This window comes from Ictidomys tridecemlineatus, chromosome 8 (genome assembly GCF_052094955.1).
Source record: "Ictidomys tridecemlineatus isolate mIctTri1 chromosome 8, mIctTri1.hap1, whole genome shotgun sequence".
NCBI classification, from domain to species: domain Eukaryota; kingdom Metazoa; phylum Chordata; class Mammalia; order Rodentia; family Sciuridae; genus Ictidomys; species Ictidomys tridecemlineatus.
This window is the reverse complement of record NC_135484.1, coordinates 72,650,497-72,722,585: the sequence shown is the minus strand read 5'-3', so window position 1 is coordinate 72,722,585 and position 72,089 is coordinate 72,650,497. Positions and strand designations below refer to the sequence as shown.

General features: G+C 39.6%; 1 long non-coding RNA gene across 1 annotated transcript; it reads left to right on the top strand.

Moving 5' to 3' along the window:
• Window positions 1–40,589: 40,589 nt before the first annotated feature.
• Window positions 40,590–57,956, top strand: LOC144366139 (uncharacterized). The gene is made up of 2 exons (XR_013425012.1): window positions 40,590–40,831; window positions 56,790–57,956. It is a non-coding gene; the product is annotated as an uncharacterized LOC144366139 (long non-coding RNA).
• Window positions 57,957–72,089: the final 14,133 nt, after the last annotated feature.

Here is a 72,089-nt window from a genome sequence, read left to right as displayed (position 1 = left end):
TAATCCTCAGATCCCACCTCTAGAGATTCTGAATCAATAGGTTTGATGTGAGCCTTGGTGAGCTTACATTTTTTAATAATACTATAATAGCTCCAAACTGCACCGTCCAGAATCACAAATGTGAAATACTGATGTAGGGCCTCTTATTATACCATACTATAAGGTTCCTGAAGTAGGTATGGAGACTGGCCATTGTGAAGTATGTTAATATTGTAAACAAGAGAAAGGCTGTCTCTTTAAATCAGAAGTTCTAAATTATCTGTCTTAACTAGGTTCTCTAGAAACAGAGCTTCAGATGGGCATGTGGGGTGCAACTGATTTTTTTTGAAGTGATTTCAAGAGAAAGAGTAAGAGAAATGGGATAAGGCAAGGCAAAGAGCAAAATAGGCAGTGATCCCAGATGTCAGCCAGCTTTGGCCTGATACTGCTGGGAGCACTGGGAAATGGGTTGCACCACATGGCCGGTCTTATCTTGAAGAAAGGAGGCCACATTTTGTAGCCCATTTTAGAGTCAGTCGCTGGTTCTGAGCTTCCCAGGGATGGATGGGTGAGATATCCCCTGGATAAGGTGACTCTAATTCCATAAGGCGATTTCCTTGAGAGAAAGCCTTGGAACCTCCAGCAACCAACACTCAGGGCAGGTGAGGGACGAGTGCACCATCCAGGTGAGGGGAATGCAGGAGGGATACCATCAGCATCTAAAGACAGCAGAGTCCCACCCGAGGCTTCTCACTACACGGCTCCTGTTCTTGGTCACTCTGGCCACTCTTGCTGTAGTGCTTGACAAAATAAGTTGCTGCTCTTATGATGCTTTTTATAATTGTACGGGTAAATAAGGGCAATATCTATACTTGATGTTTTTAGGTATTTTCCTTCCTTTGTTTCAGGAGGACTTGTCATCCTGCAGCAAAGTATAGAAAATATGGCATTCTTCTTTGTCAATTCTGTTTCCTGTCTTCGATAAGAGGAACAATGATTTCAAATATTGAATTATGGATCCTCTTGCTGCAGTGAAATCTTAATGTGTTTTACTCAAAACTTCATTTGCAGATGATTCTGTTTCCTGCTTCTTGTAATGATATTGTTTGTGGGGGGAAGTTCCCTTGTTTAGGACTTTCAATGAGAAATACAATGTTCTGGAAACTATCAAGCTGGTTGTCATTGGTTACTTGGCTTTATTAAATAAAATGGACTCTTGTAAACTGTGTTCTGTGGGAACATTCATGTTCTTTGAACTGTGTTCTACAAAAAGCAAGTTCTATGTTCAGATAATTTTGGCATCAGTCTACTTATGATAGTCCCCTCTTGGAGATGCACAGAGCACTTTGGCCTATTAAAGTCTCTAAATATTCTTCAGGAAAGAAAACTGCTAATCTTTGGTGCACTGATTGTTTCCCAAACCTGTTTGCTCCTGGAAGAGCCTGTCATGGATACTTTCTACTTTTCATGATATGTTATATTACAGAGCTAATGTTCCATAGAACACGTTTTGGGGAATACTGAAATAAAACTTTATTCCTTATAATGTATCAGTAGCTTGGTAAGCAGCAAACAACTAGTTCCACTCTTTTACTGTACAGAACCAGCCCCACAATCTTATCTACAATGCAAGGTGAGAGACAGATTTGGAAATGGGGAAGTCTCTAGGGGATAAGGATGGGTTATTTGTTTTTTATGCTGAAGGCACCATAAAAAAGAAACATATTTAATGAGGCCTCACCGTGGATATATTAGCCTCCATAAAACATTTTATTCAGCCTAACCTACAATTACTTAATGGACAGCAAGCTTCACAAACTGCTAGTGCCAGCCTCAAACGTTTATTAAGCGTCTGTTCTTTTTGGAGTGACTCTGCCAAGTAGAGTCATGCAAGATTAAAAAGATAGAATATTAAAAATTCAGCCAAGACACACTAGGGCTGCCCTGGTGATAACAACTGCAGTGCAATGTTTCTGAATTCATATGGATTCCCGTGTTCTCAGGAAAATATATCCTGCCATTTCCCAACATTCTCTTATTAAAAAATTCTTTGGATTGTCATGAGTATGTGGCATTTCCTTTTTTTGCATAAGACAGAACCTCTGTGAGTTGTGTTCTTTTAAGGAATTTTGAATTGTAAAAGATAGTAGAGAATGAATATTTATTTAGAAGAAAAACAGTCTTTACATTTTTTTGTATAGCACTCTGCCCCTCCTCTCTCACTTCTGTACTTACAGAAATCCCTGAGAGAATGGCAGCATTATAAACACCTCAGAGTGGCCAAGGATATTTGGAGGGCTGGTTGGAACAGACTTATAGACCCTGGAAGCCTAATTGTTGTTCACTATGAACTTTATCCTTTTTTATTTTTTGCAGTACTAGGAATTCCCACATGTTAGGCAAGTGCTGTACCACTACCATAAGAAAATTCTAGAAGGAAATCACAATCATCATATCTTACTTCCTTTATGCTTATTTACTTTCTGCTGATTTATCATCCAGACCTAGTCACAGCTTCCTGATTCCTGAACCATTGCTTAGCAAAAGTCACTCTTGGATCATGGAAGGGTGGTAAGACTCTTGTGTGTATGTGTGTGCATGCACAATATGGACTTTATTGGGAAGCCAGAAGAACTGAGGACCTTGTATGCCTTGACAGGGAGGCAGAGATTCCGATAATGCAAATGCTAGAGAGGAAGCTGTTAAATGAATATTGGAAGCAGATGATGGGGGTCTGGAAAGTGACTATGTCAGAGGCAGTGGAGAGGACAGGCTGTCTTTGAAGGAGACCCCTGAGGTAAAGTTGATTGGTCTGGGTAGGAAAGTATTGGTCAAATTGGGTTCAGATGAAGGCCCCTTCATCTTGTACCACATAACATGGTTTCTTGCTCTTAACTCTCTTATCTGTTTCTCTGATGGTTTCTAGTTTAAATGGTCTCTAATGTTATTAGAGAAGAGAACAGGAGGAGAGAATTGGTTTGGTAATGTGGGGTGGAAGAGAGTCAGTTAAAAAGAAGTCAATTAAGCACATGACAAATTTGAATTGAAATATTTAGAAAGCAGTTTGAAATATCAGCCTGAATTTCAGAGAAAGAGAACTGAGATTGATATCTGCAACTAAGTAGTATAAAAAGACACTGGGAATGAACAAGAACATCCAGGCTTGAATGAATCAGCTCACACAAACACTCAGATGTGTTAGCTATCATAGGTTTTTACACTTGTAAGTCAATTTAAGTTTATACTGAACACCCTTCCTTTTAATCTGAGAGAAATGCAGTATCATTTATTTGACTTTACCCTCCTCTTATGCAGTGCCAAGGCATCAGGGTGCAGATTGGTGAACTGGTCCGTGGTCATCCATCCCTGTAGCTTACTTCCAAGGCTGCTGTTCTTTTCCTCTGCCATACCCATGCCATGTGATGCTGCCTGTGGCTTTGTCTGCCTAGCTTAAAGTTCCACCAGGCCTTACAGTTGGGTTTTGCTATTAACACTGTGAACCATAAGGTGGTGGTTACCCTGGGTCCTTGACCTGTCTCTCCTCCCTTTCCTTTTTCCTCTGGAAAAGATCAGAAAGGAAAGGAAGGACAAAGCCCATACTACATTGCTTCTCATATGTTTTCTACCATTTTCTCCTCCTAAACACCAAGTTCTCTTAAGGGCTTAAACATGTTTTCAGGGAGAAAAAAGAAAGGTGATATGGATTTGCTGGCTACATCTCTTTTTGGCCACGATGCATGCCTCCCTGCGGTTATAAAGTTTCAAGACTGGTACCAGCTTGAATTGGGGGAAAGAAAAACACAGAAGAAAAAAATACTAATATCTCAAAATACTTTCTAGTTACATTGTTAAAAGAAGAAGAGAAAATAACCAGGCCTGTGCACTACAGAGTAGGAGCCAAGAGAGAACAGAAAGATGGCATCCAGGGAAGAAGCCAGTAAGTTGTCAGAGGATACGTATTTTTTTTTTTTAAAGCACCACTCAGAGAATGCAAGGACACAGGGTAGGCCCCCAGCTGTGATGCAGCAAGATGGTGAGGTGATTGCACGTACAAGATGAGGGCAAGTAGGTTCTGAGCCCAGTGTCTGACATTGGCTCATGGCCCAGCCTGTGGTTAGGAGGAAGCATTGGGCAGATTGGATTCTGGTGGAGCCACCTGCACCTATGTTTTGCCATTTCAAGTGTCCCCCCCCCCCCCTTATTTGTTTCTCTGAGAGTCTCCTATCCTAAACTACAAATTCCTTGGGGGCAGAATAGTGCATTTTACATTCTTATGACCTCAAGCCCTAGCACAATGTCTGAGTGGATTTGTAGCTTAGACTTAATTGATGACTAAGAGCCAAGTTTTTTCAAGAGGATCAGCATTTTATCCTAAGAGTAGGGCTGAAATTATTCAAGATCTCTGAGGAATTCCCTTCTCATGCCTGGTATAGTGGGCTAGAGCAACAGGGTTGGGACCTCTGTCCTTAGATCGAGTTAATTTGGTTCCTCGGTCCCAATTCTAAATGTGGTTAGCAGCATGGGTTTGGACATCTGCTCTCCTCCCCATCATTTGCACTCTAATGCAGACATGGGGTCATAATATATTCTGGAAAGATTTTAACTCAAGGACACATTTTAGATATAAATCAATTCTTCACAGATCTATATATTATCAGCATACGGCACCGTGAGAAAAACTGGTGTATAAAGAGAAGAGGCATGAATACACAAGTCTTATTTTTAAATACTTCCAGTCTAGGAGAGGAGGCTAACAAGTTGAGAAATAGCTATAATCCATGGAAAAATAAAAGTGCAAGTGTTTAAAAAAATTAAGAAATGGAAGGGAGGCAGGATTTCTATTTAACTAAAAGATTATGCAAATTTTCCCATTTCTTAAACATTCCAATTAAAAATTGTTTTACTGAATCTTGCAAAGTAGAAAGACTTTTTATAGTATATTTACACTTGGCAAAAAAAAATCTTCAAAGCAAAAATAATACAATTTAGGGTGGGGTCTATGTTATTTTGATGATTTATTTCCCAACAACAAAGAAAGGTTTAGAGAGGGGAAAGAAGATTTTTGAAGAAGAGCTAGGATTCACTGTTTCCATTTATGGAGAAGAGTATGATTTTTGCCAAGGAATTACACACAGCAGACTGAATCCTTTTTTAGCCTCTAAACCAAAGTTGGAGAAATACATGGTTTGGCACCATCTCAGCTATGTTTGAAGTTGCTCAGGGACCCTTAGGTGAAAGGTGGGGTGTAAATCCAAATAAATATTCTTGTTTCATTATTCTTGCAGTGAGTTAGGTTGTCAGGAACACAGGCTGCTGGATGGAATCAGATTGGAAACAGGATGGGGAATGCACAGTCACCTGAAGATTGTATTTCACAGCTATAAACATCCAAAAGAACTTCTGGCAGAGAATTGTCAGCTGTAAATTTACACCCTGCACAGGCAGCCAAGCTTTGTTGGGGGAAAAAAGCAAACAAAAAAACCTCTTGAAAATGTTATTCTTAATGTTTGGTTTCTAAGGGAATCTTATGTATGTATTTTTAGTGAACATGGAGGTAGAGAAGAGGTTGAAAAGGAAGAGGGGCATATTGAAAACACTTTGAAAAACCTGTAGATTTTTCTTTGCTTTGTTTTCGCCTCCTAACATGATTATTTTCCAGCTTCTTTATAAAATGAGCCATTTAAGTGTAGTCATATTTATTGAGTGCTGTGTATTGGGCTAGGGTTGGTGCTTTGGTTACTGCCGAATAGATGTTTAATGCTTGGTCCTTGACATTTTGGAAAGTCTATGAAAAATAATAGGGGACTTTCCTTAGAGGTGCATTGATCATTAAATGTTGGAACATGTGGGCTAGAGGGGAGGGCAGGGCAGGTGCAACAATGAGGATTCTCAGAGGATCCCTGCTGTTTTAGAAACAGAAATGGTCCTTGGGAGAAAATCCCCTTTTGTCCTTTGAAACAACAGAACCACCAGAGGGAAGAAGAGGCTCAGAAGTTTTGCTCTGCCCCCCAGGAAGTTATGGGAGTTTCTCCTAGGTACCCAGGCATGAGCACACCTTGGTTTTGGCTGCTCCAGGTGAGGATATTCCCTGAGCCCCCAAATGGAGAGAAGCAAGCACCAAAGCTGAGAACTCATTTTATTGGGGTACTTGGCTCTTTTCAAGCTATGAAACTCAGGCCATGTTCCTGCAGCTGATGGCCTTGATGTTGCCCTCTGCTCAAAGTCCCTTTTTCAGACGTGGTGAAACTATCTCAGAAGGGGGTGGAAGTCACAAGTGGTGCCTCGGAGTTTCTGCAGGGTCTGGGCAGTTGCTTAGCATTCTGTTCTCTCTGTCCTCCAGATCCAGAGGGTCTTAAGGATTCCTTCAGCAGAGGCTGCCCTTGCAAGAGCACCCTGAGTTGGCCAGGTGAGCCTCTGTCTTAACTAGATACCTGAATTGGCACATGGGAGCCTCTTCAGGGAGTTCTGCTTCTCCAGATTCCTGCCCCTTAAATCCAATGATAACATATAAGCAAAAAGACCCAGAACTTGCCTGTCTCACCCCATTTCCTCACACAGGCTATTAGGTGACCATAAAATGCCCCATGGGGATTTGGGTGTCCCCAAGAGATGGCTCATGTGCTCATAAGTTTAGTCAGCAATCATATCATTCAGTTTATCCTTATAGACTCCTGCCCTGCTCTGGGCAGTCTCTGAAGGCTTGTCCACTTCTAATACTTCAGTCTCCCTCTGGGTACTGTCCTAATGTGGTGGAATCCTCAAGTTGCCCAGCCGACAATGGGAAACATCTCCCCACTTCTGGGCACATTCTGCTGGAGGGATTCTCAAACTCAAGAGTCCTGAGTGAATTAACTCTTGTGATTTTTGCTGGTCACCTCCACCTTTATAGCCCTCAGGCTGGAGTCCATAGAGAAGTTGGAGTGAGAACAGTTCTGGGAACAGCCTGTGTACTGCACATAATGAACTCTCTTTATTTTTGGAGGACTAAGGCTATTTGGCTCCCACTTGGTTAGGATGCCCTGACTAGATTCCTTACCCCTGAATATATTTAGGTCACTAGTTATTTCTGCTAAGAAACATGCAGTTCGGACCACCCCCCCTTTTTTTTTGAAAGGGAGAACCAAATTATTATTTGTGAAAATTATTTAAAAATTAATATTTCAATCAAAATATACCTTAAGGTTTAAAATAAAAAATTATATTAACCTATCCCATACCATTCAACCCTTAATCCTAGCTTTAGAGTAAACCACTTTCAAATCTAGCTCTTTCTTCCGGCATTTTAAAAGTCATATTTCTATGACTTGATTATAGTTCTGATTTGTTGGTTTGGGCATGATCTTTTAGTTTCTTGTTGCAGTAAATGAACATAAACTTGCATAAACATCTTCACTTCCTAGTCTCCAGGCCCCCCCAATAGTAATATCACAAATTTTGTCTACATCATTCATAAGTGCTTAAAGTATCACGATGGTGAAAATATCGTCTACTGCATAGTCAGACTCACACCAAGCCTCTTAGCTTACACAGTCCTTTTGGAGTGCCTATTTGTCTTGTTTTCATTTGTTTCTTTTCTGTGTATCCTCGTTTTCTTCCAAATGCTTCTATGTTCCTTTCATCCACATTCATTAAGATTTTCTATATCTTCCAACAAATCAATCCCACTTTTTCTCTTTTTCTCAAATGTTCCTCCTGGAGCTCTTGGTCTTTCTTCTCTAGTCTGTATGTATCTCTCTATTTTTGGACTCTACTTATAGCTGTTAGGGGATAGATCATCTGCCTTCTTCTGTGAAGGTGTTTTTCTAGGGACTTCCCTTCTTCATTTGCTAGAACGTGCCTTCGCAGTCCCCTGATAAGTGGTAGGAAGAAAGTATAACTTCTGAGATTTGAACATCTGAAAATGTCTTTATTTTGTGCTCAAACTTCATTGATGGTTTGGGAATAGACTTTCATTTTGAATCACGAAGTCATGGCTACAGTTTCTTCTACTTTACGAAATTGCTACTGAGAAGTCTTATGCCATTCTGCTTCATGATTCTTTGTGGTGACCTATTTTTTCTCTCTGGAGTTTAAATATTTCCCCTTTATACCTGATGTTTTAACATTTCACAACAGTGTGCTCTAGAGATGCAAAGGTGTGACACCTTTCCTCACCCTTCATAGGGGTCAGGGCCACCACTTCTGTAGCAAAAGACAGGATAACAAAAATGAAAGCATAGAAAATTTATTTAATCAAGTTTTTCCATATTTTTAAATTGATGTGCTATAATTATACATAATAGTGACTTCACTGTTACATTGTCATATATTTGCTCAGGTTTCATGTGACATAGGAGTCTTAAAATATGAAGACCAGGGCTGGGGAGGTGGTTCAAGTGGTAGCATCCTTGCCTGGCATGTGCTGGGCGCTGGGTTCGATCCTCAGCACCACATAAAACTAAAATAAAGATGTTGTGTCCACCAAAAACTAAAAAAATAAATATTAAAAAATTCTCTCTGTCTCTCTCTCTCTCTCTCTCTTTAAAAAAAAATGTGAAGACCCAAAGACCCAGGGAAAACTGTTTATTTTTATGCTTAGGTTTGATGAAGAATGGACAGTTGTGTAGAAATGTGATTGGACAAGTGAGTATGATGTAACAGCAACAGAGCAAGTAGGGAAAACCCAGCAGGGCCTGTCTGTTCAGATGCTTCTTGGCTTCTTTGTACAGCATTGCTCTCCCGTAGCATGTAGTAGGAGTCAATGAAATGAGGGATAAGGAGACAGTGACCTTTCTAGGTTTTATGCTTGCTTTGAGTGAGAGGAATTCTGGTTTCTATGAGTCACTTTGGGCAAGGAAGAAGGGTGGGAGTGAGATAGGAGGGCAGAGAAAGACCAGAGAGACCTTGCTCTGAGTCTCTCCAAAGTCCTTCAGTTCTAAGTGAGAGCAGGATCCAGAGATGTGCTACACAGTTAGGACGGGGACCTCAATTATAACACATCAATGTTTCGTATCCCGAGATGAGCCACTGCATGTATAAAGTATCTGATAAGCCAGATAGCATATGACAGCACATGATCAATATCCTGATTGGACAGTTTCTCACTCTGTAGCAACTTCCCCTGACATTATTAGCCAGTAGTTTTAATCCTTACCTCCAGCAGCTCCATATAAACTCCTAGACAGTAGCAACCTGTGGGCAACCCTCTCTTGGCACCCCTTCCTTGTGGGAGCTCTGCTTCCTTTCTGTTTCAGAAATAAATTCTGTTACTTTGCTCTCACCCTCCATTGTCTTTGGATCTGTGAAACACATAACCTACCCCTCGCTGCATCTCAGAATATTAGGTTGCCATACTTTGGGGTATCATGTTCTGAGTCCCAACAATGCCTTGATGTATGTCTTTTCTCATTTATTGAGATTGACTGTTTTAGTTCAGAGACATATTTTTTTTTTAGTTCTGGAGAGCTTTGTTGTGGGAAAATTAAATCTCTCATAATCTCCTCCCCAATATTTATTTTGTTCTCTCTAGAGCTTCTATTAAATACAAGGATCTTGGATTATCTTCTAACTTTTCTCACCCTTTGTTTTCCATTTCTCTATCTCTTCATCTATTTGTTCTCTATCCTCCCTCCATTTCTTCACTTTATTTACCAACTTTTTCATTTCATTTTCTCTCTGGAGTTTAAATATTTCTCCTTTATACCTGATGTTTTAACATTTCACAATGGGAGAATTTTGGGAGAGGGGGGAGGGAAGGAACAGTAGTATTTTATTTTTTCCCTCCACACTTTTATTGGTGCTTTATAGTTGTACACACTGATAGGATTTGTTATTACATATTAGTACATGCACAGAGTTCACAATATAACACAATATAACAACATAATTTGGCCAATGTCACTCCACAGGATGTTTTTCATTTCTAAGAATTTCTTTGTATTATTCTAATTCTCTACCATGCCTTCTCCCTAACAAACCCTTTAATTTTTTTTTCTGCAGCAGCAAAAATTGAAGGTTTTTTCTTATCTTTATGGAGATATTATTCATAGTTTCAGTGTGTATTGTTATTGTATTCTTTTTGCCTGTTTTTGTCCCTCTCATATTGAAGGCCTGCCTCCAATGTCAGGTCAGTCTAGACTGTCCATTCAGATTTAAAGCGAGACACTTAAAGGAGACTGAAGTCTCTGTGTGTGCTGGGGTGTGTATGGGGGAAGGTTGTGGGCTTGTAGGATTCCTGTGTAGGATGGCCAGATGGAAAGTCAGCCTTAACCCTGGAAATCTGAGTTTCCCCTTTTACCCTTCACCAATAACTGAGGCCACTTTTTGTTTTGATTGCTTTGTTTGGTGTTGTTTTGTTTTTGTTTTTAGCTATTTCGCTTCTTACAGAAGAATCCTTGCCTTCTCCGCCTGGGAAGTTAAGACTGTCTGGTATTATTTTTGGAACCAGAGTCAGGAAAAGAGACTAAGAAGTCCCACCGGTCACAATACAGATCGTCACTTAATCTTGTTATTTTTTACTTCATGTCTACTCTCCTCCACTGACACGTACTGTGATGGCCCCTGAGACTTGGGATCAATTTCCCCAGAAAAGAATCCTGTGGTCCCAGTGTGGAGCAGAGGTGTGGTGCAGGGGAAACTGCCTGTGGGTTTGTTGCCATGCCTTGTGGCCTTCCTGCCTTCTCTGCCCACTTGTGCTTTCATGTCATGGATTTACTGTGATTCTGTGTACCAACGGGCCTCATTTCTTTTTAGTAGATCACCTATACTTTCCTCCTTCGTATTATATCAGAACCATACTTCCATCCCTTTACCATTGTTGAAACATTTGTTGAAATCTCTGCTCTGCTATCTCTATATATCTCCATAGCTAGTCATTTGAAATCTTTTCAATCCCTTTACTGTCATTTCATGGGGTCTAGGACACAGTCCTATGGATATATTGCTCTGCCATGTTTAACCTGCTATACCATATTTTGAAGATTTATGTTTTCTTGAAGTTCAAAGTCCTGTTCATTTCCAAACTAGCTGTGTGACCGTGAGTAAGGTACACAAAACTCTCTTGGCTTCATTTTCTCCCTTGTAAAGGTAGTAATAAAAACCTGTTAACAGAAAAGCAAATGCCTATCTTGTCAATTTCATGTTATTCTATAGTCAAAATGAGACTGAGTATATGTAAATGCTCTCGGGGAAAAAAAGTAGACAGAAGACATCATGAGTCAAACTAATAAACGAAAAGAATCATTTTACAAGTGGAGAAGAGCACTTTATCTCTGATATCATGGTTGCCTCTATGTTGATGTGTCCAGCATAGGGATAAAGGTGTTTGGTAATAACCTTCTACTTCTTTTGATCCAAATTCCCTTTCTCTCATTTCTGCTCAGTATGACTTTTGGTTTCATCCCCAACTTCACCCTTGGATACCTTTAGGAAAGTATGGGCTGTCTCTAGTGTGTTTGGTCTCAGTTTGAGACCTCTCTTAAAATTTTTCTATTTAATTGCAAATTTATTTTCTCACATTGTAAATCCTCATCCTCCTGCATTGTCTGTTGGGCTATATTACTTGTATAAATCTGGAACAACAGTAGAAAAATAAAATGAAATGCTAAGCACAGTCATAATTTTGTAACACAAATTGCAGCTTGCTGGAATCTGTGCCATTATAAGGCTACACACACAATTGATTACTGTGAGGGTGAAATATGGCCCCTTCCCTCTCACTCTCTCTCTCTCTGCCATGATGTGCTGCCTCATCTTGGGCCCAGAGCCATGTAATGGGCCGTCTATGAGGAAGAGTTTTGTCAACCACAAAAAAGGAATTTCTGTCATTATTGTCCATCTCCCCAGGCCTTTTTGCTCATTTGTGAAGTGAGCTGTTGAGTTTTGATTTAACTATGGCAGCCTAAGTTCACCATAGCCTGTCCCTCCTACTAATTACAACTAAAACCTCAGGATAAAATTAAAAACAACCCCCCTGCCCCCAATCCTCCAACAAGCTACCTAGGGACACTGAAAAGCCTTATATGCCATTGAATTTGGCAACCGGCCACATGGGGTATCTGAGGGAGCCCAAATGCTCTACAGCTCTCCTGCCTTGATCTACATGTATTCAGTCCAGTGCCTAAAATCCTGACTTGGAGGTGAACCTCCAGATGAGAGCGACAAGTATAAGGAAAGAAAATTTAAATCTCCCCTGAATGTTAACACCCTTGAATGCCTTATTAATAAATATTTTATTATAAATTAGTTTAGCAGAGGGGACTTGAATCCTGTGAACAAGGCTAGTGCTATGGTTTGATGTGATGGGTTCCTCCAAAGTTCCTGTTAATGTGGGAATATTCAGAGGTAAAATGATTAGATTGGGAGAGCTGTAACCTGATCAGTTCATCCTAGTTTGAATGGACTGACTGGGTGGTAAATGTAGGCAGGTGGGGGCCTGGCTGGAGGAGGTGGGTCATTGGGGGTGTGCCCTGAAAGAGTTGCTCTTCCTGTGGCCCGTTCCCTCTCTCTCTGTCTCTCTCTCTCTCTCTCTCTCTCTCTCTCTCTGCTTTCTGACTGTGCCATGAGAGAAACAGCTTCCTCCTGTTTTCCCCCCATGATATGTGTGGCCTCACTTGGTCCCAGAGCAATGAAATCAGCCATCTATGAACTGAGACCCCTGAAACTCTGAGCCCCAAGTAAATTTTTCCTCCTCTGAGTTGCTCTTTTTTAAAATTTTAAGTTGTAGATGGATGCAATACCTTTATTTTGTTAATTTATTTGTATGTGGTGCTGAGGATTGAACCTAGTGCCTCGCACATGCTAGGCAAGTGCTGTACTACGGAGCTATACCCCAGCCTGTCTAAGTTGTTCTTGTCAGCTATTCTAACTGAGATCTCATAGTCATTATGTAATGTTGATATCAGAAGAGATTGGCCTAATGGTGTTTGATTATGACATGTCTGGCACAGTTAAGCCCTTCGCCCTTTATGTTTCCACGACAGCAACAAAAAGCTAACTAAAATACTCAGATATGGGATTCATTTTCTCTCTCTTGTTGAGTAAATACCAAGTACTATCCTTTTTATACTTCTGAGAAATACAGTAAGATTTTTAAGATATTAGAAGTAATAATCTTAAATTACAAAATGGTGATGTATTTCCATTAGAGTGGGTCATTTCCTGCTATAAATAAAAAAAAAAAAACTTTTTTTGTGGTTTTTAAAAATAAAAATACTCCTTTATACCCTTGATATTCTAGTGTAGGAACTAAGGGATTTTCTCCATGAAAAGAGAATTTAAAGAACTCTAGAGCTTTCATACTTTAGGTAATAATTAAAATATTCTTTATAATAGGACCTAGCAACATTCTTTTTTTGTCTTTGTAAGTCAAATGATTTTATGCCCTCTCACATTAAAATAACATCAGCAAGCTTTTCCAATCTTCTCTCATATGTCAGAAAATGTTGAGGTGGCTTTTTTTTGAATATAGTTTTGTTTCCCTATTCATGTTTTATAAAGCAAATGAGGGCAAGTCCAATATTAAAAATTCCAGGTATTTCACATCAACAAACTCAAAAGGAAAAACCATATGATCATATCAACTGACACAGAAAAAGCATTTAACAAAATTCAACACCCATTCATGATAAAAACAACAACAACAACAACAAACTTTCAGCAAATTAGGAATAGAGGGGAAATTCCTCATTTTGATAAAGCATCTTTTGGAAGCCTACCACAGGGGATGGTGTGCTTGGAAGGGCAGTGCAGTTCCACAGGGAATAGTGTATTGGCGTGTGGTGACGGTGGTAGGAAAAACACCAAAATTGTTAGGAGGGAGACACTGAAAATAAAAATCAGAACATTGAGACAGTGATTGTGAGTGAGTGGTAAAATTCACACCAGGTTCACAATTTTGCCTGGAGTCACCTGGATGCAGTGTGGTTGTGGTCTTGGTGTTGTCCTCTCATCTGCAGCCATGGCTGAGCTTCCATCATGTGGAAAGACCATTTAGTCTCCTACTCTATCCAAAGTGGCTTTTCAGGATTGATTTAACTTCAGAATTCTGCTGGTAGATATTGTCAGCAATTCTAAGCACTCACCTAAAGCTACTGGAGATCTCATATTCATTATGTAACACTGAAATCATAGAGATCAGCCTAATGGTGTTGGATTATGACCTGTCTGGCACAGTTAAGCCCTTCCCCCTTTACATTTCCACTACAGAGGGCTGTTGCATGGTTTCTCTGAATTTTGCCAGATATCTCTGTGGTCTACCCTTCCAAAATCTCATCCTCACTGTTTCAGAAGTATGTTTCCAACCTAGAAGCTCTTCTCATTTGGAACCACATCTTACATGAGAATAAAACTTCAAATCTCATTTCCCTTCTTTTGTGTGGCTCATATACTGGCTTCAATATACAACTCTGTGATGACTTACACCAAAGGAGGCTTTACATAAATCAATTAGAATATGTTTTATAGCATGGTAATCTCCTTTAATGTACCTTGCTTGTAGAATTTCTTTAAGGCACATATAGAGTGTTGACATTACTAGAATTTTAGGAGATCTGTCAAAACCATATGTAGAGCATAGTTTCTTGTTCTGGAAATTATTTATGCTGCAAGAATAAAGAATAAATGGTTTTTCTTCCCTCTTTCTAATCCAATAAAACAGTTTCAATTCTACATATTGGGAATTCTCAACAAGCCAAATTTCAGAGATTTGGTTTTATTTGTGCTCCTTAAGTCACTATAAGATTTTGTTCTCTGTATCTTTGAGAGTGAGAATCAGCTGTAATAAGTTAGAGCTGGGGTATGGCTTCTTGGATTCTCAAAATGGCAAGCAATTTTTTTTTCTTTTTCCTTATTTTGCTGTTATTTTTTTTTTTTTTTTTACTTATGGCAACCTTTAAAACTATATGTTAGTCTTATTTTAGTCTTCAAAAAGACAGGTACATAAACCAGAAACTCATTTTGCTATCAAATGGCCTATTTAACCAGAAGGGACATGGAAACTGCTGATTTAAATATGATACTCTCTCACAAACACACCAGATGTTTTATATACCAAATCATCCCTTGGTGCTGAAATCTAGATCTTACTGACATCCAAATATTGCTATTGCAAGTGTTGAAATACTCCCAAGTTTAACATGTGTAAAGAAACCAGACCTTTTCTCCAGATAAAACTATGCAATCTTGAACTATCCAAAGAGCTATGGTTTATTTCAGGGATGGCAAATGTGTGTGGTAAGGCATTAAAAAAATAACACCATATGACATAAGGTGTTTAGGTTATACTTAGCATGTTTGCTTTCAGAGGTTCAAACACCAGTAGTTCATGACAGGTGTGGGGTCTATGATTTAAAATAATTATATTTCAAGTCATTCATATCACTGCTTAAGGGATGACTTCATTCTTCCCAGTTACCATATGTCTTGACCATGCAAATGAGAAGGAAAAGAACATCTGGTCGACCATTGTTGTCTCGCCTGTCATGCAGGACATGTGGTATTCCAAGTGCCTCTCATCAGGTTCCATCAGGACAGCAGCATGGTGGATGGTTTCATATTTTACACAGCTGGTGCTTTAAGGACATAGCATCAATCTTAGCTCAGTGGCATCCTTACACCTTTGGGTTTTTATTGGGTCTTTGGTGATGAATTCCATTTTTGGATTATGCAAACATCTCTCCCAGAGCTTCAAGTGAGAATAGCATATTGTGTAACAGCATTTCTATAGCAATTGACAGTTTATGGTTAGAAATATGGTCTACAGAGATGGTTCTCTGAAAACCCTGAGCAAGGGTTTTTATATTTTACTGCTAATACTGAGTTCATTTTAGCCTTGGAAAAAATTCACTAAGCTCTTTCTGTCTTTATTTGATCCCTTGTAAAATGTGAAATGGTCATAAAATAATCATCCTGCCATTGTGTTCTTCATCCGATGAGGCTACAATAACCATGTAGGACATTATTTACTAAGCAAGTCACCCTCTTGTAAGGTATGTATTTTGGTGATAATTTATTTTAAAATGCAGGATTGGAGAATTGCCTCATAAAGCCGGTTACTTGTTCATTTACCCTGATAACTTCCATTTGGCGAACTTGACCAGAATTCTTAACAGCAAATCAGGGCATCATGAGAAGGTTACATTTTCTTGTGATCAGTGACCCATTCTTTGCTACTAAGTCCATTTGTGAAGCAGTGTTTGTTCAGGTGGAAGAGGCCTTGGTCACCAGGGCACAATCAGCATCCCTGGGCTTACTTATTTTTTACTATTCTGAAATGAGAACAATTTTATCCCTCAGTTTTTTTTCTAATTCTGTGTGTTTCTTAATGCCCAAGTGAAATCACTTTTCCATTGTGAGGAATAACTGAAGTGGGAGCTTTCATTTCAGATGCAGGTACAGAAAGAAGTGTGGATCCACATAAATATATGTAAACCAGGAATTCAATTTAAAGTGAGCAACAATCTGAACCTTTAGCGCATGTTAATGACTCATAAATACAGATGCAGTTTTGGTTATCTTTTTCCCATTAGTATTTACATAATGGAACAAAAAAGGGAGTTTTCTTTTTTCTCCCTACATAATCAATTCTTTAAGAAGCCTCGAGAGTGGACTGTATTTTCTTTAGCTTCTGAATGCCAACTGGCACACTGGGGACAGTTAAATAATAAATAATAACAAATACTGAGTTTATTGACTCTTGAGCCCTTGAATCAATCAATTAATCATGATATTATGGCAAGATCAAAGGGATAAAATTCTAAAACCGACTGCAAGATGCAAATGGATAAATCTCCCAGCAGGAATAATTGCAAACCATTTTGATCAAATAAAAAATGATCACTGCTTGTGCTCTTTAGGGCCCAATAACATAGGTTTATTTTAATGTTGTAAAGTACATCCTCCAGGATCTAATGATTTCTTAAATATCACTTGTTTGGATAAAGCACTGTAGTCCAATTACCCTAAAGACGAATGCCACAGATTTAGAGTGATGAATATTGTCTATGCTTTGAAGGATAATTTCCCTTTAGGAATGCCCCTTTATGACATACTATTTGGATTTACCTTATAATTGGGCCAGTTTCTCCCATTTGCACAGAAATTGACTTCCTTTTCCCAGGCCCTATTTGGTCGAGCACTAAAGTGAGAGATTTTGTGTGAACATTTTGATCAATCTACAAGAAACAGTCTCTTAGTTTCTCAAGAAACTAAGAAAAGGAGTGAGTCACCGGATGGAAAAAGAAACCCCAGGTCAGAGCTTGTAATATACAGTAATAACACTCAGCCATCATAGTGAGTACAAAGGTCTCCCCCACAGCCACAGAGTAATCACTGTGGAGGCTGATGCTGGCTGTTATGGATTTGTTTTCTGGGTTCACTTGCTTATCCCTTGAGAAGTGTACCAGATACGGTCAGCACCCAGGAAGGCTTCCCCAGGGCTTGGGGAACCAAGGTGCAGAAAACCCATATGAGTTTTGCCAGGGTATATGGTCTTTCTAATATGCTGCTTAGAACACAAGCAGCAACCACAAGGGTTTCTCTTGGATAATAGAGACACTGCCTTCACAAAATCTGTTGTCTCTATGATTGTGAAGCTGTCAGGCTGTAAGTCAGGACTTGTGGAAGTCTAATTTTCCAGGCCTCAACAAGTCAGTATTCAGAGTTGAGATCTGGAATTCATTTATTCAACCAATCCCCTCTACTGTAGATTTAAAATGTGATAGGATTTGATCATTTATAGAACCATCTCTTGGAGTTGAGTGGTAGTCTTACATTCATTATCTCCTTTAATCAATTGAGCCCCCTTGTAAAGGATGCATCATATTTTAAGATAAGGATAGTGCAGCTCAGAGAGATGGAGTGGTTTTCCTAAGATCCTTGAATTAGTGTTAGAACATGAACTTAAAAAAAGAGTCTTTCTGCCTCTTGGTCTGGTTTTCTTTTTCTTTTTTTTTCCTAAATCATAGCATATATGCCCTCCCTGGGTCTTGATTTACTCTTCTATAAATTGTGATTGAGAGACCACTTGGTCAAATTCCTTTCCCTCTCTGAACAGTCTATATTGTATGCATAACTAAAATTTGGACACAAATAATTAGATAGGACTTTCACTCAAACACCTTGGGATTTAGGTAAACCAGTTGGCCCAATGCTTTTCCAAGGGGTCCCTCAGTTCCACTGGCAAGGGTTCACAGTAAGGAGTGGTTAATTAACAGTGTTTGCTGGTAATCTCCTACCCCTTTTCTTCCTGAGTTCTCTTTCTTTTAAGTCTTTCACAAATAGAACCAAGATGCTGAGAGAATAACATCTCTTGGGGTGGACACCCTTTAACTCCTTGTTATGGATTGAAACATGTCCCCTCATGGCTTCATATTTTGAAGTTTTAACAACAAGAACTTTAGAAGGTGACCTTATTTGGAAAGAGGATTTTTACAATTATAAATGGCTAAGTTAGGATAAAGTCACACTGGAATAGTGTGAGCCTTTAATCCAATCTGGCCAGTGTCCTTATCAAAAGGGGAGTATTGGCGAGGATGTGGGGGAAAAGGCACACTTAAACATTGATGGTGGGACTGCATATTGGTACAGTCAATATGGAAAGCAGTATGGAGAATCCTTGGAAAACTGGGAATGGAACCACCATTTGACCCAGCTATCCCACTCCTCGGTTTATTCCCAAAGGACTTAAAAGCAGCATACTACAGGGACACAGCCACATCAATGTTTATAGTAGCACAATTCACAATAGCTAAACTGTGGAACCAATCTAGATGCTCTTCAGTAGATGAGTGGATAAAAATAAATGTGGTACATATACACAATGGAATATTATTCAGCATTAAAAGAGAATAAAATCATAGCATTTGCAGATAAATGGATAGAGCTGGAGAACATAATGCTAAGTGAAAATAGCCAATCCCCCCAAACCAAATGCCAAATGGTTTCTCTGATTGAAGGATGCTGATCCATAATATGCTGGTGGGGGGAATAGGAGGATTAAATGAACTCTAGATAGGGCAAAGGGGAAAAGGGGGAAAAGGGGAAGGGAGGGGGCATAGAGGAAGAAAAGAAGGTAGAATGTGATGGTCATCATTATCCTAAGTACATGTATGAAGACATGAAGGATGTGACTCTACTTTGTGTACAACCAGAGACATGACAAATTGGGCTCTATATGTGTAATATGAACTATAATGCATCCAGTTGTCATATGTAATAAATTAAAATTAAAAATATAAAAAAGGGGAGATTTGGACACATGCTTAATCCTGGAGAAAGCTATGTGAAGATTTAGGCAGAGATCCTGGTGAGGCAGAAGAAGGCAATGAGTGCCGAAGTTTGTCAGCAAACTACCAGAAGCTAGGAGAGAGGTGTGCAATAGATCATTCCCCAGAGCTTCAGAACAAACCCACCCTGCTAACATCTTGATTTTGAACTTCTAGCATCCAGCATTGTGAAACAATAAATTTCTGTTGGTTAAGCTACCCTGTTATGTACACAATAGAACTAGTTTGGAGAGAAGGGTACCCATTTTAGCTCAAGATACCTCTCCTTAATTCTCACCTGTAATAGAAGAATGCCCACTCGTATCTTTCTCCATGGGGCTATGAGTCTTCCTCAAGTCACCAAAGTTCCACTGGTTGCCCAAAACCTTATGCAAATGACCTGGACATTTGCCATTATTTCCTCTCATATGTTTTTTAAGGGCCTGTATATAATGTTCACTAGGGCCTTTCTGAAATATTTTTTGACCCTATCTGTACGTTTGACTATCTGAGTTTCTAATATGATTGTGTAATTCTCAGTATCCTTCCTATTATAGGAGAAAAACGAATGATATGCTTTGATTTATAAAGCCTGTTGGTATTTGAGATATTATAATCCTCCCTACTGAAAAACACCAATGGATGTCCTTCAATTTATCTTCCGAACTGAGTCCAGGGTTCCCTCTCTCCATGTCAGCTCATTCATTCATTTATTCACTGAACTTTAATAGAAGATAAACTACATGTTTTCAAAGAAAGAAGTAAACTGTTGGCCTGTCCTTGCATAGCTCAGTCTACAGGGAGAGACTCTCGTAGCCTGGTGAGAGTCAGATCTGGAAGGAATTGTTCTGTAACAAGTTCATGGGAGAGTAATATCTGCAGCAGAGCCAAGAGTAGCTACATGTCCTCAAGAGAAATGTTTTGGACGTATTACCAAAGATAAGGGATCGTTGGTGACAAGTGAAAGATTCTGTGCCTTGTTAGGGTTGAATTGTGCACTCTCAAATCTTCATATTTGAGAAAACCTGCCTCTATCTAGAGTGTATAAAATGAGGCATGTAAGGGTTTGGCAGGAGATGGGCTTGAAAGGGAGGTTGGGAATTAATAATGGATTTTTTTCTTTTTTTAATATCTATTTTTTAGTTGTAGGTAGACACAACTGCTCTGTGGATTATCTCTGTGGATACCTTTATTTTATTTTTTATGTGGTGCTGAGGATCAAACCCAGTGCTTCACATGCACTAAGCAAGCGCTCTACCACTGAGCCACAACCCCAGCCCCAATAATGAATTATTTTCTATACTTTAAGTGGAGCTTGTGCCACCAAATTTATTTACATTTTGGAGCAATGTCCCATATTTATTTTAAAAAATGATTCCTTCAGTGTCAGAGTAACACATGATTTAGGACAGTGACCCACGGCCAGATGCCAGTGGAGAGGCTATATTTCTTAACTTAAAAATGAGAACATAGTTCAGCAAGTGCTAGTGTAGTTATGGAAACAATAGGACAGAGTATTTAATTTTTTTCTTTTTATTTGTCCTTTCTATACCACACAAAATAAATTTTTAATGAATCATTTATAATATTAAATTTAATGGTGATTAACTTTCACTAGTTTCCTTTTGAAGAATTTCTATTCCTGATGACACAAGAAAAACATATTTCAAAAGGAAAAAAAAAAGTACAGATCAACACAATTAATGCAATACCATCAGATCCACAGTGCCTTCCCTTATAGGGGAAATAAGATCTAGGACTGTAGTTCTCAGGCATCATAAGGTACGGATCCCTGTTGAGATTGACGAAACATATAAAACTTCTTTCCAGAAAAATGGCCATGCACATAAAGTATTTGTTCAGGAAGAACTTTGTCAACCATCCACTGGCCCCAGTTTAGAATTTTTGATTCAACAGAGATACAATTAACTGCAAAATTGTATGATTGTAGTTATATACTCTATATTAATTTATCTATTGATCATTGTACCAATGAATTTAAACTATGAACTTAAAAACTTAGTGTTGCCATCTGTTCAAAAAAGAAGTAACAATCTGTATGTCTTATAGTACCTGGGTCACTCAATTGTGCACTCCATAAAATGTCCGTACTTTGTACAAATGCCCTTTCTTACATTGTGGGACACAAAAACAAACAGATACAACATCTGTGTACTTCCAAGGAAGTGTCAAATTAATGTCATATAAGGAAGTAGGACAGAGTATTTAAATTGGGGTCATTTGAAAACACTTGTGGAATGTGTACCAAGAGTCTATGGCAGGAAGAGAAAGTGAAAAGTGTACACCAGGACATTGTCAGTTGGAATGAAGAGAGAGAAAGGCATTTACTAATTAAAGAGATAGAATAGATAACATGTTTAATGTGGAAGTGAAGAAGAAACAGGAATCAAAGGTGGCTTCTAGATATTTTATTTGTACATAAAGATAATAGCAGGTGAAGATGATGTGAAGGGGAAAAAAAAAGTAATCAATTTCCTGAGAATGCTAAAGGGTTTGTTTTGACTGAGTGTGATGTATTCATAAAGGATATCTAGGGAGATAGAACTATGGGTAGTTGAAAATATTGGGCAGAAGCTCAGAAGGGATATTTAGAAATTATAACAATAACAACAAAATAATATCAATTTATTGAATTCTTATGCTGTGCCAGACATAGTCTCTTGTGTGCATTTTGTTTTTCATTTAGTTCTTTCAACAATCACGTGTAGTAAGAATTATCTTTATTTTATAGATGCAAAAACCAGCAGTCACATAACTGGTAGGTGAGTTGGGACCCTGGTTGGGTCTGTCTGCTTTGCAGCCTGTGTTTTTGAGCCCTCCCTTTTGCTACCACTGCCTGCAAGGTTGGGAAGCTTCACCTGGGGGAGGCCAGGCAGTGCCCCACGGAGGGCATCAGAATGTATCTTCTAAATAGTGGAATGAAGCTCTGGGTAACTTATAGGCTAGCTAGCAGGGAGAAAGGGGTTGATTGAAAGATGACGATAAATAATGGGCACCACAAATGTGGGCACAGGATACAACCTAAAGCATGGATCAATTGTTACTTCATGCTGTAGAAGACACAGCAGCCTTCTCCCTGTTGGAGGGACATGTTTACCTGGCCCTTGGTCCCCAGAGGCCCCACTGAAGATGGTTTCACCTAACTGAGGTGGGGATTCCTTTGGACATCAAGTGCCCTAAGGTTCTCATTATGATTCTCATGAGGTAGCATGTACTCGCTTGCCCCTTCTCATCGGCCAGCCGTCTAGAAGATCAGCTACAAGCCTGTCTGCCTCAGGGAAAATAATGGTTAATAACTCTACCACATTTTTCAGAGAATGGGGAAATGGAAAGTTGATTTTCCACTTTAGTTTTCCTGGAGTATAATATGAAGGCTCAAGCTGTAGACCTGTCTGACATCTCTTTCTGTATTCCCTAACCTACCATCTGCACCAGTAAAATTAACACACAACACCAGTCTCAGGGAGGGGGTGGGGGGAGAATGCTGCTTGTTATTGATACAGTGAGGGAGAAAAGGCTTTTGCCACTCCTTTAATATCTTACCAGTGATATGAAAGTGCAGCAAATTCACTCGGTGAGTTTTTGACTCTAAGTGTGATGCTGGTAATAAACAGGATGGCAAATTCTCCCATTGCTTGTTCAAAGGAAGAGTAGAAGTAGGCAGGTCAGACTTCAATGTTATCTGAACTGGATGATTAGATGTACATGGTAGCAATGGAACCAGAGTTTTGCCATGAAGCTCAAGCTCAATTCTCTGCTTTTGCTAGTGGGTGAGATTAGAGTTTTTCTGCTTCTGCTGTCAGGTGAGGTCTGCATGAGGTGCAGGTCTCTGCAGCCAAGAAGTGTTACAGCTCTCAGTGGTGGGCTATGCCTTTCAGTGTTGAAGCAGACCCCAGAAGCTCATCTTCAATTTCTTCTTCTTTTTGGGTTCTTCGTCTCCTGAATTAGAAGAATGAAATCCACAGAGCAGATGAGTGTAACCCTAAGATTTATTGAAGAATAGGAACAGAACTCTTGCAGTACAAGAGGGGACCTACTTCCCAGCCTTGCGTGGGCAATGAAAATGGAGTCCCCACCTCCAGTGGAATAGGCTGGCTAAGAAATAAAAATCTAGGAAAAATAGAATGATGAAATAAACACACAACAGAGAAAGTAGTTTCAAAGGGGAGGCAGGACAGGCAAGCTGACCAGAGGAGTGCAGCTTCTAACAAACAAAGAAGCCCTCCTTTGCTTTATTTATATCAGAAAACATCAAAGACTTTCATGGAAAGTTCTTCACCAAAATAGGATAAAGTAGGGGCAGGTGGGTGCTCGGTTCCTAACAGTTCCTCTTGTCTCCAGTGCTGCTGGGCAGGACCTTTCCAGCAGAGTGGAGGGGAAGGTCACGTGTATTGGGTGGTCTATTTCAGAGGGAAGTTCCCAGTGCCAGGCCTCTCCCTTCCCTGGCTGCATTGAGGAGAAAAGTCCTCAGGCATTTCACAGATGGCTTCTCACAGGGACCTATGCCAAGTTTTTCTCCATACGAGTGTGCTAGTCTAGGGGTACATAGAACTTGGTTCACTGCTATTGGTCCAAATTTATGCTAATTGGGGCTTGGAAATGTCCTAATGCTATTGGTCAATTTTTAAAAAATATTTATTTTTTTGGTTGTACTTGGATACAATACCTTTATTTTATTTATTTATTTTTATGTGGTGCTGAGGATCAAATCCAGAGCTTTGCAAGTGCCAGGCAAGTGCTTTACCGCTGAGCCACAACCCCAGCTCTATTGGTCAGTTTTTGAGTCCCAGTTTCCATTCATGTCTGCCCCACTTCCATTTTCTCACGCAGGTCAGGAAGTGAGAGATTGAGGTCATCCAATGGGGCTGCAGTGCTACATGCATCATGATTCTGCAGCGGGTATCCCCACTGTGTGCAAGTGTGCTGCCTTGGGTGGCCTCAGGCCTGGCTGCTACACCTCAGGCCAGCAGGGCTTCAGAACCATCAGGCAGGCTTCACGCATCCCAGCTCCCAAACCCACTCGGGCTGCTGCTCCGCTGCAGCTGCTTGGCAGGGACCAGTAGGCCTGTTGTGTGGCTTGGCCTGCCAGGGAGCCGTATTGGCAGCTCTCTTCAGACTCAATTTTCTGATGACTTTTCCTCTGACTCCTATTTTCCAGAAATGGACCCTGGAAGTCACTCTATCAGAAAAGAGGATTTTCCCTTTTCAAATTTATTTACTTTCAAGGCCCATTTATTAGAAGAGCACATGCATTTTCTTTTTGTTTTGTTTGCTTATAGAACCTAGAGGTCTCTTTGCTCAAATTGGGCCCCCCCTAGGCGCTTGTTAGAAATGTAGAATTTCAGGATCTACTTCAGACCTACTGAATCAGAATTTATATTTTAAAAAGATCTCAGGGCTTAGTATGCATATTAACATTTGACAAGCACAGGTTCAGAAGATCCCAGTTAAGTAATATGAGAAATTAGAACATTCTGGCAACCAGGAGCGACCAATACAAGTTCTTAAATTTTCAACACTAGATTGCTCTATCCATGAAACACATTAATATACTTTCTCCTCTCAGATAAGCACAACCAGAACTTTCTGGAACCCTCTCCACAAGCAAATAACTAGAAATTATGTTTGCACTTTTAGGATGTGAACTGGATCCAGATTTGTGGTTTCCCACTCAAATATTTGTGTCAAAAATTCTACTGAGGCAACTAGGTGTTTCTTAAAAACCCAGGGCATTTCTTTCTGGAAAGTAAATGAGCATGTTTTATGTTAAGCAACTGAAATCAATGAATGTTTGAAAACAAATCAGCAATATCTTTCTGGTTCTAGATACATTTAAAGGATTTGAGTTATGTATCATCAACAGTTCAGAGGCCAAGATCAACCACAACAATACTAGTGAATAAGCACAGAAAATAAGTGGATATCAGGCTGAGTGCAGCCATAATAGTAAGGAAGGAAGAACATCAATACTATGAGATGCAAATGTCAGTCAGACATTCAATGGATCTGCAAGAAAAGTGGGTTCCATGTATGTGCCGCTGGAAAAATCAGAGGCTAAGATCCTTGCATGATCTTTCTACCCAGACAACAAAGGAAAAAGGGGACTAAAATTTAAAAGAAACTGGAAGCAGGAATAAGAATTTTAAAGTTACACTTTTCATAGCATTGATTAAGATTTACATGCCATGAAGACCAGAAGAAGTCAGAATTTCAGTCCCACACGGAGACTTACAGGGGCCCTGGTTTCTGAGTAAGTTGCTGCAGTTCTGCCAAGAAAATACCCTCACTTTTTAGTCATTTGTCTCAGAGTAATGTCAATACTAAAGACACATAAATGTTAGTGTGGTTAAGAATACGTCTTAAGGGGCTGGGACTGTAGCTCAATGGCAGAGGGCTTCTCTAGCATGTGTGGGGCACTGGTTTCAATCCTCAGCATCACATAAAAATAAACAAATAAAATAAAGGTATCCTGTCATCTACAACTACAAAAAATTTAAAAAAAAATAAAAAGAATACATCTTAAAAGATATGACTACCTTTGTGATTTTTGTGTCTTGATGAATCTGTTGTTTAAAATGATCCTTAAAGAATATACCAGCTCTTTTAAGAATCTATATAAAAAAAAATGATTTTTACCATTGATTCACTTTTAGAGGAGAAGAATTCCTAAGAGGACATGTGAAAATTCAGGTTCATATAATTAAAGTTAGCTTGGAAACAAAAGCTTAAGTTCTGAAACTTTGTGACCTATAGCTTTGATGTACAATTACTACTTTCTTTTCTAGACTTTCCATTTTAACCGCCTAATCTTTTCTAAGAAATGTATTCAGAGAAGCAATAGAAACTTCAACACTTGTAGGCAATTTTGATTGAATAGATGTTTTTATTTTAATTCAATAAGCAAATTAAGATTGAGTTTCTAACTGTGAGCAGTATTTATCTCCCTACAATATGGTTACAATATGTTATGTGTGAGATCTTGTGTTTCTGGTTAAAAAGGATGTTCCTTTTAAAAAGCAGATATTAAAATTTTTTTTTTTAATTTTCCTGACCTTTATACTCATTTTATGATTAAAACAGAATTCTTTAACTGAATAATTATAATACTTTTCAAACAACTTTGAACTATAATTATTAATATTATCTCTTAGTTCCATAGATGATTAATCTTGCTTTGACTAATGGTTACCTGGGCTATTCCCTCCCCACAATCTGTATTTTATAGTCTTTACAATCAGAAAAACACCAGCTCTTGTACAAATTACATATATAGCCATAATCACATAGTATACATTATGTGATTGTATGTCAGAATTTCCCTGAGAAATAGTTATTTGAGCATATAAGTTTTTACTATTTATGATTCTTAATCTTTTAAGAAGAGAGATTTATATGGCTATTGGAGTCATTTACTTACTTTTGGTGAAAAACAGAAACAAGAAACCTTGGTAATTAACCAGTGGTAATCTTGTGATCTAGGGCAGTTTCTTCAAATTTCAGTATGGGCATCAACCAGGACCCAGTTTGGAAATAGAGCCAACACAGTAATTAGAATAGAGAAAGTTCAATATAAAGAATTATTAACTAGTAATGGGGCCTAACTGCTAAAGGGTAGAAAGAGTTCTAAAGAAAACCCAGAGAGGCAGAGGACATAGAGAATGAGCACACTTGGAGGAAGATTCTCCTTCCCCAACGTCACCAGGGCTGACGACAGGCCGACCTCTTTGGAGAGGATGTAACTGAGGTCCCTTGATGGCAGAGATGCTCACTGAGGTGCCACAGAAAAATAAATGTGTGAGCATTCCTCGAAAGAGAATCTGCAACAAACTCGAGGTGGTCTAAATCTTATAGTCATATAAATTTTAGAATATTCACACTGCTTCACTGAGTTCTAGTTTTGAGGGGGAACTTTTATAGATACCAAAACAATAAGGAAAGCGACTTACATTTGTGTTAAACTTTACACAGAATGTTTTGTTTTCTTATTGAAAACTCACAAGACTATAAACTTGATAAGTTTTCTCCCACCATTTCCCAAGGATGGAGGCTAAATTTCTCAGAATGGCTTTTATACTATCAGGATATGAATTTAGGTATTTCTCTAGACTAATTTCTCATCAGTTCTCATGGTCCAGTTCCTAAAAGTAATAACAGTTACTCTTTCCATTAATCTACATTTAGCCTCCTGATTGAATCCACAAAATATCCCTCATGCTTCCTGTAAAAAATACTATCTATTGTCTACAGTCTGCAAAACATACTCAGCCAGCAGAATATTCCAGTATGCCCTAAACTTCTGCTTCTACCAATTGCATGCTTACAAAGAGTCAGATGTGTGTGTGTGTGTATGTGTGTGTGTTTATGAATTTTAAATCTATTTATTTCAATTAAACTTATTATAATTACATAATTTAATTCAAGGAAATTTAAATCATTGAGATATTAGTGCAAAAATTTGTATGTAAGAAATTAAATTGAGAATTTCTGGTACCAGCAGTCTGGCAAACAATCTGAAAACCCTTCTAAATTGTATACATGCTAGATAAAATGTAATAAAAATTTTTAGAACTATAGAACTATGCTTATGAGGAAATGGAAATATTCAGTTCCCAGGGACAAAGAAGGAACCATAAATCAAAGAAGCATGAATCTTAGTTGATGTTAAGTCTTCCCTGGAGGTTTATGGTAGGACGACTTTAATGACTACAAGGGCGAGGAAATGAGAGCTGGTCTTGTATAGGCAGAGAGTTTGAAAGAAAGCTCTCCTATAAAGTCTGAAATTTGAAAACCTGCACCTTCTGTAAGAAGATGGATTAAAAGAATTATCTATACAAATGGTGACAAAGTTCATGTCTGTCAGTGAAAAAAAAAAAAGAAAAGAAAAATCTCTGTCAGGCTTTGAAATCATAATAGCCACATTATCTGGGCTCACTACAGTCATTGACTGCAGTAAAAATTCCTGTGAGCTGAAGAGCTGCACAGAAGCAAATGTGAAACCATTTTGAAGGAACAGAGGGACTTTAATAGTACAAAACTTGTTGAAGAGGAACTCACAATCTAAGATTGTAAAACAGATGAGAAAACAACAAACTCAATGAGAGTCACCTGGCAGAATGAATCAGAGAATTAATTCCCCAGACTTTCAGATAATATGAAACTCAATGGAAATGATAAAATAAGTATATCTAAAATAATAAAAAATGTAAAGGAAAGCATAAGATAATAAAAAATGAGATACAATGAAAAGACCAAACATGTTTGCAGATGAGTTAAATAGAATTTCTGAAAATGGCTACTATATTCATGTGAGGGGAATGCTTAATGCCGTTTAGTGTATTTGAATTTGAGTTGTACGCCAGTATAGCTGTGTTGGCTCTAAGTGGTAGCATCTGCCTTTTTTTCTGCTATTTCATGTTCTTCATGCTACAAATATAAAGATTATTCTTAAATAATATGCTCTTGAAGTTTTAAAAAATTTGTTTCATGGTGTTACAGAAGTGGGGACTTCCAAGAAACTGAGGCAGTGCCAAGACCCCCCTTCAAACCCAGATTTTTGCAATCAAGTCGGAGAGATTTTAGTCATGTCACTCAGAGTAACAGGAATGATACGATGAAAAGATCAAACATACTTGCAAATGAATCAAATAGAATTGAGTTTATTAGAAGGGATAGAGAAATGGAAACGGGATACTCTCAAAGGAGAGAGAGAGTAGGTCTTCTCAAAGAGGAAAGGGACAATGTGTCTTTCCTGCACTCCAGTTTTTTTGGGATCCCAGAGAAGTTTCCAGACAGTCCCACCCAGGTCCACCTCTTGAGTTTTGATTGACAGCAGGGTGACATCAGACTTTCAAGTCCTCACTGCCATAACAACTCTATGTCACCTTGGTCCATGCTGAGTGGTTCTATTTAGATTCTTAATCATTTGTACAAGTTTTATGGTTAGGAGGATTTATCTTTACCTTCTGGAATCTTGTCTGTGAAAAAGGGTCACAAAAGTCTCTCCTTTCAAAGTAAACTTGGGTTCCTCTTATCAAAGGTTATTTCCTGCCTACATTTCCTTATAGACAACAGGTAGTTTGCTGAGGAATGTGACATATCCTGTGTACTTAGACCAGGCAGGGCTGCAGGTAAATTGCTTTTTGGCAAAGAAAGCATGTGGGGGTTAGCACATGTGGGCCCATTTGTAGAGTTATTCTCTTAACCTTGTATTCCCATCATCTTCACCTGTCTGTCCCCTAAGTATAGTTCTTGGGACCCAGATATCACAAAATGTATCCTTGTTGTGGAAGAGAGAATTCCTTCCCAGAACTCATGATGTCTAACAGTATTGAAAAACTTGTAGAAATTCATGCTCACATAGTCTTTTTTTTTTTTTAAACCATGATTGGCATCACTATGATGTTAAGACAATTGCTGTGCAATTTGGAGAAGACATTGAAGCTGCCCGTGCTACATCTCATCTCTTTGAAGTACAACTGTTTGAAGAAGTTTTTGAGAAAGGATTCAAGCTATTTCCTATGGACTCTTCAGGGATCCTTGTGCAATGCAATGTTCAAGCAAGTGGCTTTTCCTCAAAGTGTACACAGAGTTTCTTTTTGAAAAGTTTACTATAAATCTATAGCACTGAATGAAGCACCAAATATTTATTTGTCATTCTCTAAGAACATTGCTGAGAAAGAAATTGAATGCAAGCAATATAGAGTTAGCTACACTACTGAGGCAAGGAACTTCTAATAGAAAATATAGAAGAAAAATTTAGAAATACTGAGGATGAAATGAGAAGATTCAACATAGATTTAATAAGATTTCAGAAAGAAGAATGAGGCAGAACAGTGAAGAGACAATACTTGAAGATGTAATGGCTGAGAATTTCCCAACATTGATGTAAGAATATGATTTGGATGTATGATGAATACAAGACAAAATAAATAGAATACAAATAAGGCCACAAGCAGACACATTATCATGAAACTAATCAACAAAGAAAACAAAGAGATTTCATGAGAAACCAAAAAGAACAGTTAGGTTATAAAAAGAATAGATCGTTGTTCAATTCTCTCCCCTTTTTTTCCCCCCACCCCCTTGCCCCTCATAACCTCTTATTATTTTGTGTATCACTGAAGGTCTCCTACCATTTCCATATGTTTTCCCTTCTCTCTTCCTTATGTAAAAATGTGAGTATGTAACAGAAGTGAGTCTGTATTATGTATTTGGGGAGTTCAAAACCCAATTGAGTCGAATGTATGAAAGATGATATGTCTTGAGCTCTGTAATGTTTTGAACAACCAATAAAAAAAAAAAAAAAAAAAAAAAAAAAAGAAAGAAAAAAGAGGCTGGGGATGTGGCTCAAGTGGTAGCGCACTCGCCTGGCATGCGTGCGGCCCGGATTAGATCCTCAACACCACATACAAACAAAGATGTTGTGTCCGCCAAAAATAAAAAATAACTATTAAAGAAAAAAAAAAAAAGAATAGATCGTGAGAAAGACGGCAAAATTTTAATATTAATAAGTGAAGCCTGAATTCAGTAGATTGATATAAAAAACACTGAAGGAAAAGTAATTGTGATCTAGAAATACCAGGCTAAACTATCATTCAAAAGTGAGGAAACAAGATATTTCCAGAAAAATAAAATAGAATGAACTTCACTACAAGAACTCGTAAAGAGTAACTTCAGCAAGAAGGAACTTAAATCCAAAGGTACGAAGAGAAACAAACAAACAAAAAAAAAATGGTGACACAAGAAATTGATAAGACATGAATAAATATAAGCATTGACTATTAAAACAACAATAATGATATTGAAAATAACTTAAGTAGGGTGGTTTAAAAGTATTGTAATGCCCATAAGGATATGTGCACCACACATAAAGATTTAGAACTCATTTATAAGTCAATAAGAAAAACTCGAGAAGTAACTGTGAGAAACATGGAGAAAAGATGTAAAAATGTACTTCATAGATAGTGAAACCTGACTGGCCAATAAATATATAAGAAATGTCCTGACTGGCCAATAAATATATAAGAAATGTCCTGCTTCACTAGTTGTCTGAAAAAATTTAAATGAAAACAACAATGATTACCATTATGTTACCATGAGATTAGCAAAGATTAAAGGTTACCTAGTAGCTCCAAGCCTTAGCAAGATTGTAGGAGCTTTGCCAATGGGATAAATAAAATGGCTATTGTGAAAAACTGGCAGTATCAAGTTGGAGATGCTCAAATTCTATAATCTAGCAAATTCACTCTGAGATCTGTTCTAGGGCCAGTCTACTGCACATACCCTTGAGCTGTGTACTGCATGATCTTTCAAATCCCAGGAAAATGCTCACAAATAAACAGAAATTATTCTAGAAAAATGGGGGGGAAAAGCCCTAGGGCTTTGGGGCTCATGTTAATTAGAAATTGTCTTTCTGGTCCCCCTGTAGCTTTAAGAAGTTGATACTGAAAATTATAGATTTATGCAAGAATTACAATGTCATTCCTATCAGAAGACACATACTGAAGAAAAAATATATTTTTTACACTCTATCAAAATATTAAAGAATAAACATCATTGGTATATTTATGTTAGAATGCTAAATTCTAAACAAAACAAAATGCAATTTTCCCTTATTTTATAAGATAATTACATGCCTAGAAAACTTGGAAAATATTCCTGGAATTTAGAATTATGTCAAAAGAAAACAGAATGTATGCTTTGTGGTTTGTATACGAAGCTGAATTAGCCTCTAGGCTCAGATAATAATAAACAGTTTTTTTTCTTTCTAAATGCCTGGAACGACATTTAACATTTCTAAGACCTGGGAAAAGCAGGACAGTTCTTTGTGTGGGGAACCGACCCTGGATGTGGATGGTTAGCTTCCCTGACCTCTGCTCACGAAATGCCAGTTTGGGTAAGTAACTGAGACAATAGTAAAGTCCCCCTCCGGGACTGTTCAATGTAGACACAGCTCAAATGTTTTCTCCTTTCTGAAGAGCTCTCTATTATTAGTCATTTTTCTGTACCCTCAAAATGCATGTGACCATGTGTTAACATTGTATAGCAATGAGCTTTTTACATATCTTTTCTCTCCTTGCAGCCTTAGTTTCCTAGATTACTAGCAGCATGTGTTATTTTATATACCCAGAGCCTAGAAATGCTCAATAAATGTTTGTACATGAAAAATAATTTAATCAAATCTCGCCTTTTAGATTTGAGTTTCTAGCATGTCACTGGACTGCTTTCTGTTTGGCTCCCTGCCCCCCTTCCCGTTGAAAGCTTCTATCTATAAAAGGCTAAAAAAAGAAAGCCCTTTAGCAGAAATCATCTTCAGTTTTTAAAAAGTCTAACTGTGTACAGCTGGCGCCACGGGTCAGTCTCTATTAACTGAATGTCTTCATCTACAGAGAAATTAGGGTAAAGAGGGTCACCACTCTTCTAAGGGAAATATGTAAATGTAGCCTGCCAACGTTTAAGAAAAACTAGAAGACCTCATTTACATGCATTTTTCATTCCTCTGTAGGGTAGGCACTTGATTTTTGCTCCCTTTCTTTTAGCCATATATTTGTCAATCAACAGTTTTGACTGGTTCGCATTCAACAATCATCATAAGATACACCCGGTGGGTCTAGATGAGATTTCACATGTTAAGGTACATGGATTGGTGGAATGGCTTTACAAACTGAAATAAGACTTTTCACAATCTGTAATCATATGTGGTATGAACCCAAAAAGAAACCAAGTGGATTCATGAACAGATTTATAAATTTTCTTCTTTCTGCATTTTAATTATACTGGCATTTTAATTGCATTGTAATTGCACTTTAATTGCATGTATTTGTATAAATTAAAAAATAATTAGAGCTCTGGAGCACTATGGGAAACTAATTTATGCATATAGACCTTTAAAGATGTACCCATAGAAAATGATCTTATAGTTCTCGCCATGTTAGGCACTTAAAAATTGTCCTCGATTAAACGGGTAGCTTCTCTGAATGATGTGCCACCCTGACTGAGAAAGGAAGTCAGAGTTGGAAGTTGAATGGAAAGTATTGCTTGGTATGTGTGGGACTCCTAGATTGGAAAGGCCTTTAAATTTAAAAAAATAAATAAATACATATTTTCTAGCTTAGCCCTGGGAAGTTTCTGGGCTCTGATTGCATGTGGGTGGGAAGGACAGAGGATGAATCACTAAATTAGGGTGACAGAACCAATGAATTTTTAACAGTGTTTCTGGCACAGGTTATCATGGCAAAGCGTATGCACAACGTAGGGGCCATTCATTTAGCAAGCATTTACTGAACGCCTACTGGGTGTCTGGCACCTCTGAGATATAGCTCCACCCTGATTCATAGCTCATTTACGCAAAAGCTATTTGGATTTTCTAGCCTTCACGTCTATCTCCTTGGCCATTTGTGGCTTGGGCTCCCCTGGATCATGGTCCTTTGCTGTTTTAGAATCTGTCCCTCCCTTCATCTTCTCAATGTCCCAGACAGTGCTTAGTGGCAGGTTTATTGCTTAAAAATTGCATTTTTATCTTTATGGAAAGGAAAAAGCCAAGAAGCTGAATTATTAAGAGTGTAATATTCCCTTGCCTTGAGATGATGACACTAAATGCTTCTGTAAGCACGAGGACCCAGTGTAAGTAAGCTTCCGTCCCCTCCTGTCTCAGGGCCTGTCCTGGAGCTGTGCTGTCTGCCTGCTCTTCTGGAGACTTCTCTTTCTACACACAACATTCGTTTTATCCCTCCCAAATGTCCTGTGTGGAATTAACCCTTTCCTTTCTTTTGTTCCCGTAACATATTGGGCATCCTTCTGTTTTATACCATTTAGGTAATAGTTATGTTGATTCCTGGAGACTGAGGATCCTTCTTTCTTTATTTCTGAACAATCTCTAGGACCCAAATGCAGGAACTGGCCTCATAGATATAATCTGAGTCTGGAATTCAAATATCTTGAAAGGTGTATGTGTGTGTGTGTGTGTGTGTGTGTGTGTGTGTGTGTGTGTGTGTGTGAGAGAGAGAGAGAGAGAGAGAGAGAGAGAGAGAGAGAGAGAATTACAAGCCCCTATTAAAATCCTCAGTTTTCTTTTTAATTGCATGGAAACATACATCAGTCCACATTCTCTGGGGAATTTGTAGGCTCTGTTTTGGGCCATGGTGGATCCCCTGGCCTTGTTATTTTGTGGGATGCTTTTTATAAAAGGAAACTCATCAACCTTTAAATTGTTTAGCAGCCAGGTGGTATTCCAGGCTTTGGAAGCATGCATGGCCTTCTCTAAGGGCATATATGATGGTGAAAAAAAATGGAGGGGAGTTATTTCTTCCCTGGGTATTGTCCTGGGGTGTGTCTTGGAGAGAAAAAAAATTTAAGCAGGAATACATCCCTTTTAAGTCAGGTGAGACTCATCACAAAAGTCTTCTGTCCCTTGCAAACATCTAGTCAGAATAGGATGGCTCCTGGTTTCTGCTGATCATATTTTGGACCTAAGCTTTATTCAAGCTTTATCTAAGCACAGTTCCATCCCTAGCCCCAGAAATCACAGTGTGTAACTTGGTTTAGACTAATACCTGAATTGGGGTAATGCGAGTGGCTGTCCCAAATACATCCCACAAGGTCTAATATCTCAAACACATAGAAGTTTATTCTCGCTCAGTTAGCCACTGAGGGAGAAGCTTCTGGTTGGTGGATGTCTCTTTGGTGGAACGATTCCTGCCCAGGCTTCTTCTATCCTGTGGTTCTATACACCCCTAGAGTTTCATGTCTTCTGTATCCAGCCAGTGGAATGGGAAAGAGGGATCCTGAAAGGAAAGGGAGAAATGGGGTGATGGGGGTGAGAGAAATGAAAGATGAAGACCAGACAGAGATACACAAGAGAGTTTATTTGTCAGAGCTGACAAATGAAGGTATACATCTCTCCATAGATGCAGAGAGGCAAAACAGGTTTGGGGTTTGGGACTTTTATGGTGCAGGTTCAAGAATTTGACCCAGGTGGATCCTAAAGCAGTCAGTTAAGGGTGGGACTGGTATGAGGAGTTGGTGAGCCTTTCTCTCTTTAGATGGAATCTAGATGCTAAGCAAGGACCTTACAGACCCATGGCACAATAATTACTTAAAAGCCTTGGTCCAGAAGTGCCACATGTAATTTTTTATCAAAATATATGGGTTACTGAGGGAAGACATGTACAGCAGTGTTTTTACCCAGAGAAAGGACTGGGAGTAGATCTCGGTTAGACAGGTACTTTCCAGAAACAGCCCACAACTGTACATGAAAAGGAGATTCTGAATTTAGGGTGTAGTTGGCCACCAGGGTTGCTTCGTGGCTTTTTGGGGGAATGTCATTGGTCATCTGATTGCCCAGCTGCCCGTCTTGCATCAAATGGTTGTCTCCTGCTCCCTGGACATCACTCATCTGTGGCTACTGAGCTTCTGAAGCAACTCCTGATCCCATCCAATGACTGGTAAGTGTCCAGGTGTTCTCCCTCACTCTGTCTCTACCTGTCCTGGGTAGGGCAGGAGAAGAGAGCTGACCTCTCTCATGGATATTACCTGCAGGGTCTGGAAAGGCCTGAGCTGGTGGTGCTGCTTTCACCCTCACACTATATCCAGATCATCCTGCCCCTCATCACAAAGGACCCAGCACACACAAGGGACCCAGCACACACTGGGTCTCTTCTGTCTTGAACGGTGGGTGGGAACCTTTCTAATGAATTCCATGGAAGTTCATGGTGCCTTGTTTAAAACCATTGCCTTGGGTGTTTTAATTCTTCACTTCATCCCAAACTTTTCCTCTATTTGTTAGGTCAGTCTCTCCAGTTGCAACTCACAGCTATCGGCCTCTTGATCCTGGAGTTTTCTTAAACAGACTTCCTTAGCCCTGGGCATTTGTGAAAAATGGTCCTGGGGTTCCTGGACCTTATTCTTCTCACATATCCTCTTTAATGACTGTTGGACCTCACAACTTATGCCTACCTTTGAGTTTAAAAAGATGTCTCAATTGATTAGATTTCAGAATTTTAATGAGCAAATACCATGTGCTATGTACCATAAAAGGGGCTTTGATTTGTAACCCCAGGGGCTTGGAAGGTTGAGGCAAGAGGATCACAAGTTCGAAGCCAGACTGAGAAACTTAGTGAGGCCCTAAGTAATTCAGCAAGACCCTGTCTCTAAATAAAATATAAAAAGGGCTGGTGATGTGGCTTAGAGGTTAAGTGTCCCTGGGTTCAATCCCCAGTACCAAAAAAAAAAAAAAAAGCCTCTGAGAAATATAAAGTAACATAGAAATTATGGTGTGTGCTTATGGGGATCTTGTAAGTTAGTTAAAAAGAAATGCTAATCATCTGGGAAACAAAAACAAAAACAAAATAATAGCATAGCAAGTGATGTGGTTTGAGTGTTTCCCCCAAATTTTCATCTGCTAGAAGCTTGGTCCCCCGTGTGGTGCACTGAAGTGGTTGAACCTTTTGAGATGGAACCTAGTGGAAGGTAATTGGATCATGGAGGCTCTTTTCTTGGAAGGGTTAACGTTGGTCATGGAGTGGATCAGTTCCTGTCAGAGTAGTTTGTTATAACTTACGGCACTTCCCTTGAACCTCTTGTTTCTTGTCTTACTAGTGACTCCTCTCTCCTTGCACATGTTCTCACCAGGATACCATCTGCCATGAGGCCTTCACCAGAGTTGGGAAAATGTCAGCATCATGAGCTCTTGAATCTTCAGAACTGTGAGCTAAGCGAACCCCTTTCCTTTATAGAGTACTGTGCCTCAGGTATTTTGTTCTAGCAACATAAAATGGGCTGGGACTGAGTAAGGTACTAATTCTAGGATATCAACCAGGCATAAGCTGAATTGATTAAGTGTTCTTCCTGGCAGTCCTCTTTGCCATGCCTTATTTCATGAGATACAAAAATAAGGCTATATTTTGCCTAATCTTTTCAAGTCTGGTTATTTGAAAAATATTTTTATTTTAAAAGGAGAAGTTTAAACTACCGTTATTCACTTATCCTTTCACTTTAAAAACCATGCTTGATTTTTACAGCTCTGAAAATTGTACCAATATGTAATTTGCAGTTTTCCTTTTAACCTCTAGGATAATAAATATAAATGCAATTCTTCCTCATGATAAAAAATGCAAACAGCATTAAAGAATTTATGAAAAGTTTATCTTCTACCTTGAACTTCAGACCTCCTTGGACACAACCATTGTTACCAACAACCTTCCTCTTGGAAAGATATCTTGTGAGTATGCTGGGTATTTTATTTCTTCACTTCATCCCAACCTTTTCCTCTATTTGTTAGACCAGTAGTTCTCAATTTTTATTTTGCAAAAGAAATATGAGAAGGACTTAGAAACATTGATTGTCTAGTCCCTTCCTCAGAGATTCAGACTCAGAGGGTCAAGGTGAGTTCAAGGAATCTATATTTGTAACCAGGTGATTCTGAAGCAGGTGGTGTGTGCCCCATACTTTGAAATACTGTTTTAGAAAATAATTAGGATCTCACTGTACGGGGGATTAATCTCGTTGAGTTATAGGGATCTATCGTAATGCCATATCTACTCTTCCAGTCTTTGACCTTTATTGGGGACACCTTTCCGTTGGTCTCCATGGTGATGCGCAGAGGTCTTCCACATTCAATTAGTCTGAGAAGCTGGCTTTGTTCCCTTGCCTCTTACAAACTGCCCCACTGCTGAGCTGCAGTGTCATTATCTACCCCGAGAAAACTCAATTTGTTTTCTTTCTTCTTCCATTGTATGATGACAGTCGACACCGGTTTTCTTATATTTTTGAGGAATAAGTAATAGTTACAAAGTGATAAACTTTTGAGAGATGATAGTAACTTAGACATTGTTTGAGCCAATATGTAGGAGGGAAAACTGAGACCCAGAAAGATTCACAAAATTAATCAGTGGCAGAGCTGATTAGAAACCTGGTTTACTAATTCTACCTCTGTTACCCTTTTCTCTTTTTTTTTGAGCTAAAATCTCAGGGTCCCTGAAAAGCATTCAAACAGTTCTTGTTCCCCAGTCTACTTTCTACCTTAAATATGTCCTTCCAGGCTTGACTTTCTCTACCATGGATCACAGTTGTCCAGGTTGGTTGTCTGCTCAGTGTAGTGATAGTGTGAATTACTTCTGAATTCTTGAACATGTGCAGTATCTTATCTACTTGAATCTCAGCTCACCAAATATAAAGCAATTTTGAATTGAAGGGGTTGTGGTTATTTTAAGTCTCTGTGGAAACACAGGGGTTCATGATTCTTATTCTCAGCTTCCTCAAACAAAAGCCCAAGGACCAGTCTAGTCCTTATTACTTTTCTGGGGCTGGGGGAGGGTTGAGGTCATGCAAAGGTTGCTTGGATTGCAATCTCATCCTGTCTCCCTCCTCCTATTGACAAGTCATCAGGATGTTTTATAGATTGCCACCTCATTTTAAGGACTATTTGCTGATGTTGTGAGACATTTATCCAATCTCAAGAAACTCAAGGGACCTGATTTCAACTCTGAATTATATATTATCCATATTTGGGGCGGAATGGGCAATTTTAATGGGAAAACCCTATCAATCAGGCTAGGGAACAGGAAAGACTTTGATTTATATACTATGTTGAACTCATCTAGACTGATTCAAAATACTTATATTTCTATGAGTTTAATATTTTAACCTGAATATGTTTCTTAACAACCTTCTCTCCAAACTTTTTTATTTCAAACCTTTGGTGAAATATTAACTTACTGTACCTTACGTTTGATAATGCCCCCAGAGTTTAGCCAGGAGAAATATCAGAATGTCCTTGGAGAGTTTATCTGTCCTGATGAGAACAAGAAGTCCAGGAAAAAAGACTGAGTTCCTGAAATAATTATAATAACTTTGGAAAGGAAATTAAGTACCTGATAAAAGATACATTTACCAGAACAGTGACTTTTCCACCATTTTTAACATTCAAACATTGTACTTAGGGAGGGCATTTACTAGGATTTTTGGATATAAATGATGAGAAGTACGAGTTGGTATTTGGAAGCCTGTAGGCACACATAACTCTGTACTTATGTAATTAGCTCTGTGGTGAATCACTCTCATGTCACCACTGATTTAGCTGGAATCTTTCAAACAGGTATCTACGTTAAGCCTGATGATAGATACAGGCACGAAAACAGGGAGTTCTTTTTACTTATTGTAACACTTAACTGTTCAATCCACTTCCCTCTAAATGTAGAATATGAAATGATGCTATTTTGTTTATGTGCATTATTCTCGGAAATCTGCATTCCTAGAAAAAGTGGTCAGAGGTCACATTAGCTGGGTAGTGAGGCAGGGACAGCACATCCAGCCACATACTCAAGATAAAACTCTACTGCATTTGTGTGCTCTCATGACCCTAGGCATTAGTGCTTTTAATCACTAAGGACCAAAACTAGGCCTTGCTATTTTTAGTCCACTTACTTTCTTTTGAGGATGACCGTCATTTCTCTGATATTTGATTTCATAAATACTGCTCCTCTACATCCCAGTCAAAACAGATGTTAGTTTTCCATCCATTTGTTTTCATACCTGCCACACAATTGGGCAAGGCTTATTTACATTTGATTGTCTTGGGAGAGTTAATGATTTTATTTTCAAAAGGTCAATTGCTGACATATAACCAATAAAATAGTTCGCTACCCAAGATTCTTTTCATCTCTCAAATACACAGTTCAGTTTTGGTCTCTTTAATTCACTACTGAAAATCAGTTGCCTCTAGGAATTTCAATATTGCATTACAGTATAACAAACTATCCAATATCACTAATGGCCTATTTAGGAATGAAATGCTTCTTTTCTGGTTTTAAGCAATTTCTACTTTTGACAGAGATCAGGCGCCATCTATAAGGATGGAGTTAATAGCTCCCTGAAGGGACACATCACTAGCCAGGTCATAAAAATCATGCATGGTTTGCTCTTTTGGCCATAAGGCAAGAGAGAAACAAATACATCTATTTTCCCTCAGCATAACATTTATAGTCTGAAGATGCTTGAAAGATTAATCCTTATTATTACAGCATTTCTGAAATCTGGATGTTTATTCATTCTTTTTTTTTATTATATTCTAAATATATTTTAGAATATATCATTTTCCTAAAATTTTACTAAGGTATCTTCTTTCAAAATTATGCTGGGATGAATACTACCATTTGAAAAATTCCCATGAAATGCTATTGTCTGGAAAATTCAGGCAAAAGAATCAGTTTGTGAGGGAAGAAATCTCTCAGAATATTTGTTTTGCTTGCTCACATGGATCAGATTTTGAGATAATAGATTCAATTCCTTGTGATAAAACTCGCCAATCCTTTTCCTTTTCTGTATTGTAAATGCATCCCAGTTTGACTAAGACAAAATCAATGTAATGCAAATGTGTTTGTTTTGTTGCTATAAATCTCTCGAGCACCTCAGGAATGGATGGGAGAATACGGCAGTAGAGGAGGGAAGAGGAGTAAGTGGGCTAAGGGCCAGGCAGGGCTTGTGATCTCCCTGCAAACTGCGTTATCAAAAGAAACTGGAAAACATCCCAGTGTCAGAGAAAAGAAGCCAGACAGTGAGTGAGACACAGAAGACTTGATAGACCTGGACTGAAGGTGAGGAGGGGGAGAGGGCTGACACTGTTCCAGACACTCTCCCTGTGGGGCTGTGAGCAGAGGGAGGCATGTGGATTATTAGGTGGCTACAGGGAAGCTCCTTGAATTCAAATCCAAAGTCTTCACCTGAAATCTAAACAGATTCAGAAAGAAGTTACTTTTTCTCAAGGGAAAAGGAGATAATGTTTGTTGAGCTCTTACTAATAGGCCAGGTCTCTCATAGATGTTATTTTATTTAATTCTGCACAGCATCCCTATGGGTGAAATTACCATAATCATAGCTGACATCTTTCCCTTGCATAATATGTGCCTGATACAGTGCTAAATGCTCAGTTTGCATTTCTTTTTTCATAACAGCTCTTTGTAATTGAGGAAACCAACTCAGATATGGGGCAGTTTACTCAAGGAGTTTAAATCCAAATATGTTTGGATCCAGCTGCTGAAATTTAAATCCAAATATGTTTGATCCAAAGCCCAGAATTTCTGGTACTGTGATGCTTCCTCTGTGTTGAAAACACCTATGGAGATGGATGGAGAGGCAGCTGCAAGTTTTAATTTGTGACAAGTTGTATCTGATGGGTAAGGAGGAGTACACGCCATTTACTCAGGCCAGGTCTTTCCCTCAATTCCTTACAACAAAGTCAAGGTAACAGGCAAAGGAAGTTTGTGAGGATACCCATGATATTATGGAGGAGCAAGGTCAAGAAGGGGAAATATGTGGCTAGATCCTTGTCCCTAGGATACCACCTAAGTGATAAAAAAGCAAACATGCAAAAATAAGACTCCACCAAACCTTTAACTCTTTGAGCAATTTCTTTCCAAGAAATCTTGGAAGACATGGGAGCCTTGGTTGGATGGTACTTCAGAAATTTATTTTATTCTGCATCCCCCCTGGGCTTTATACCACCATGTAACAATGAGTTATAATTCTGCTTCCTGACTGGGCCTCCAGAGAAGAGATCTTTCTGAAGAAGTTCTTTTTATTGGGTTCACAGATGGACTGACTCCCCACAAGACCTTCATTGCCTCCTGCAGCTGAATTTAGAGGTGTGGTCTAATGGGAAGAAAGGTCAAAAGAGCCCCAAACCAAGGGATCAATTGCTATAGCAACATGGCCCTCCTCTCTCCTACCACAGATTCTTGTGAGATTAAGAAAAACTTTCATCACTGGGTTCCTTGTCTTGTGATGATCCAGGATATGGCTGTGGGTACTCTGGTGTGATTATTTTGAAATTTGTGGTTTAACCCAACTACCACCAAGAATTCTCAGTGGGTGGCATTGCCTAGACTCTTTGAGACTTAAATGGTAAAAGAAGTGGGCTTGGAAAGAAGCTTTTATCTCTAAAATTTAATGTTTTGTAAGTTGTAATTTTTATAATGAGCCATAGACAGCATCATTGATCCATATGATTAAGGATATTCAGCTAGAATTTTGCAATTAAAAAAAAAAAGAAAAACAACATATATCAGGTCTATAAAATGAACTTACCAAATAACTTTTTCCTTTTTAAAATGCCCCAAATTTCATGCTGTATTTTTGTTTTATGATAAAGAGTTTGTTTTCTGATATGTTGGAAAGATGAGAGAGGGCCATATGAGTTAAGACTTCCACTTACCTGAGCTTTAATTCCGGTTAATTTCCTACACTTTGCACTAGTGCCCTGTCTGCCACATGAAGCAGAAAATTACAGTTGTCCTCCAAACGATTATTTAAATGTAAGGAGCCTCAATAACTCCGTAGGAGAGAGCATGAGATGAGCACATAAAAACACCCCCATTTCAAAGTAGATTTTGAAAATCCAAACACCCTAAAATATAACCTGAAATCAGCAAGAAAATAAAGTTTAACTTCAGAAAAAATTAGGATTGAAACTCATATGTCCTGGTTAGCAGAGGAGGAGAATAAACTGCTGTCTTGCTTGGGAGGTGTTTATGCAGATGTGATGCGGTAGGCCTGTGGCAGTAAGACAAGGCCAGACTCTCAGTTCACCTCCACAGACTATCGGCTCCGACATAATCTTTTGATTAGGGTTCAAAATGGATCAAAATTTATTTCAGAAGACTAAAGAAAAGCCAGCCTCTAGAATTATCTGTGTGATAAAAAGTCAGGTGCTGTGGCTCTGATAATAATAGGGATTTTCAGTTTTGCCATTTTCAGAGTCAATTTTCTTTTTTGCTTGAAATCAGGAGGAATTATAGAAACCTTTTATATCAGATTTGCAAATACCAATAAGTTACCCATCCCCATTTTTTTTCTTTATCAGCTTGCCCTTTTGAAAGGCGACACGCAGTAAAATGAATAAATTCAGCATATTTTCCTGTTCACCAAGCATAAATTATTACTAACGGTGGTGAGAGGCTATTTGAAAAGCTGTTTTATTTTATGAAGGAGGCTTCTTTTATCTATAAACGATTCTGTTTGAAATCAAAGTAGATATTGTCTTATCTCTATGACCTCAGGAAACTGAACCGTGATGACATATTTCCATTCTAAAGAGGGCAATGAGAGGATCCAGGCACAAGCTGAGCAAACTGGACTAATCTATTCCTGTTCTTGGCTCAGATTCCCAGTCTTTGAAATAGGAGGAGAATTGCCATAGCATTAGTGTATGATAGGACACCATTGCAGATTATCTGATGAGTGTGTTATAACTGGCAGCCTTCAGCTTTGGGTGGGGGGAATGGACTTGGACGTGATCTCAGAGATCCCTTCCAGCGGAAATGCATTGCATGTCTCTCAGACCATGGCCTGTCAGTAAGTGAAGGGCTGTTGCCCTGTAATTTTTGCTGCTCTTTCAGCTCTTGTGCATTAAGTCATAACTTCCCTCAAAGAAGCTCTGTGCTTCTACCTGCTGAAAGGGTTGTAGCAATTTGATGAAGTATCAGTTTGAAGTAGCACTAACAAAATGTGTATCTATCAAATGATTATAGCTTTTAGTCAGTGACAAACAGCATGGAAATTCATAAATAATTTTCATGCAGTAGCACATTTATTCAATCCTCATTTCATCTGACGCCTGTCTTCTACCTAGTGCTTTTATCATAATAAATTGGGCATTGAACCACGAAGTTGGCATTTAGCATTCACATGTTATATTGTACCATTTGCCATTTTGCTATTTTTCTGGATGAATTTTTCTTTCTTTCTTTTTGCTTATTTATTTATTTCTTTCAGTTTGGAGGAGTGCAACAATTTTAGGATCAATGATTTCTGAAAATGAATGTTTTTAATAAAGCAGTTCTGGACTATGACTTCTAGCTGCCTGGGCATTAGCACTAAAGAAAAGATGTTGGATGTTTTGGACCTTGTGGTAAGGCAGAAAATAACACTGAATAACAGTCCTGTTGGCTTTGAGCAGTGCTGACTCATAACCTTGGCTCTCCAATGCAGAAGGAAGCAGGACTCAGAGGAGACTGAGTCACTTGCCCAGGCAGCACGTGCGTGCATGAGGTTCAACAGTGAAACCAACTGCTCGACAAGCCGTGGTGATGGTTCTCAGTGAAGTGAAAAGCAAGTGAAAATTATTCATCCTCATATGTTAGGCCTTAAAATAGTTTGCACTCTTGATTCATTTATAAGAAACATGCAATCAGTTTTCTTAGACCACCTGGGTGAAAGTTCAAATGACTGAAAAGCCTTTGTGATAGAAACACATACAAAGTATGAAAATTTGGGATCAACTACTTTCCCTTTCCTGTCAGAAGTAATCTCTTTAGTCACATGGTTTTGGCCCCTGAAATACCTCCTATAGAAGCTGCCCCATGACCCTTGTAACTTTGCATTTATATTGTCACCATGGCCTTTAAAGGGCATAAAGGGGTTTAAGTTCCTTGGTTGTAAGCAACAGAAACAAATTCTGAGTATTATAAAGGAATGACTGGAAGAACACATAAAATCAGAAGGATAGACAATTGGGCTTGCAAATAGTGGGAACGAGCCATCTCTGAAAGAACAGGAAACAGGGAGCAGAGCCCCTGTTTCACAGCAGATCAAATCTGGCCCCAGGGTCAGGACAACTGTGGCCATGAACGATGTCTAACATGCCTTCTGACCTGCCATTGCTGGTGTAAAGAGTGTCCAAATTAGACTTTTGGTCTGTAAATGTGTCTGGGTAGGAAGAAGGAAAATCTTATCCCGTGGCTTCCTGGATCCCATCTCTTTAAGAACACACATGGTGAGCGAAATAATTACCAAAAAGGATCTTAGAGAGCACTAAGGATGCTGGGAGACAAATGTCCATGATGAAACACTTTTCCTCCTCAATCCTTAATCTCTCCCACCCCGTTCAGTTCAACAGATATTAATTATCAACTCTGAATGTGACACCATTTTAGGTGTGGGGGACGCAGGGGGGAAGATATTTTATACTTTGCTTCCAGTTATGTTACAATTAGTGGGACTGTACCTTCTCCTGGCTTTTATTGAGGAGTGGAGATGAAGTATGGTCTCCTCTGGCATGAATTCCAACATTGCCTTCTAGTTATTTGAAGCTTGCAGTAAAGCAATGAACCATGTACAAACTTTGACCCCTCCTGCATTTCCCATCTTCGCCTCTCTCCAGTGTTCTTTCACCCTTTAGGGTTCGCTTCTCTCCCTGCCTCCTCCTTGTGCCTTAGCCTTACTTCCAGCAACCCGTCAAATAGAATCATTAAGATATCAGGTAAGAACAAGCATGAGGGATCTCATTGGGGTGTTGGAAAGGTTCTAAATCTGGATTGTGGCGATGGTTGCACAATTCCGTAAGTTGACTAACCCCTACACATTCTACATTGAGAAACAAGTTAAGTTTTTGTATGAAAACTATACCTCAACTGAGTTGTTTAGGGGGGAAAAAGATGTTAGGTAATATTTAAGGTGGTTCTGATTTAGTTGGAGAAGTCTTCCAGGTATGGTTTGGATACAAGGTGTCCACAAAAGCAGGAGGTGTTAATATAGGAGGTGAAATAATTATATTATGATAGTTGTAATCTAATCATTTTATCCTAAAACTATGAGCAGGTGGGGTGTGGCTGGAGGAAGTAGGTCACTGGCAGTGTGCCCTTGGGGATTATATATCTTGTCCCCCTAACTTCTCCTTCTCTCTCTACTCTGGGATGGAATGAGTATGAGCATTATTATCCTTTGCCATAATGTTCTCCCTGGCAACTGCTTGATCACCTGTCATTACTCTGCTTCAGAAAACTTGGAGCCTAGTGGGTATTCCCTAGGGGTACCCAGATGCTGGTCTGTGAGCTGAATCTGAGCCTATAGAACTCTAGGGCTTCCCTGAGTGGGGGTGGAGAGGAAGAAGTATGGACTACTTCCTGTGGGGGGAGGAATGCTGTTTTGTGTTCTTTCTTTTCTTGCAATCTCACCCTCCTTCATCCCTAGAAGTTCACTTAAAGGGAAGCAGATAAGTGGAGATATGTGGTGCTTCCCATCCTCACCCAAAGAATTTCCAGCCCCTGAAATATATCAAAAGAGGAGAAATGACCAAATGCCTTGTAGAATTAGAAGGTTTCACTAAGAACTCTAAACTCCAGAGAACATTCCTAACTTAGCATCCTCTTCTTCAAACATTGTTTCATGGCACAGGACCATGAGTAGGATTGTTTGTTTCAGCAGACATCTTTGTGATAGCACATCTAACATAATCTTAAATGCTTATCACATACCAGCCTCAATGAATCCTCCTGGCTTTTGCATCCCCTACAACTGTCTCTATTCCCAACTCTGTGCTCTCTCACAGTACTCTGAATATTGGCCTCTCTACTCTATGCTGAAGCCTCATTTATTCTTCTTCTGCTGTCTGCTGCCCTCATTGTTACACTGTTCCTTGTTTGTACAGTTCCCCCCTTTCTTCCTACTCATAGTGGCTTAAGTGTCACTTCCTCTGAAGAACGTTCCTTTATTCTTCCATTCTTCAATTTTTCTGAACCCAAGAACGAGTAGAATCTGTGTCACACAATTGGAACTTGATTATTCTATTATCCTGAATGTACAAAAGTGTTTTTCTTGTTTGTACTTATGTATCCTAATCTACAAAGGTAGAAACATCTTCATTTCTGTGGCATCTCCCACAGCATCTACATCATGTTAGAACCTTAAAAATATCCTGCCTTTCTCTGCTGGTCCTTCCAGATTTCACTGAGCTGTGATTTGTGGTAGGGAAATATTTATTGACCCCTCTCCCATGTTTTAATAGAAAATGGAACTTCTGCTCTCTTCCTAAGTAAGTGTATTTTAGAGTCAACTCTTCCCAACACTTTCTCCACCCTCCCACACATTTCTCCCCTTGGGTGAATGAATGACTAATGCAAATGGTCATGCTCCCAAATCTTGTTGGCAAATAGTAAAAGGATGGGTTTATATTCCTCAAAGGATATATGTCTTGGGCAGGGGATGTGGCTCAGTGGTAAAGTACTTGCTCAGCATGCATGAGGCCCTGGGTTCAATCCCCAGTACCAAAAAAATAAAAGGATATATATGTTCTTGCATGTGTTTGTGTATGTGTGCGCATGCACACACACATACAGTCACAAATGTACTCCATTCTTTTTACCTTATTGATCAGTGAGAAGGTTTCCTCCTCCTTGCTTTCTTCCTATATTTGAAGCGTCTTCATTAATATATATATACAAATGAAGTTCTGGGAATAGAACCCAAGGCTTCATGCATGCTAGGCTAGAGCACTACCACTGAGCTATACCCCAGCTCCAGATCTTCTTATATTGATGACGATGAGGAGGGAAGATGGACATTTTTACTTCCTATGCCAGCTTTTCTACCTACATCTAGGAGATTAACAAAGTCTCCCTTTTCTTGTCAATGTGTCTGTCCTCCGTTTGGAAAAGGAGATGTGAAGCCAATCGACATTTTCCAATCCAGCTATTTCCAGGAAGACTAACCCTCAGGCAGGGCTGTTTAGGTAATTGCTTAATCCATTGATAAAGCCACTATTCAGATTCTTATTCAGATGTCAGTTCTGGTACATCTGCTCTATTGTCTACAGCAATGGAGAGGAAGATGAGTGACTCTGAACACTATCTTAAACCCCTAATGTAAGTGTGAACAATGGGTAGACCAGATGGTTGTATAATTTTAGTAAATATTGTCCTGTAATCTTTAGTAGAAATGTGGGTCCTCCTGTGTGCATATACATATGGGTGTGTGGTAGAGGCTCTCTTCTTCATGGCTACACAGAGCAGCATTTGGGCAAGATGTTCAAATCAGTCATCAAAACTGCCTACATTGATGCTGATGAGAACCTGTCAATTTGTGCAAGATGTGCTAAGATGTTTTGCAGTTTGTGGCCATCTACATTATTATGCTCCCCTCAAACCCTCTTGGCCAACCTCAAGCAGTATTAAACTCCCATCTAGCTTGTGGCAAAGATCACTTGTGTGCCATCTTCCACATCCTGGCTTTCCCAGAAGCACTCAATGTGACATGTTAGCAGCATAGTGCTGGGAGGAATGAGATCCATAGTTAGTCCCCATCAGTTATGAGGTGAAGGCACACAGCTCCTTTCAGCATATGCCTGCAACACAGATATTTATCAAAGCTAGCATTATCCCCAACCTCTCCGCGATCCTTCAAAATAGGGCAAGTACCTCTCTGGCTTGGTGGGTTTCTATCTCTTGCTAGTTTTTTCCTATGCTGGAGACTTTTCCATCTTCCTCCCTTTCTAGTGGCAGGTATAACCCATGACTTGGCTTGTTCAGCATTCTGGTGAGGTCCTCCTGAACTCTGTGCTTATTCCCCAGCTCAGATGGTTCTATGTGTAAGAGAGATAAAGACGGTTGGAACAGAGATTGGACTCCTGTGTGTCTTTAAAGCAAGAAATGCATTACTGGGTGCATCTCAATAATGAGAGACACGAATAATTTTTTGAATAAAACTCCACATTCATAAGCAAAAGTATAGCAGAAACAATAATAATACTTTATCCGATTGCCTTAAGAAAGCCCCTGCTCAGCTGTCTTCTGTTTTCCTGATATCCAGTGGCAAAATGCACTCTCTCCCCTTTGCCCCTTCTCTCACAGTGGTGAATGAGCTCTGAAATCCCTTTGATTCTGAATGAGCAGCAGAATGAAAGGGCCTTCATTTAAAATGGGGAGGCTTGGCCAGCTTGCTTTCTCTCCAGCTCCCTCAGTGAGCTCAGCAGCCGACCTTTTGGCTCAGCAACTGGCCTGCTAGTTAAATGCAACCACTGAACAATCACTTTACAGGATTTCCTGCTTATTAAAAATGGAGTGTGGCCACCAGGGATTTGAACATAAAGGTAATAAAAGAGCACCTAATAAAAACTTTAAAATGTGTGCACACACATTTCCAGGACTGGTAGGTAGAGTGATCTTTAACCTCTACTAACCCCTTAAGACTAGGGTTTGAAAACCAGGGATAAAGAAATGAAACTAAAGCTATATAATAAGAATTAAAGGACACTTTCAACCCCTGAGGGTTTTTTTTCCCCTTCAAAATTGTTTCCTAAATGATGAAATGGTAATGCTGAATATATTGCTTATGCCTAATTTATATTTTCTGTATTCAAGATATAAGCTCAACTTGTAGAAATCAGTAAAAACAAAAAAAAAAGTAACCACATGCACTTTTAGTGACAGAACCACGTTTTCTGATTCAAATGATGAATTAAGAGTTATATTGGGAAACAGCTTTTATAACCTGGATGGCGTGTATTTTATGATACTGCACAACATATCATTCTTCTCATTCTGCTAGTGGAAAAAAAATATAAAAAAGTACAAGTTCTGTGAACCTCCTGACATTGTCTTCTTGTTGCTTCTCTGTGTTTTTTTCCCAAGTAACTTTAAAAGAGATCTGGTTTTCAATTTAAGGATCCAATTGTGTAGCTGTTCCCCAAGTTTTGTTATCTAAGTGACTGTTTTCTTGTAGACGATCATTTGGCTCTTTGTACATTTTCAAATTTTCTTCTAGATTCTGTTCCTGAATGTGAGTAGATTAGAAAGCATTCAACACGGAGGATACAGAAATCCCCTCACGTCGACAGGTGGTGACTGGCAGCTGTGGCAGAACAGCTAGGAGCAGGCTTTTCTTTATAAGGTAGCAGGACATGGTGGAGGCAGCTTAGAACTGGCAGGCAGTGGACCCAGCTGGCTCTGCCTCTTCTGCTAACAGTTGTTTCATTTCAGGCAAGACATTACATCTTTGTCTCTTGGGCTTTTCATCCGTGAAATGGGTGGTATGTGCACATGTGTCGGGGTGGGAGGTGGGATAACCTCTGAGCTCCCAGTTATCACATTCTGATTGATTATAGAATCAGAACAATTTGAAAAACCTTTCCAGGGACAGCTATTTCCTTACCTTTTGTTATAGCAATATTTTCTTTTTTATTAACAAAAGCACTTGGGATAGAAGTCAACCTGGTCCAAATCATTGACAAAATGTTACTTCATTTGGTGAGTTCTTTCTATGTGGTTTTTTTTTTTTTTTTTTTTTGTACTAGGGATTGAACCCATGGGTTCTTAACCACTGAGCCACATCCTCTTTCATTTTTAATTTTTATTTTGAGACCAGTCTTGCTAAGTTGCTTAGGGCCTTGCTGAGGCTGGCCTCAAACTTGTGATCCTCCTGCTTCAGCCTCCTGAACTGCTGGGATTACAAGAGTGCACCACTACGTCTGGCTTCTATGTGGGCTTTTTTTTTGGGAGGGGGGAGGTGGATACTGGGGATTGAACTCAGGGCCATTCAATCACTGAGCCACATTCCCAGCCCTATTTTGTATTTTATTTAGAGACTGGGTCTTATTGAGTTGCTTAGTCCCATGCTATTGCTGAGGCTGGCTTTGAACTTGCAATCTTCTTGCCTCAACTTCCCAAGCCGCTCAGATTATATGCATGTGCCACCATGCCCAGCTCAACATAAGCTTTTAACAAAGATAACTGGAAGAAAGATCTTTATCCTTTTCTAGGGAGGGGGGATAGGAAAGGTAGCAGAATACAACAATTACTAATAGGGCATTATGTAAAATTGTGGATGTGTAACCGATGTGATTCTGCAATCTGCATTTGGGGTAAAATTGGGAGTTCATAACCCATTACACATAAATAAATAAATAAATAAATAAATAAATAAAAGAAAGATCTTTATCCTTTTCTACCAAGAGGATGGGAAAGAGGGTGCATCTTGCTTAACAAAATATTAGACTGAACTCCTTCCTATAAGTCATAAAAGTAAGGGACTGTGTGGGGTTTGTTCACCTAAAATAATATAAAACAAGGTGCTTACAGGCAGTGGATAAATAAGTGTCTGTGGAATGAATAAATGAGCAGAAGAAACATTCAGCAGGGGCTTTGTGTGGCTAAGGATTTTTAAGAGAGCTGGCATTCTAATGGAACCATTTCTGCAAAGTGCGACACAATTTGTGTGTGTGGTGGGGTAAGAGCTAGAAAAGGAAGGACAAAGGGAAAAAATTACCTGCTCTGAATACTAAAATGGGTCTGTCTTAATTGTAAGTGAAGACTGAGTTAGGAAAATATTTCTCTTTTTTTGCCATTGGCTCAGAGTATTAGAATTTCTGAGAGTGTTGGACAATAGGGACAGGTGTGTCTTCAGCTCACTTGGTGTCCAGGAGCCCATGCCCATGCTGTATTCTGCTGCAGCGCCTCAGTGTCAGAGCCCCAGTGCACCCTTGGCCACTGTGATCTCTTATCCTAGCGCACAGCAAAGGCCACTGTGATCTCTTCTCCTAGGGGCCCATGGGTCTTATTCCAGACTAAATATCTCAAAGTAATTGGTCCACTGCAGAAGAGATAGGTTCTGTGAGTAGTCAGAGGGGTTTCTCAAAAGTGGTCAGAGGGGAGTATGGGTAGAAGGAAGCTGTTCTTAAAGGCACGAGGACATGGAACAAAGTTCCTGATTTTCTGAGATGGCTTCTAGAAAGGTTTAACTTCTTGGATAATTTTCTTTTTGAATATAAGAAAACTTAGAGCAAGGCTTAAAAACTTTCTTTCTTTTCTGTTAAAATGTCCCTTAATTATTCTAACCTTTCAGGGAGATTCTGATATTCCCTGCTATTTCAGGAGCTTAAAAGATTAGAAAAGAATATAAAAGGGCATTTTATTAGAGGGACTTACCATATATGCTTTTTTTGAGCATGTCATTAATAGTATAATTAATAGTATAAGTCTTTGGAGAAAGCATCGGATGTGATGAAAGCAGCTGTGCGTCTTTCAAGGACCATGTTAGCTTAATATTTTGTTACTATAGGATCATTATCATCCCAGATAATCCTGAGTGCCTCTGTGGCCATAATTATTTATTCAATGGGATGAGAATTGTCAGCAACAAACAGCATAGGAATATAAAGATCAAACATTTATTCTCATTTTAAAAGGAAGCATTTTGGAAGATAGAAAGATTTTCTGGTGTGTCTTTGTCTTCCAGCCTGTAGTCACGAACTCTGTGATTGCTATTGGTTACCCTGGATCCTGGCAATTTGGAAAGAAGAAGCTGCCAGTCTAGAAAAGCTTGTTCTCCTCTGGGATCACAGGATGCCAGAAGCTTTGGTGCCACTCAGGCAGGAAAATAGGAGTTAAGTCAGGCCTGGACATTGAAAGCTGCTTTTTCAATCTGCAAATCCATTCTGCTATAATCACTGAAAGTCAGAAGTTGTTTACATTGGAAAAAATACCTGATTTTAGTTGTTTCTTTATTTTTTGTTATTTTTATTTCTAAGATAGCTTTGTATTCTTTTAGAACACATTATAGCCACATCTCAACAGCTTAATTTGAATTAATTTGTTTTAAAGAATGAATAACACTACATTTTGCTTGTAATTATAAGGATCAGTGACTGCCCCAGGCTCTTGTAAAGCCAGAGGTCCAATCATTGAGGAACAGAAAACAGAAAACTAAGCTGATTTGCCTGGAGGACTCCCACCCACAGGCTACTGGTTTGAGCAAGGTTTTTCTCTCTCTAATGAGCATAATATTCAAATTAGGTAGGTTTAAGAGGTTTGCATTTCTTCAGTATTTGAACTAAATATATATATTACAACACACACACACACACACACACACACACACACATACACGGAGAGACATACATACATCTGCAAATGCCAATCATATGACTTATGTGGGCACAATGAATTGTTTGTGCTCACACATATGCTGACAACATTTGCTTTATGCACCTGCTTCTTCTCCAGTTCCAGTTTGCTTCGATCTTTTGATTTTGCTTTAATGTGCAGGCGTTTGCTGAAGTGTAACCACTTAGAGAGCATCTGGACTCACATGGCTTTTAAAACTCAATCCACATTTTAACAGTTTCTCACCTCTCGGTCTGGATTAGAAAAAACGAATATATCATAGTAACCAATATTAATAGTTCTTCCACATTCCCAAGTGCTTATATTTGCTTCTTGGTTACATTCCTCAATTTGGAGTTTAGTTCCCTGCTTTGTTTTAGATTCCCGCTGGCCTTACAGGATCGCTGATCATTTACACAGCACTTTTAAAAAGCCCTTTTCAATAGTTAATTAATTCATAGATGTCCTTTCACCATCCCTCTTTAATATACAAATTAGCAAACTAGATTTAATGAGTATACGGGGCTGTATGGGCATTTGGCTAAAGTATTCATTCATTTTTTTGGAATTGCCAGGCAGGAAGACACATTTTTAAATTCCAGTGTTTGAAGATGGCAATTTTGATACCATACTACAGGGTCGTTTGATGAATTTGGGCAATTTTGGGGAAATGATTGTTATTTGTGTAGTGTTAGGCTTTCAAGTGGAGAGGAGAATGCTGTCACTCAGGTGATGACACCTTCCATTATCTCCTGCTCAGACCAAGTCAGCCTAGGGGAGAGGTTTCCAAACTTTTCCCAGGAAAACATATTTTAAATGTTTTCTGAAATATAAGAATTATTGCCCTGGAACATATTAAATATTACCCTGGATAGTACAGATGGAAGACATAGAATGGGAAAGGCTTTGGGTCATGTTCTTCCCAGGAGACTTTTTCAAAGAAGGGAAAATTAGGGCGGCAGTTGGACTGAAGATCATTCGGGTTAGATAATATGTGTTTTATTTATCCCAGAGAAGGTTGATGAAGCAGGGACAAAGGTAAGCAGGTTGGGAAGTCGTTCTCAATGTCTTACCAAATGACTAAGAAAATTGTATTTTTTTTCTGCTTTTTGTCACACTTTCCATCTGCAAGGCACCTATAGCATCCAATATACCACAGGACTTTAATAAAGACCGGCTTTATTGACCCTTTATTGCTTTAGTTACCCTGAGCTTAGAATAGCATCTAACTTGGGGAAGAAAAGGTGCTTCTATAGACAAAGAGTAAAGAAATAGTAGAAAACACACCAGTTTGAAGAGGTGTCCACTCTAGGGGAAATAGACTGGAGAGAAAGAGCAAGCTCCCAGAGAGAAATAATTACTTCAGTATGGTCACTAGTCTTCCTTTACCCAAATGACCTGACAGCAAATAACTTGCTATCATAGTGTCCTGGAGCTACTGTAAAAAATTACCACAAAATTGGTGGCTTCAAACAACAGAAAAGTATTCTTTTGCTGTTCTACAAACAAGAAATCCGAAATCAGTGTGTAAACAGAGTTGATTCCCCCTGGAAGATCAGAGGTAGAATCCATTCCACGTCCTTCTTTAAGCATCTGATGGCTTCCCTCAACTACTGGCATTGCTTTGCAGTCCTTATCTCTGCCTTCATCTTCTTGTGGCCACCTTCTCTCTGGGTCTTTGTTTGTGTGTGTCTCAAATTTCCTTCTTCTTTCTCTTACAGGGGCACCAGTCTTTGCAGTTAGTGATTTTAGAGATGATCTCATCTTTCTTAACCTTAATTAGATCATGCAAAGATCATATTCCTAAACACTGTCTTATTCACAGGTGCTGGGGATTGGAAGTTGGATGTGTCTTTTTTGGAGACACGATTTCACCCCTTGCAGGTGTCGTCCCTCAGATCATAGGTCTGCAAAGAAGCTATTTCAATCTCTGGACACTGTCCACCTGAGTCTGTCCTGTGAATTTAGGTAGACTGATGACAAGTATTTCTGGAGGCAGAGTTGAATAATGCTTTCTTTTGCTTCTCTCTGATATGATCCTATGCATCTAGCTCTATGCCCAAGTAGAGGGAGGAATAGCTTGGCACCCCCCAAATCCCCCACTACGTCTGGTATCTGCAGGAAAAGGGACTGCTCTTCGGATGATGGGAAGAACAGCATTTATGCCAGGTATACCCGTGGATAGACATGCCTTGACCTTGAAAATGGTTCCTGAGGGGCTCAGGAGGGAGGGTAGCTCTACAGTCCTCCCAGCTACCCAAATTTGTAACCTGATGCATCATCCTGGGATTTTCCTTCTCTCTCATTACCTACATCTAATCATTTCCTGGATCATGTTGATTCCACAACTTTATATTTCCTAATCAATCTTTTTCACCTTCTTTAACCCTGTTTTCTGCCAGGCTGCTACCATTATCTCATGAACTAGTAACACTAGTGGCTTATCTGGTTTGCCTTCCTTCAGTTAAGCTTTCTTTCCAGTTCACCGGCTACTCTATTGTGGTATTGATGCTTCTACAGTGTGTTAGGTACTATATTGCTTTAAATCCTCCTCTGGCCTCCTTGGCTGCATCAATGTGAAGACTCTTCAGCAGAACCAACACTTCTTTATGATCTGATCCCTGGTAGATTCCACTGGGCTGCCAAACTGGCTGTTGGTGGTGCATGGCCTCTGCTAAAATGATCTCTGGTGCCATGATTCCATGCCCAGATGCTGCCAACCAATCATCCATAGTTAAGAGACTTGTCTGTTAGCTTTTAAAAAAACCCAAAACCACTTATTTAATTTCCCTGAAATCTCATCTCCCAGACTTTGTGCTGGACTGGGTTTTCTTCTTGAGAATAAATTTTTTTTACATGGATTGTTCAATCATTGGTACATTAATCTTAAAAAAAATTTCCTATTTATCCAAACCCTCACATTTCCTTCTTCTCCCTCGAAGCTTCCTGGTGTTCTACCCGTTCCAAATGTTTTTAATTCCCTCAGCATCCCTGCTTTCATTCCTCCATTTATTTGCCTATGTCATTCCCTTTTCCAGGAACATAAAATGCCCTGAGCAGACCTGACTATCTTTGGAGCTTAAGTGTTGGGAGTTTCTTATTTGGCATTCCCATAGTAGCCTAATAAATGTTGGTAATAGAACTTGGCACACCTGTCCAACCCTAGAGTGGAGTTTTTAAAAGTGTGAGTCAATATCCTATTAGTGGGTGGTGAAGTCATTTTTAAAAATAAACAGAAGAAAAAATATTACAGTATGTTGCATATGGTATGGGTCTGATATGTGGACTTTTGCTGCTGTTGTTTCTGCTTCTGGGTGTGTATGTGTGTGGGTATGTGTGTTTGTGTACTCTGTCTGAGGGGTATTTGTTACTGTGGGTGATGAGTACTAGACTGTGAACTACTTGAGTGCCAGGGTCATGCTGTGATCATCTTTGTAGATTGAGACTCAGACCAGGGTTGGCATAGAGCTGGCAGTCAGCAAATGTTGGGGGTATGATAGAATCAGTGCAAATGTCAGAATCCTTCAAAAGGTCCTCAACATATTCTCAGGAGGCCCAGAAGAGTCATGGCAAAAAACACTGAGGATTGCAAAACCCACCTGCAAAGCTCCGCATGTTTACAAATGGTTGAAGCCAGAGGTATGAGTAAGCCATGCCATGTCTTCAAGAGGCACAGACTCCATTCAGCTTATAGTTAACATCTACCTCTTTGCCACACATTATTTCATTTAGTCTTACAAAATACAACATTCATGTTATTTCTTTTTTAGTTTGTGAAACTGAGACACAGAGTTAAGATGCTGCTTCAAGTGATACCACAAACCCTCAGCTAGGACTGCTCTTTAATTTGCATCTTTGGTTGCTTAAGTGAGTGTTTATTTTTTATTTTTATATTTTTTTACAGGGAGAGGTACAAGTCAGGAGCCTGGCAGCTTCTGAAAGACTTTGCCAGGAGCATTAGGCCACTCGCTCAGTTATAGGACTGAGGAAACAGCCACATGGAGAAGAAAAGCATGCCCACACTTCTGTAACAAAGACTTGTAAGAGCTGTGAAGAAGTGCTTTGAGTAGGCGCGTCAAAGTCCATTAACCAAAAAGCCGGGGACACAGCTCTCTCTGTGACGGGAAGTATTTGTCATACAGTTGTGCTGTCACGGATGGGTGCCATCAGCAGCTGTTGTGCGCTGTTTGCACATTAACCATACAATCGTGGAGATTGATTTGGAAGCCTGCTCCTTGGACCCCTCCCCTGTCTTCACCTGCCTGTTCCCTCCTCCCTCACCCCTGCCTTGACTGTCTGCTCACCCCAACCCGCCTCCTACTTCCATCTGGATGCCTCAGAGCAGATGTGGACAGAGCCATATGTTCCATCGCTCTGACTAACACTGCTGTGCTTCTGGATTAGCTCAGGTTGGGCTGTGATTAGTGTTTATTGCTATCATCACTAAGTCAGCTAATGGTGATGGCTATTGATTTGCTCAGTACGAACCTCTCTGTTTATTAGGAGCCTTGCATACAATGAAAGGAACACATTGAAAGACAAATAAATACCATTTGTCTTTATTTATCTAAAACAGGCAAGTTCAGGACTGTGTTCTTGGCTCTTTCCTGTGGAACACTTTTATCAGGGATTTAGATCAAGACATAAAAGACCTGCTGATCAAATTTTGAAGTTGGCACCAAGCCGGGCAGATTGATTAATAGGCTAGATAAAAAGAGCAGATTTTAAAAAGATCTTGACAAGTGGAACAAAAAGCTAAAACCAACAGGAAAAATGTAATAAGAAACTTGAGGTCATGCATTTGAGGTAAATAAAAATTTGCTTCAAATATATCTATAGGGTGGGAAGAAGAAACATGTCTTTGTAGCAGTTCTGAAGGAAGCAACTAAGGGCTTTTGGTGGATGAGGGCCTCAATGTGAATTGACCAAAACAGGGTGCTAATTAGGTTGCATGAGTAAAGGCACAGTGTCCATCCCCTTGAGCCCTACACAGATCCAATCCCTTCCACAGGACTTTGAGTGTCTGTCACACTTAAAACAAAAATAAAAGCATATGTCACTTACTGAAAAATGGATTGATTGATTGAAAAATTATCCATTTCTCTTAAAAAACTTAGAGTAACAAGGGTTAACTGCAGCTAATGAAACATTGTAGGTTTATTTTTAAAAAATCAATATTCTTTCTTCCAACACCCCCTGCACCAGTTAATCCATATTAACAGCCAGGCATGCAAGCTTCCACACTGTTATTCCTGTCCACACAAATACATCCAAACAAACACATTAAAATTTTTTGTTGGACTTGTTTGTTTTTCATCAAGTGGATTCTGTAGAAACCTTACTCTGCAACTTACTTTCTTCACTTAAAAATATGTCATTGATGCCTCTCTGGGTTAAGATGCAGAGATCTAAAGCATTTTATAAATGCTCAATATCTCATAGCATGGGTGTGCTATAATTTATTAATAAGTCACAGTTAAGGGGAAAATGGGGGAGGGGATGACTTCCCAGGGCAGGATGGTGAAGGATGGAACCAGGGTCATGATGGGAGGGAATGATGGAAGGATGGAAGCAACCAGAGATGTCTACCTCGGAGGCTGGGATGGGTAGGAGAAGCAGAGGGCTGGGTTCATATTGGAGATCTATTTCAAGTGGGGCTCAACAAGTTAGTGATTCTATGTTTTAGTGTTCCTTTTCAAGGCAGGGCTGCAGGGAAGGAGCAGGGGACTCTGCTTCCTTCCCGTGTTGGAGGGATGTACAAAACAATAGCCTCTGGGGTTAACAAGTGTGGCCCACCCTGTCCCCAGAGAGCTGGAGGCTCAGAGCAACCTCCATGGTAAGCACATTATAAAAACATTAGGTGAAATAATAAAAATAATGACATTAAAAAGAAAAATTGTTGTAGAAACCAAACAAACCCAGCCCCACAGCTGAGGCAGGCACCAGCCGGGATGTTGTTAGCATGCTTAGGAGAAATTTGATTTCGATGAATTTCATTGTCAGTGTAACCCGGGCATGAATCACCCTCCTCCGCTCTGTCTCATCATTCTAATACCGCAGATTTAGGGAACATGGCATTAGAGAGATAAAGAGGCTCACAAACATCATCAGCCAGGAGCCCCTGGGCTTCAAGGCAGCACCAGGCTCAACCAGGAGGCAGTTTTCTGTTGTAATGGGCCCATAAATCTGCAGACGGTTGAACCCCTGAGGGATCTGAAGCTGTCAACTCTGAGACCAGAGCTGTTGCCTTTTCTGCTCTTGACCTCTACTTCTCCCCACTGACCACCTGACAGTGGGATGAGAAATGAATTTTCACTATCAGAAGCAAGGATTCTGGGGGTAGCAAGGGCCTGGCAGAGCCCATGCTAGTGAAAGACAGCTCTCATTTGGCTTCCAGAGTTATTCCCCTATCCTGGGGTGAGCAGGAAAAGCCACCTGCCCTGAGACACGCAGGATGAAGTGCCAGTATAGGATCCGGAGGCAGCGCTGGGGGAGAAGATCAGAACATCCTTGATGGCCCTGAAACCAGGCCCTCATTGTTATTGTTTGATGTCCTGTATCTGATCTTTTGCTAGGTGCCAGGCCCAGGGCCAAGCATTCTACCTGAGGAGTTAAGGCTTAGGGAGATGAAAATTCCCAGCCAGTTCACCTGGCTGACCAGGAGTGGAGTCAGGGCTTGAACTTTGGTTTGCCCCACTCCAGTGTTTGTCCCCTTCCATTAAGGCTGGTGATGCCACATAGTTATGAGCCAAGTCTATGGGGAAAGTGGGGTCTTCCTAAAGCCCTTGCTTTTTCTCTTCTGATCATAAATCCAACCAATTTCATATGGTCCAATTCAAAATGCTCAGCCTATCCTCATTTATCTAGAGTTCATCCCAGCCCTCAAGATTGCTTAGGGGATGGGGGGCCTGTTTTATTAATATCAGTGCTTCAGGCTATTACCACCCACACTGGTAACGGAAATAGGAACTGGAAATTAGAATTTTAAAAATCGTCAAAGCACTGAGGTTGACTATTTCCTGGTGTACTTTTCAGCTAACAGATGTTATATATGTGTGTGTGTGTGTGTGTGTGTGTGTGTATATATATATATATATTATATATATGTATTTATATATATATATGTATTTATATATAAATACATAAAACTGTATATATACACACATATATAAGCAAATATATATACAAATATACATTTTTTGTTTTCTATTCATGGAAAGGGTGTAAAGAATGGTGGTTAAGAATATAGCCATTAAACATGAATCCTGGGGTTGAATGACTTAGGCTCAAGTCATGGTTCTGCTGAACCTTTATGAAATAGACACAATAAGAGTAAATGGGATTTTTTGTGTGTTGTCAACTCATTGGCTTGCACAAAATAGATGTGCAGTAAATAAATACTGTCTGTTGAGGGGATTGACCTTGAGTATGCAGGTAGCACTATAGAGGCACTGTTTTTAAGTCGTGCACATGGAGTTATTTTTCCTATAGTGACAATATGTTTTAGTCAATCTACCTCTGTTCAAACATCTGACATCTTTTGGGGAATCATTTGGAAAATGCAGGGCCTGGGTAGAGAGAGAGGCATTTTAGGGAGGAAATAATCCCAGGCTCCAAGGTCAGGGAGAAATGATTCCCAGTACTGGTTCTGTCAATTACCAACTGGTTCCTTTGAGCAAATTATTCCATCCCTCTGAGGCTGGAATGAAGAATCATGAGAGTCACCTTGCCTAGTCAGTATCCATTAGAGGTTAGTCAGTGTCCATTTGAGGTGAGGTCATAAATATAAAGCCCCTGGTGCCCAGATCATGCATGGTGATCATTAGACCTCTCTTGCCATGGCCTAACATGTGACCTCCACAGACCAGACCACAACTCACTTCCTTAACAAGGACATGACATCTCAAGGCACTCAGATGACCCTCTGGCCAAAACTGAGTTCAAATAACAGCAAAGTCTTGTCATTAGAAGGGAATTCCATCAGTAAGCAGTATTAAAACTAGGTAGAAGAGATCCTTCCATTAAGTGTTTAAATTTCTTGTGACATCTGAGTTTACTTAGAAAAGATAGAGGACTACTTATAATTTACTTCTAATTTCAAATATACACTTTTTTTTTTTATGTACTGGGGATTGAATTCGGGAACACTCAACCACTGAGCCACATCCGCAGCCATGTTTTGTATTTTATTTAAAGATAGAGTCTCACTGAGTTGCTTAGTGCCTTGCTGTTGCTGAGGCTGCCATTGACTTTTGATTCTCCTGTCTCAGCCTCCCAAGCTGCTGGGATTACAGGCATGTGTCTCTGTAGCATGCAGCTTGGTTCCTTTTCCTGACTGCTTCTTCTGAACTTTGGGGGCAGAGAGTTGGAGTCCATGTAGTGGGGACTAACACAGTGGAGACCTTCTCACTGACCCATCCTGCCATTAATGACGGTGTATACCTTCTGGCAGATGAGCACTTGCAAACCAGGACCTCAAATTCTTCACCTGAAAATGGAAAAATTAAGGGTAGGTATTCTTGAAGTACTCTGCCCCCCTTTAAAAAATTTTAGATCTAGATGGACACAATGCCTTTATTTATTTATTTTTTACGTGGGGCTGAGGATCGAACTCAGTGGCTCATATGTGCTAGGCAAGTGCTCTGCCACTGAGCTACAATCCCAGCCCCTTAAAGGCCTCTTTTGATCACCAGGATCCTGTGGTTCATTTTCCTCCTTGCTGAGGACTCCCTTAAGATGTTGCTCATCTTGAGAACATCTCTGACACCCACTCCCAACAGAGTTTTCCACTCCTCTCCAGGAGCACCCACTGTATTTGATGTGTACTTCTTTCCAACTTCTTCAAAACTTAACAAAACCTGTTAGTTTGCCTTTATGGTCTCCCTCTGGACTGTGAAAACCTGAAAATAGGAATTACATGCCTATTTAGTTCTGAGCTCCCAGCATCCAGCTTATCAGTCAGAACATAGTTGTTTACTTATGTTGAAGGAATGTATGGTGAAGAAACAAGAACCAAGGTGCTTCAATCCACTGGAGTTCATTCATCCTCACCATAACTGGGTATAATAATATCTACCTCATAGGGTTTTATGAGAAATTCTAAATGAGATAGAACCCATTGTGCATGTTTAGCAAATAGTCATCACTCAGTAAACATTAATCATTGTTATATAATATCATCAACATACCAACTCCAGTATTTGTGTCCCAGTTTAAGCACAGAGAAACCAAGATACTGAGGAAATTGGCTTGTCCTTGGGATAACCCAGAAGGCCAAGTACAGTGCCAAGGGGGAAAAAAAAACCCTGAAATCTTCATTTCCTGTTCAGATTTTAAAATTCAGTACTTATGGGGCTTCTGCCAGAGGGCTGTGGTTGTAGACTTTACTGGGACCGTGTTTAAGCAGGTGGAATTTGATGGTTGCTCAGGCATGGGGGGAGGATGGGGAGGAATTTCTCCCTCAGTAGATCCTCTGTCCTTTGAGGAAGAAACGAACAGTAGTCTTTCATCCCTTTTTGACATGGCTTCCATGTACAAATCTTAGAGCCTGAGGCTGAGGACAGAGAGCAGGGGAAAATATTCAGGAGGGAGATTATTTTACATAAAAATGTTTGGCAGATATCAGCGTTCAAGAAATAAATACTTCTTCAAACAGAAGGCAAAGCACATGTCTCTGGAAATTTAGAAATGCTTGTAAGAATGATCCAGATGAAGAATACATGGGAGGAGATGTGAGAATTCTCTGAACAGAATCATTCATGCTGAATGTTGGCACAGGAGCCCCATGAGCTGAGGTCATACTCCACACTCAGGAGACCCCTGAGGAAGCTGCTGGACCACAGCCACAAAAGTCTCCAGATCTACCTTATATCTTGGTGATTGTATCTAATTTTTCATAAGCTTGTAATCCATCATTTTAATGGCTTATTATTTTTCAAATATAATTTCAGAAAGGCTAGTTAAGAAAAAAACAAGCCTGAATATTTTTAGCTAGAACGTGTTTAGGAATAATTAAATAAATACTAAGCGATATGTTTTTGGTGAATGCTTTGTTTTTCTTTCTCTTTTTCTCTTCCTCCCTCCCTCCCTCCCTTCCTCCCTCCTCTCTTTATTTCAGACTGACATAGGTTTACAATATACACTCAAATAATCTTTCTTGCTTTATCTGAGCCATTCATCCTCCCATGCATGTATTTATTGTGATATGAATATAGATTTGTTGTCTTGATTTCTCTCTTTTAAGCAGCATTTAATTTTTTTTTAGGTATAGATGGACACAATATCTTTATTTTTTTATTTGTTTTTAAGTGGTGCTGAGAATTGAACCTGGTGCCTCACACAGGCTAGGCAAGTACTCTACCACTGAGCTACAGCCCCAGCCCCTTAAGCAGCATTTTGTGAAGATCTTGGGGATTGCATGACTAAATATACTCTGAGGGAGACAAAGAATTTTTAAGCACAGATTATGGGTTTGGAGAAGACCTCTTTCCCCAGTGTCTTGGGTTCCTCATCTCCACTACCGACATGCAATAAGAATGAGCTAATTTGACACCCCAGACAATTCCTGGGTCACTTGGTGCTTTGCTGTGAAAGGGTTCGTCTTTCTCTTTCCTCAATTACAACATGGCACTCCAGAGGCACTTGGGGAGCAGTGATGTGGGAGACCAGCAGGTGGCACATGGGAACCAGAATACACATGCCTTGGCCCAAGACAAAGAGAGGGAGCATAATTTAGTGCAGGTTCAGTTGGCTGGCTTCCTCTGTGTTGGTGCATTGGATGCTGCCCATGAAGATACAGAAGCCTGCATGGAGTGCAGGGGCTCAGTGATGAAAGGGCAGGGAGTCAGGGAGGATGGCAAGACCAGGAAGCACTAAAGGATGAGGACATTAGTCATTCTTTAACCTTTCCTAGTCCTATCTCTTAGCTCAGTGACCTCATATGGAGGTTGTAAGCTGAAGGACATTTTGTCAGTAAGGCAACAAGCCTAGTGGGCAGAGCTCAACCTGGGTAGCTATTAATTATCTGCTTGGGTTGAACACAATCCGGTGATGGTATACAGGCATCTTTAATTAATCTAGTGATTGGATTTGGGTGTGTCAAATTCCTTGATCTGTGCATTAATTTTTTGAACCAATAATATATTTGAAGTACTTACCCTTTATATGTTATGAAGTTTAGCGACATGGAAGTAAGAAGCAGTTTCAGCTTTCCAGAAAAACAAAATCAATAGGATAATAGGAGGTGAATTTCACAGAGAAGCCAATGATTTAGCTTCTGATAATAATACGCTGGACAGAGTAAGTTGGTGTTGAGATGGTGGTTTGGGTGGTGGGGAAGCTAGGATAGGAACTTGAAGAAAATAATGAACCACAGGTGGTTTGTAAACCAGAATTATTTCTAATATTAAATAATTGCTATGTTTACACATGCTACTCAATTCTCCTTTCTTAGTGGGATCTACTGTTAAACTCTAGCTAATAAAAAGTAATTTTTTGAGGGCGATCTAGCTACTTTAAGAAAAGACTATGTACAATGCATGAAGGGTTATTTTTACAGAGAACAATTCTCAGTTATTCTGTGTTTCCATGGTATAGGAGAAGAGGAACTTTAAGGAGAGTAAGTAAGTATAAAGGATTTTGGTACTAAGAATATTTAATCCCTGGTATGTTTCCCCCAGAAAATGGTGGGACTGTTTACATAAAAGACGTTTCAGAAAGCAGAGATTTTCATCTATCAGGACTAGGTTAGATGTAGATCTTTGAGGGAACAGATCTAGATAAGAGTGATGGTTAAGGACCCTGTTATAAACTTCTGATTACCAGAATCTATATCAGACATACTAGAGAGAAGACAGGGAATGAATTCATTACTGATTTTTAAACAAATGAAAGCTTATAAACTTGAAAGAAACTGTTAGAATAAAGGAAATAAAATAAGATCTCTACTAGGAGAGAAGACCATTTGTCTAAAGATTGTGGAATGCTCTTGGGGTAAATACTGAGAAACTGTAGAATCTCCTTAGTTTGAGGGGAAGAAGTATTGAACACAATTTCATTATGTGCCTACAGGGCTGAAATTTAAGATAATTAATAAGAATGTTAGTTCCATTCTATTTTTGATTTCCGCAATGAGCCACTAAAATATTTTTTTCTCATCATGAAATATTTTAGTCATTCATGAAATACATATAACTCAAACACATTAAATATCAAATGGTCATGTTCCCCCCAGATATTTTTTTCAAAGTTTCAAATTTGAATTTCTCCAAAATTCTGCTATTTTTCTTCAGACTATTTATTTGTTTACTTTAAAAAAACATGCATTTGCAAATTCTGTTGATGCCCTCCAAATATCTTCAGTATGGTAGTGTGTTCAGTATGTTGGTAACTCCCAGCTATCAGGGATACATCAAGAGTAATTCCTGAGTTGAGTGGAGTAGTGACAAGATTGCCTTTGAGACTTGACTGTTTGGAAGCTTTTCAGTGGTGGGCTAGATCTGAATTTGGAATTTGAAGTTGACAAAAACCCCTAATGAAATCTTTGGCATATGCCAGATTCTTACAGTCTCAGCACTGTTAAAAACAAAATTTCCACAAATTTTTCAGGAATGCATCTAGCTATAGGTGATGTTCTTAAATGAAATAGTCCATCTTTATTTCTGTCTTTGCAAGCTGAGACCTAAAGTGGTCTCAGAAAATATCTCTGAGTTTTTATGACATACAGTACAAATTTGACTTTGAGTGCGTGAAAAAAAATTGCACAGGATTTAAGGATCACAATGTGATTTTTTAGTAAATATTTAACCACTTTAGGAGCATTCTAATGAAAATTCAAAGTAGAAAAATCCTAAGACTCACCCCTCTTTCAGTGAAAATTATATCTACAAAGATCAGTAGCCAAATGGGAAATACTAACCAGATTTATTAATATCAGAACAAGTTCCCAAATGCAACATTACCATTCCATCTGCCTCTTGCAAGGTGTCTTTGGTTAAATTGAATTGGAACATGTGGCTTAGGCTTATGGCCACAGGGGAAACAAAAGGCGGAAGGTTCCAATTGTCCTGATTCCCATATAAGAGTTTGGATGAGCAATAAGAGGACAAGAGGCCTAGGCCTGCCCTTGAAGACTGGCTTCCCCATTTAGCTACAGCAAGTGTAAGTCATGGTGATGGCAGCCACCCATCAGTTTTCAGTGCAGTGGCTTTTCCCAGTGAAGGTCAGGCTTTTTGAGCAGCAGATTAGCACCTTTTCCTCTGGGTAAATGAGCAGGCAACAGAATGTAGAAACAGGGGTTGTGTGCATAAGTCAAAGTGGAAATGGGGGAGAAAAAGTCCTTCCATCTAAATGACCCCTTTGACATTTCTATTGCTACTTATCTAACTCAGAGTACTGTCCATCTGACTAATCTGAACATTAACCAAGAATAGCTTCATTTTAGCAGTTTTAAATAAAAATGGATGCTGGGTGGAGAATTAGTAACACTTATACCCCATTTTCTTTGTTGAACTTTAAAATTCTTAAGTTGGATCCAATTTCAGATAAGGACTGATGTTGAGAAAAGGTTCAGAAGTAATAATGTTCTCGTCCCATTTCAATTCAGGGCCATTTCCTTCCCAAGCATGGCTCAGAAAAGTTCATGCTGAAGTGCATATGGGAAATATAGCAACTCTAACGGCCAGTAGCGGTGGTAAAGGTACAGGGCCAAGAATTCTCTCTTAATATTGTGTAGATCCACAATGATCACAAAAATAAATTTTAAGAAAGGCAAATAAGGTTTGGATCACGTATACCTCAAGCAACCAAACCATCAAACATTTGTCTTGCCTGTGATCATGACATTCAATCATTAAGGGGGAGTTTCATTTAACAACCGATTGACAAGAAAAACAAGGCAAAGTATTCCAGGGAAATGGAATGTATCTTTATGAAAACTGTGTCTTCCTCTCGCTGGGTCATGTTGCCGTTTCTTAGGTCTCAATACCAGAGGCCACTGCAGCAGGTACTGGGCCAGAGCTACCTCCACCATTATCATCATTAGCACTCTCAGTGCTCTGAACGTCAGATGACAGTGGGTTAAGTGCATCCACTTGGGTTCACAGTAACAGAAAAACAAAACAAAACAAAACAAAAAAACCAGTCCATCAGTAAACGAAGCTACCTGCAAGAAAACCACAGCTGGAGACTCGCTGTGACTGACGTACCCTCTCTGAATCTTCTGGGCCAGTGTGCAGGCTAATGTGTGTTAGCACCAACCAGGATCTTGAGGGCTGCCTTCTTCTAGGGCATTCACACACGTGTTAGCCCTCTTCCTGTCCCCTGTGTGTACTCTGTGGCCATATCCATGGCCCAGATGGTCCTCTTGACCTCCCTGTCCTGCCTATCTCTCTGAACTGCCTGATTACATGCACATCGGTCTCACCTAACACTTTGGCCCCAACAGGCATTGTAGCATTGTAACTGTTGTCATCAGCTCACCCTCTACCTCTCCACTGGGCTTTGCATTTTTTTTCTTCTGGAATAATTTCCTTACAGCAGTGTTTGTGTGGATTTGTTAGAAATACAGGAAATACAGTTGCCTGAACTACTCAGAATATCTGGCGGTTGGGCCTGGGAATGAGCACTTTACCAAGTTTATGGAACATTTGGGATGTGCCAGGCAATGCACTAAAGGATTCCCATTTATCAATTCATTCTTTCCTATTACAAATTCATGAAATAAGTATTGATAGGTACTATGAACATGCCCACTTTACAGATGAAGAAATGAGTCACCAGATTGTGGAGGTAGGGTTTGAACCCAAGTTAGCCTAACTCCAAATTATTTGCTGTATTCTACTTCATCTCCTAATAGATGTGGATCATACTGAGTAAACAGAGTCAAGGAGTCTTAGTATTCTAAAAGTAGCTTTAAACCTTTTCACTGATAAAGATTCCTTTTCTTTCTTTACCACCATCCATTAATGCATATTTTGATAGGCTAATAATCTGAAAACTGGCATGAAATGCATATTCACCCATGACTTTTTGAAATATTGAAAGTAACTCATGAGCTTCTTTATTTCCTTTGAGCTCCCAGGAGTTTGGAAACCTAATTATCACCTTCATTTTACTAACGAGGAAGCAGAAATCCAGGGAGAATACTGGCTTGTTAGTTATGGAACCAGGAACAGATCTCAGATTTGTTCCTTCCTGTTCAAATGATTGGTATTCAACATCATGCTGAATCAATCATTTAAATTGTTCCTGAGCACCTACTATGTGTCTAATAGGCCAGATCATATGGAGGGTTTAGAAACATTGCCTCTATATCTTATGGACTCCATGGATATTGTCTATTTGGGGGCAACAAGGCTTAGGCACAAAAGGCATTATTACATAAAATCACAAGATGGTATCCTGCTAAAGCAGTGTTTCTTGTCCTTAGCTGCACATTGGAATTGCCCAAGAAGTTTTTATAACTCTAGAAGTTTTCAGAATAAAGATCTTCAGAAGTGGAGGCCAAAACATGTGTGTTTTTTAAAAATACCCAGGCTAGGGTTGAGAAGCATAGTTGCAAAGTAACACACTTCACCATATGGCCAGTGTTCCCGTGATAATAGCAAGATCAGGGTGAGCTGGCAAGGTTAGGGGTCTCTGAAGACTGTGGCTGAATGGAAGGGACTTGGATACGTGGGGATGGGCATGGAGAAAAACCACATGAGGGACTCCAGGAAGGAGTCAGGGGCTTGAGAACAGAGAGGGGAGCTTGTAGAATTGGTGAGTAGTGGTTCCTACAGGAGGTTCTGGGAGGTCAGGGAAGAGAAGGATGCAGTTAGGTACAGGGTCTCCAAGGTCAGTCAGGGGAGCTTATTTCTGGAAATTAGAACTGTTTGCACATTCCTTTATTAAAGACCTCATGTAACTGATGTGCAGTGCTCACTGTTGAGGGAAGCATTTCCTTTCAACTGTCCAGGGTATCTGGATGAACTTGCAGAAGGTTTTGCTCTCTGGAAAAGGGAAGTACCAGATTCTCAGATGAGAAGAGTCAAGTCAGAAGACTGAATATTGGAGAAAATAGGAAGCAGGGGCAACTGATCCACCTGGCACCTAGAGCCTGCAGAGCCCAAAGCTGTGTTCCAGAAGGAAAGAAATTGAGTGTGGCAAAAGTTCTACATATGGGGGACATCCATGGGTGGCACCTTCAGGTTGTATGGGATAAGTCTCTGTGTGCTGATGAGTGACTAGGAGGCACCCATGAGACCATTTAGCACTCCGTAGTATAGGGTGAGTTTCCTAGGCCTTCCTGTGGGCAGGCTTGTCACTTCTTACAACATTACCGGGGGGACTCCACCAGATCACGGCTTGCTTGGGGGTAGCAGTGATAGCAATGACAGTGGCAGCAGCAGCGGTGTGGATTCTCTGAGAAGCACGCACATTTCCACAGGGTTCCAGGGCGGTGTTTGCAATTGGGGGGCTGAAGGCTGTGAAGCAACAAGAGTGATGATGCCCTGGAGTTGTCCCATCTTTTGAACCACAAGGAGAAATTCACAGGGGTTGAATTTATTGCTTTGCATCCCTCAGCTGGTGGTTGAGGGAGACTTATAGAGAACAGGCTTCTGCAGCATAACTTGGTATAACCTGGGATGAGGGCAGTGAGGCAAATTTGGCTTTTATGAAGTGAAACAGCGGCAATGATAATGAAGAAGTACCAAGAGAACTTAAGCCACTGTCTTTTCACATGAAAAGAGTCACAGAACTTATCAAGAGGCCCAAGCCTAGTTTAAGTATACATGTGTTTACTAAAGCTTTATATATTTGTTCAGAACCCATTGGCTTATGGGTCCCTAAGAAGTGAAGGAGACCAGGATTAATGGTTCCCTCTGGGTTGGCTCAGAATAAGGGTGGGACAAGAGGGGCACTGGGTCAGCACTGCAAGACCACTCCCAGGACTGGAATGGTGCTCTGTACCCAGGTTTGGGAAGCCTGATGCTGGCAGAAGGAAAGCTGGATGCAGAGGGGAGGAACACAGGGTACCAAAAGAGGAGGATTAACCACGAAGCTAACAGAGCTCCAAATTTAAGCCCTTTCCTTTGAACACGTATTCTCCAAGGACTTGATCTTAATTTATAAATATATATATATATATATAATTTCTTCTAATTACTTATACATGACAGTAGAATGCATTTTGACCCATCATACATAAATGGAGTATAATTTCTCATTCATCTGGTTATACATGATGTAGAGTAATGCAGGTCTTGTAATTTTATATGAACATAGGGTAATAATGTCCAATTAATTCTACTATTATTCCTACCCCCATACCTTTTCCCCTCCCTTCACTTCTCTCTGTCTGGTCCAAATTATCTCTGTTCCTCGCCACACACTCCTTACTGTGAATCTGCATCTGCATATCAGAGAAAGCATTAGGTCTTTAGTTCTTTGGGATTGGCTTATTTAGCTTAGCATAATATTCTCCAACTCCATCCATTTACTGGCACCTAGGTTGGATCCATAGTTTAGCTATTGTGAATTGAGCTGCTATAAACATTGATGTGGCTGCATCCTGAGTATGCTGATTTTAAGATCTTTGGGTATAAACCTAAGAGTGGGATGACTGAGTCAAATGGTGGTTCCATTCCAGGTATTCTTAAGAATCTCCATACTGATTTCCATAGTGGTTGCTCCAATTTGCAGTCCCACCAGCAATGTGTAAGTATACATTTTTCTCCACATCCTCCTTAATATTTATTGTTGCTTGTATTCTTGATGATTGCCATTCTGACTGGAGTGAGATAAAATATCAGTGTAGTTTTTATCTACATTTTTCTAATTACTAGAAATGTTAAACATTTTTTCTTATATTTGTTGACCATTTTTATTTCTTCTTTGGTAAAATATTGTTCTTAATTTTCTCCATGTTTTTATTTGTCTTCATACAAGGGTTTCCAAACTATATGAACCTCATGGCCTCCCCCAAATCCTGGATTAGACCCCAAATCACCCATATGGCAACTTTCCCTGCTGCTCTCTTCCCTCAAAACAGGTTTTTATCATCTCACTATTTTGGGAGATCATTTATTGCTATTGAGAAATCAGCTACCCATTTTAGTAGAGTTTCTAACTTTTCAATTCCAGGGGACCCCTGTTTATACGCTCCTCTAAGTAATTGGGAGCTCTACAGCTTCTGCAATATCTGTGTGTCATTCGTTTAAGATTTTTTTTTTTTGGTCTTTGATATTCTTCAGTTTTGTGATAGGTATTTAAATGTGAGTTTCTCTTTATTCTATGTGGGACTTATTGAGCTTTGCCAATAGCAAACCAATATGTCCCATCAGTTCCGGTAAATTCTTAGACATATTCAAATATTGCTTCTTCCTCATTCTCTCTCCATTTTCTTTCAGTAACTCTGATTTCAGACCTTCTCTTTCTATCTTCTCTGTTTCTTAATGTCTGCTTCTTATTGTTTATGTTTCTCTTTTCTGTGCTTCATGTTAGAGCAGGGTAGAGAAATTATTAGCTGCTAGCCAAATAAGGTGTTCTGCCCACTTTTGTAACTGGAGTTCTCCTGGATCACAGTCACGCTCCCTTGTATACATACACTATCTGTGGCTCCTTTCACATCAGTTGAGTAGTTGAGACAGGGACCATTTGGTCTATAAGCCCAACCTATGTACTACATGGCCTTTTTCAGGAAAAGTTTGAAGCTCTGTGGTAAACAATTACTTATCTTCCAGTTCACAAATTTACTCTTCATCTGTCCTTACTCTGCTGTTAAAATATACATTGAGACCCACTCTGGAGCTCAGGCCCCAGCCCAGGATGGCCCCCACCAACCTGGGTGGGAGTGTAGGAGCCTAGTGTAGGCCTGGAACATCCCTCCAGGATCCCAGGCCTAACCCACTTTCTTCTTGGTACACTGAAGCCATTGGCATAGCCCTCCTTACACAATAGCTTCAACCTTGGGGCGATGGACAGGGTCTAGAAACAGTTACCTCTTGGAGTAGGCATCTCAAAGCCAGTGTAAGGCACACTCTTTCAGCTCCATCTCTGGAAGACATTGCATCCATTTTGAGATGCTTCCACTGATATCTCCAGTTATCTCCACTATTGCCGCCACCACCTGTACTGGCAATAGCATCAATTGTTGGATACCAGCAGGGTCTGGAAGACCAACCTCAAGGTGAGATACAGGTAATCTGCATGGATACTACAAGAT